The sequence below is a fragment of the Diospyros lotus genome, chromosome 2 (genome assembly GCF_014633365.1).
Source record: "Diospyros lotus cultivar Yz01 chromosome 2, ASM1463336v1, whole genome shotgun sequence".
Lineage (NCBI taxonomy): Eukaryota > Viridiplantae > Streptophyta > Magnoliopsida > Ericales > Ebenaceae > Diospyros > Diospyros lotus.
The window spans coordinates 11,406,033-11,466,980 of NC_068339.1; the positions used below are offsets into that span (position 1 = coordinate 11,406,033).

The window sequence follows — 60,948 nt, forward strand, 5'->3', positions numbered from 1 at the left end:
TTCTAATAATACATATGTTCTGGTGGGAACAGGCTTTGATCAAGGAACCGAAGGAGGCTGGTTTGAAGAATAACTCCACCGGAGTTCAAACTTTCCTGGATGAGCTCGCCAAAATCGGTATCTTTATTTCTTAGTTAATTGCTCTTTTCGTTTTCAATAACTTCAAATTTAATTAGCTAGGTTTCTTCACAGATTAATTATCTAACTAATTAGTTTTTGATTTGATGGTGTAGAAGAGTTCCCGGGATCGAAGCCAGTTACTGAAGCATCGTCCAAGTTCGGGCCGGCGCTGGTTCAGGGACCAATCTTCTTCGTATTCGAGAAGGTGTCCACGTTCATAGTCACCGAAGAGAAACCGGTGGAGCCGCCGCCGGAAGCCGCCGCCCCAGCTGCTGAAGAGGAAGGGACGTCCAGCAAAGAGAAAGACAAGGAGATAGTGGTTGAAGTTGAAGAGAAGAAAGAAGAGGCTGTGGCCGCCGTGGTTGAGGAGGTGGAGAAAACCGCTCAACCTCCGGCGGAGGAGCCGCCGAAGGAGGAAGCGCCGCCGCCAGCGGAGCCACCCAAGCCTTGACCACATGGACTGGAGGAATTAATAATTTCCATGACGAGTGAACTCTGTGTACAAGCTTAATTATAGCTAAAACATGGAAAATAAAAAAGAAAAAAGACAGAAGAAAAGTGATTTGTTATTCTTTATTGATCTCTTCTTCTTCTTCCTCCTCCTCCTCTTGTAATTTGCCTTCTTCTTCTTCCTTGTGATCTGTGGTATAATCTGTTTCTTGGTCTTCTAAAACTTTCATGTCTGTGTATTAATTATTCATTGGTTTTGTGAAGTTGTAATATTAATTTACGGTTGTGGAAAATGAATGGAAGGACGACAGTCTCAGCTCTCTCTGTCTCTCTCTTTCTCTGTCTCTGTCGCTGTTTCTTCAAAATTAAGATAATTAAAGAAGAATTTTCTGCCTCATCATCAAGGTTCATTAATTTGTTTGAATTTTGTGTCTCCTCTCTCTTTCTGTGTGTCACACACAGACAGACATACATGATAAAAAAGGAACAATAATGTCAATCGAAGAGCATTAATTAATTTTGTACTTCGGTGATTTTAATTAATCAAAACTTTTTCATTGTTAGTGTATGGTGACTATATATATATAAAATTGAGTAGATAAGTTCAAACAATGGAGGCATTAATTAGTCATTTTTATGATTTGTTTGGTTAATCAACAGATGATGGAGTACGTAGATTTGAGAATAAAATCAAATCATTGTAATTAGCTAGCTAGCTAGCTAGGTTGAGTTGGTTTAATTAATTAGTTGTTATTTTTTCAAATTTTATTATATATTCTAATTCTACCTTTTAAATTCAATCGAAGTTGGGTCAGATTGAATTAATTAGATCATCAGAGTCTACGACCCCAATCCAACTCAACCAATACTAACGCCCTCTTTCTCTCTCTAAAAATTGTGTGTTTTTTTCAATTTCTATTTGATTAAAATATGTTTGTTTTGTACCCAAATGGTCATTAATTTGTTTTTTAATTTACGTTAAACTCCGGTTTACTATAAGTAGTAGTACGTAATACTAACTTTTAGATTCCACCGATTATAAAGTTTTTGATGCAATTTTGCAGATTTTAAAACTTAAGACGGGACCGACTTGATTCTATCCCAATTTTTTTATTATTGGGTTAATTTGAAGTTCAAAGTGTTTAAATATAAATCACGATTGGGTTTAAGTCAAAATCTACATAAAAATACAAACCAACTGATCATAACCCACAAGCACCCCTAGCTAGAATTTGTGTAGAAATATATATATGTGGAATAAGAAAATGAAAAATGAAGAACACACGTGATGAAGATTAATCAAATGTAATTCGGGAAGTTACATTGTAATTAAGGATATTGGTTAATAATATTGTCAAGCTAGGAGAGTACTAATGTTGGACCGTGATTATATTTATATATATATATGAAACGGCCGGGTCAATGGTCTTTTCCTTCCTAAGTTAAGCTGAGATCCAATCTTAAGATAATGCTAATTTAAAGTCAAATTAATTAACAGGATATATATATATATATATATGGATATCCAAAATGTCTTCCAAGTCCAGCAAACCAAACCAAACCAAACCAAAGATATGTAATTTAGGGACTTGGTGAGATGTGGGGGCAATTTTCCCAACAAAATAATATATTTTCAAAGCAAAGGCGTCTGCCCACAAGCAACAATCTTGTCAGCAATTACGCAATCACTTATCCATGAGACAACTGCTATGCTCTTACAGTACGCATCCTTAAGATTTGGGTTTTAATAATAACTTTAATTAATTGAAATAACAACAAGAGTTTAATTCAATTGAGAAGCAAAGCAACCCATATATATTAAGGTACTAAATAAGAGCAAGGGCCAGGGCCCACCCATTCTCTCTCTTCTCTATTATAATAAGTGAAGAGTTAATCAAGTTACTGTTAAAGATTCTCTATGTATATTAATAAAAAGAAATAAAAAATCTCCCCTAATTACGTATTGAATGAGCCACAACACTAAGTTTTTTGTAACGTATTTTCATAAATATCGTATTATTTATTGTGTAAATAATTAGTTTTGATGAATCGTTAATAATAATATCGTTAACTCCTATATTCTTAAATTTTACTTAAATGTAAAGAAAAATCGTTAAAAACTAAAACTTATAAGGACCTCATTCTCAATAATTATCACCCTAATTAAGAGCTCGAGGTTAATTAAAATTATGCCAATTATATATATATATATATATATTTATGGATGGTTTCACACCTCAGATCTGATTAAAAGCACACTAAATGATAATTACTTTTGAGACCCCTAATCCCGACATCCACACCAATGCCAAAAATGAATAGCACGAGACTGGTACTGGGCCAGGGGCGGAGCAATATCCTACTAAACTGAAGAATCGTGGAGAGATGATGCTCCTGCTCCTGCTCCTGCTCCTGCATCTCTTCTTCATTCCCTGCCTGCTTCTTCCATCGGTGCATCATGTGTTGTGATCCTCTGTAAATTGTCTATCAACATCAAGCAGCATTAATCCATGGGGCACAGCTGGAGAGAACATGTAATGCAACAAATTCTGTGCCCTGGCCACCCGACATTCCGGGGAGACTGGTGGCTCCGTACCACCCACCCTGCACGGCGGCCGCCCACGCGTGACATGGATCTGCAGGTAGCTAGCAAGAAGGCAAACGAAGCAATTTAATTAATTAATTAAATTAGAATCTGCATTCAGATCATATGGTGTTAATTTTGATGGGTTCGAGAAACACGAAAATATATGGTGGGAGAATGCATGTGTTACCGTAGTATTCCCGATTCTATTACAAGATTGTTAGTATCAATTTTTTTAAACACGTTTTATTTAAAAATTTCATCTTTTTTATGTAGTTACTTCGGTGCCAAATTTAAAACTCATCTTCAACTCATATATTTAAATAAAAAAATAGTGGTTAAAGTTCATGATCATGACAACCAGGATGATTTGATAAATCTAAGATCTGTTTTCACCCCGCCCGCCCGCCCTTCATTTGACAAATTGCAAGAGAATATATGGAACTGTGGGCGGCGGTGGTAACATGTCAATTTCAAGCTTGGCCTTCCGATATGGAGATACGTGTAAGGTCACAAAAATCAGTGCTGTTTCAAGCAGCCAATCGTAATCCATTGAACAATCACGTCATGCATGTAATATACTGTTTTACCAGATATTTTAAGTTATTTTGTTACATTTGTAGTTGTATAATTATTAGATTAATATTTTATGTAACTAATGTTTTGCGTTTATATGATATTCTTATAATATTAAATAAATAATTTATCCCTTGAATAACACAATCCTTTTTTTTATATCTCATTCCTTATCCTATCCTAACAAAGATAGCGTTCCGTTCATAATGCATCTAAAAAGACATCTCCACCACAAGCTCTTTACCCTATAAGAAATTTAAAAATATATACACCCCACTTTTTTTTTTTTTAATTTGTAAAAAATATTATTTTTACAATTTAAATATATGTAACATACTCGTCACAAAAAGAGCAAAATTATAATTGCTAGCAAAACGGAACTTCTTTATTACAACCCATGGCTTCCAAATACAGGCGAAAGGAGAAGCAGAAGAGGCAGATTTAGACAATCATTGTCGCCCTGTTCTTGTAAATTAATTGCAGCATCTTCACTGTTATGCTTTGCTTGGAGAGAAGTTTTCATGTTGTAGGTAGGTTCAAGCCATAGTGCAGCTCATGGAGCCCTACCATGAGGCTGTCATCAAACAAGGCTGAAGCAAAAAACTCGTGCCATGTCATGTATTGCACGACTATAGAACCTCAAAACAGCCAAAGGTAGCCATTGAAGTGTTTCTTAATATAGCACGATCAATTGAGTGAATTGGTGTCCAGAAAAGTGTCATCTCTCCGAGTCCTAAAATCAGTAATAATGAAGCAGAAATTTGGAAAAGCAGAAAACAGTCATTCTTTCGGAACAAAGATATCTTTGTTCCCATTTTGGTATCAACTACCATTACCATCATTGCGCCTCCAAAATGACAATCCAAAAACTTGTGAAAGGAGAGAATCAAGGAACCCAACAGGGGCTTTTTTGTTCAGCGTCCCCGTCTCATTTTCCTCTACTTGAGCATCAAAATCTCGCCAAAACTTAACTACATGGAGACTCTCCTCTTCTGTTGATCTCTGCACAACAATTCTCGAGGCATAACCCTTCTTCCTCATCTGACGGCATATTTCTGAGGGATTGTTTGCGGTAAGAGTAACCATATATAACCAGCCCCTGTCTGACAACAGTTTGTCGGCAATAGGCAATATTTTATCAATAACAGTCCGTCCATTCTCCCCTCCAGCCCATGCCGAGACAATCCCATCACAACCCACTTCCTCTTCAGGTGTTGGCACATAAGGTGGATTCACAACCATAACATCTACCAATCCTGCCAGTCTGTTCTCCAGTCCAGATGCAATGTCAGCAGTTACCAGATCTGCACAAACCCCATGTGCTGCCAATGTCTCACTGGTCACCCTCACTGCATGAGGGTTGACATCAGTTGCAATATAGTAGGCCCCAGAACCCTCCTGTCCAAGCATAAGCGCCAGAGAAGTAATAACATATCCACTACCACAACCAACTTCCATGCATAGAGTTGGTCGATGCTCTAACAAGTGAGTTCGATCAGCTAGGAGCGCATCAACCAGTGCAAATGAATCATCACATGGTTCATAAACCTCGGGATGTGAACTTACAAGTCGAATTTGTGCAATTCTGTTGGGCATCTCTATGAAATCTGCAAAATCAAATTAGACTAATTTAGGCTTAAACGGCTGTCACGGTCTAACTTGATAGAATAGCCTTTTGGAAATTCAAGAATATTAAAGCCTAAGCATCACACGTTCAGGAGGCCCAATTACAAACAAACTAGATAACGCAGTAATTAAAAGTTCATTTTTAGGCCACTGATGCAATATTTCCTGAAATGACTTTGCTGGTTGTTCTGGTAAACTGTAAAAATTCAAAGACTCCAGTTTGTGCAATTGATGCCAGAACAAAAATCAACTTGGCTAAAACATCTCTATTATTATTTTTGTTGTTATTGTTATCGTTGTTGTTGTTATTATTATTATTATTTGGCGGGAAATTTAAGAGGACACAAACTTGAATATATTTATCAGAGTATCGTAACTTAAGCTTGGGCATTCCCCGGGCAACACTTGAATGTCGCCTAAATCAATAAACTACTAAGACAGGAACGCAAACATTAGTGACATTAAGCTTGGAATTACCGATTAGAGGTGTAGAGATAATTACTATCCTGAGTGTCCCATATGAAATAAGTGGAAAAAGGAACCTAGCAAGAAACATAAATTATTACTTCCATTTAATAGAAAGCCATGCATACAATTTGCACCAATTCGACCTTTCAACAATAAATAAGCATGTTTTTCAGGATAAGGTTTAACTACTAAAGGAAAAGCAGAAGTCCTAACAATAACACAATCTTTGATTGAAAGGATCCAGGATCACCATCCTTTTTCCTCCTTTTATGTCTAAAGGAGCATCATGTGGGTAGATAAGTACAATATACATAAGTTGGATCTTGGAAGTTGACATTGAGTCATGACATTCATCAAGATGGGTACATATCTGACATAGAACTAGTAGAAAGGAAAGAGAAGCAAACAAAATAAAGAGAAAGAAAAAGGCAGGAAGGGGGTAGAGAATTAGACATAAAAGGGCAGGAACATAAAGAGAAAGTAGCAAGTTATTGTCATGACCCAAAGGGCAGTAGTTGTAATTGTACTGGAGTTTGTTTGTTAGTTACTTGAGTTTGTTAGTGTGTTAGTTTGATTAGTTTGGTAAGAACTGCAAGGATGTAAACAGCCTATAAATAGGGTGTTGAATAGAGAATAGGGCAGGAATTAATTGAATGAAACCATTCTGTTTTCCCTCACTCTGTGTTCGTCTGAACCCTTCCCCTTTTCTTCTCAATTTCTCCCTCTGTTTTCTCCCTCCATTCTGTTCTTTCTTCTTCAAATTCCTACAAAATCCCATTCTAAACCCTAGGAAAACCTAGGGCCATGACAATTGGTATTAGAGCCAATAGTTCTTGGCTGTGATTCCGACTAATTCCAGTTGTGATTCCGACGATTTCCGGGTGCAAAATCCAGTAGCAGATCCGTCGGAACGAGCCAGGCTGTCCTCGGAAGCTGATCAAAGGTGATTTCGAGAAGCTGCAACAGAGGAGATAGTCACTTGCAAATCGAAAGCCACCCATTCTTGGAAGTGGATTGAAGTTGGCTAGTGCAGCGACTTCTGTAATTAGGGTTTCAGATGTGAAATGAAGAAGCAGAAAATACAGAAAGAGAAAATGAGAAAGAGAAGTTCTGGAAAATACCTTGATCAATGAATTAATCAAATGAAATCAGGCATAGCTGAAGTATTTATATCCAGCTATCCTTAACAGCAAACAGACTAACCAACTTAGTTATTTAAACTAATCCTTCACTAAATACAACAAACAATATAGCAAACAATATAACTAATTACAGCAGTTAATGGTACTAGTCAGCATCAATCTCTTCAACATTCCCCCTCAAATTAGACTTCCTGACAGAGTTAGAACAGATAGTCTTTGTCTTGTCTGACACTGCTGCTACATGAGAGTATATTGGAGATAATCTGAGTCCAAGTTTGTTGCACAAGAATGACAACCTGTCCCTTGACAGTCCTTTGGTAAAGATGTCTACCACTTGATATAGAGTAGGAGCATACTGAATTTCAATCTCTCCATTTTCCACCTTATCTTGAACAAAGTGCACATCTATTTCAATATGCTTGGTACGTGAATGAAACACTGGATTTTCTGTTATGCTCTTTGATGCTAGATTATCACACCATAAGATTGGAACAAGGGCTACTAGATATCCCAATTAAGAAAATAAAGATTTTAACCACATGATTTCAGTTACGCCTTGTGCAACTGTACAATACTCTGCTTCTCCCACAGAATGTGCCACCACGGACTGTTTTCTATAACTCCAAACCAACAGATTTTGGCCAAGAAATGCACATAATCCACTAGTGGATCTCCTAGTTACTTTACAACCAACATGATCTACATCAGTAGTTAGGGACAACTCATTAGAGGTACATGCAAACAGCAAACCCAGATCTATTGTGCCCTTGAGATATAGAAGTAGCCGTTTACAAGCCATCCAATGTAGCACTTTAGGAGAAGACAAAAACTGGCTCAATTTATTAACCACAAATGCAATATTTAGTCGGATATAGGCCAAGTATTGAAGAGAACTAATGATGGTTCTATAGAGTGATGGATCAAAAAAATCACCTCCTTCATCAGTTAATGAAATGCACAGATTCACTTGTGTCTCACAAGGCTTGCAGTCTTGCATTCCCTCATTTTTCAACAAATCCAATGTGTATTTGGATTGAGTAAGATACATACCACTAGCATCTCTATGAGCCTCAAAACCGAGGAAATAATTGAATGAACCTAAGGTTTTGAGGGCAAAATAAGTGTCCAAATCATTAATACATGCCTTAAGAGCAATAAGATCAGACCCCAGTGACAAGAACATCATCAACATATACCAATATGAACAATACAACTTTAGTGGTTCTCTTAATAAACAAAGAAGTACCTGAAACAAATCGGACAAAACCCCAATTTTGCAAAGCTATTCTTAATTTGGTGTACTAAGCTCTAGGTGCTTGTTTGAGACCATAGAGTGACTTTTTCAGTTTACAAACATAGGATGGAAATCTGGAATCAACAAAGCCTTCAAGCTATGACATGTATACATTCTCAGTTAGGTCTCCATTTAGAAATGCATTATTAACATTCACTTGTTAAATGTCCCAACCAAAAGAGACTGTCAAGGAAAATAAACTTCTAATGGTGGGAGCCTTAACAACAGGACTAAAAGTCTTAGCATAGTCTATTCTAGGGGTTTGAAAAAAACCTTTAGCTACCAAACGAGCCTTATACTTTAGAATTGAACCATCAGATTTATACTTGACCTGAAATACCCATTTGCAGCCAATAAGATTCATATCAGATGAAAAATGAACTAAATCCCATGTATGATTGTGCTGTAATGCAGAAAATTCCTCTTCATAGTCGTAATCCAATGAGGATCTAAGAGAGCCTCATGGATTGAATTAGGTTTTAAGGTACTCATTAATACATGATGAGAGGTAGTAACAGGCTGTTTGGACTAGATCGAGTTATCATAGGATGAATAGAGGGTGCTAGAGCAATTTTATGTTTAGAAATATGAGGTTGAATAGGTGGACAAGATTGTTGATTTGACGAAGGATCTGGAGACATAATAGGAGAAGAAACAGAATCAGTAGTATCGAAAGGTGACAAGGAAGGAACTAAAGACTATGCTACTCGAGGAACATCAGAAGATAAAGAAGGAAGAAAATGAAAGATAGAAGTTGAAGTACCATGAGAGTGAACTACAAATGAGGAACAAGCTGAGGGTAAAAACAAGCTAGGATATGGATACTCATCTGGATTAAATTTAACATGTCAAGAGACATATACTCTTCCTGAAGCATGTAAACATTTATAACCCACTTGAACATGGCTATAACCAAGGAATACACATTTGGAAGAATGAAAATCAAACTTGTGTCGGTTATAAGGTCGAAGATAGGGAAAGCAAGAGCATCAAAAGGTTAAAGATCAATGAAGTTAGGTTGTTTATGATAGAGTAACTCAAATGGAGAGCAGGATTTCAAAACAGCAGAAGGTAAAAGGTTTACAGTGCAAATAGCTGTTTAAAATGCTTCTACCCAAAACTTTAAAGGCATATGAGCATGACTAACAAAGTAAGACCCATCTCTCGATGTTTTCTTTCAGCAACACCATTTTATTAGTATGTATAAGGACATGTAAAATGAGGCTGAATGCCACAGGCTTGAAGATAGGGTAAAAGTGATTTAAATTCTCCATTATCAATTTGCAAGGCTTTTAGTTTTGAGTTGTATTGTAACTCAACAAACTTGTGAAAATTCATAAAGGTAGGTAAGGTATCTGACTTCAACTTCAAAGGAAATAGCCATGTGTATCTTGTATAGACATCAACAAAGATAAGATAGTAACGATAACCCTTAAAAGGGACAGGAGTTGGACACCATACATCAGAATAAACCAATTCTAAAGATTGTTTTGTTGTAATGGGACAATGATCAAATGGAAGTTGATGTAATTTGCCAATTTTACGGGAATCACAAAATGAAATATCATATTTGGAATAAGAAATACGAAATTTATTCAAAACATGTTGTAGTACATGAGATGCAGAGTGCCCTAATCTGACATGCCACTACTGCCTGACATTATGTGTTTGGGCTACATTTATGCTAGATGATAGATCTAGAGAGAACATATACTATTTTGTACATTTATTTGAAGAAACAGGAAAAGTAGTAGTAACTTCTAAGTCTTAAAAGAAGGAATAGTCTTGGAACCGGACACAACATGACCAAATGCTGGTACGAGTTGATATAGGCCATCTTTAAGTGTTCCTTGGAGTAGAACCAGCCCTGAGTCCTTGTTCTTGATCAAATAAGAAGTAGAATTAAACTTATCAACAACATTATTATCTTTTGTAAGTTGATACACTAAGAATATTTTTCTTCACATGAGGAACATGAAGTACATTAGGTAAAGAAATGACGGAGCTAGGGTGAGTTTGAGTATGTAAATGACTAACACCAACACTGGAAATAGGTAATGTCTTACCATCACCAACGACAACTTTTTCATTTCCAAGATATGGAAAGGATAGAGAAAGATTGTTGAGATTGGTGGTAATATGGTTAGTTGCTCTAGAGTCAACAAACCAAAGAGATTCTCCATGAGGTGAGACTTGAGATTAAGGATCAATAGATTGAGGTAAATAACCATAAGAGGTAGACCCTAAATCAGCCATGAAAGCTTCATTAGATTCATTAGGATTGGCTAGAAAAACATGTGAATCTGATTGTCTAAACAAGATTGAGAAAATATATTTCTCTATTTCTTAGAATAATATAAAGATTTCCCTTTTCTCTTTTATAGAGGAAGATAATAATATAAAAGGAAAATAACGAAAAAAGAAAGAGAAATATATACAAAATATATATAGCTTCTAAGATATACAAAAAATATTCTATATTCAAAATATTTCTATTTCTACACTCCCCCTCAAGTTGGCTTGAAGATATCTTCCATGACAAGCTTGCTTACAAGTTTCTCAAACTGAGTTCTATGTACTCCTTTTGTAAGAATGTCAGCCACTTGGTCAATTGTTGGAATGTAGGGCATACAAATTATTCCATTATCAATTTTTTTCTTAATAAAGTGTTTATCCACCTCTACATGCTTCGTCCTGTCATGGAGAACTGGATTATGAGCAATAGAGATTGCAGCTTTATTATCACAGTAAACTTTAGCTGGAAGGGAAGTGGAGATCCTCAAGTCTGATAGAAGCCTCTTTATCCACATGACCTCACAAATACCATGGGCAACTGCACGAAATTCAGCTTCAGCACTGCTTTTGGCCACCACATTTTGTTTCTTACTCCTCCAAGTAACAAAATTGCCTCCTAAAAAGGTGCAGTACCTTGATGCAGATCTTCGATCAGTTATACTGCTTGCCCAGTCTGCATTTGTATAAGCCTCTACATGAAGATGTCTACGTTTTCTAAAAAGTAGACCTTTCCCAGGGGGTCTCTTTAGGTACCGCAGAATTCTGTAGGTAGCTTCAAAATGTTGTGAACTAAATGAGTGCATAAATTGACTTACAACACTTACAGCAAAGGCTATATCTGGTCGAGTATGGGATAAATAGATAAGTCTACCCACAAGTTTTTGATATTTCTCCATTTCTACCACATTCTTGGTCTCGGCAAGTTGAAGTTTTAAGTTGGGTTCAATGGGAGTTTCAGCAACCTTACACCCAAGTATTCATGTTTCACTAAGTAAATCCAGAATATATTTATGTTGGTTGACAAAGATCCCTTCTTAGATCTTGGAAATTCCATCCCAAGAAAGTACTTTAGAGGACCTAAGACCTTGATCTCAAACTCATGAGCTAATCTCCTCTTAAGCTCTTCAATCTCTCTCTTGTTATCACTTGTTATTATTATATCATCTACATAGACAATTAAGATTGTTTTCTTACCGTCGTTGGCGTGCTTGAAGAATAGTGTGTGGTCTGCTTAGCTTTGAATGTAGCCATACCTTTTCACCGCCTTTCCAAATCTTTCAAACCATGCTCTCGGAGACTGTTTTAGACCATACAAGGATTTTTTTAAACGACATACCTTGTTTGTACCGAGACTCTTTTCTAACCCTGGTGGATGATCCATAAACACTTCTTCTAAATCACCATTTAGGAAGGCATTCTTTACATCAAATTGATGGGGTGGCCAATCAAAATTCACTGCAAGGGAAAGGAGAACTCGAATGGAGTTTATTTTAGCTACTGGAGGAGATGTTTCTTGATAGTCGATGCCATATATTTAGGTGAAACCCTTAGCAACCAGCCTTGCTGTGTATCTTTCTATGCTCCCATCTGCCTTACATTTTATAATAAATACCCACTTACAACCTACTGTTGTTTTGCCTTCTGATTTGTTCACAATCTCCTAAGTTCCATTCTTTCTAAAAGCACTAATTTCCTTCTGGACTGCTAACTTCCAATTTGGGTCATCAAGGGCATCCTGAATTGATCTTGAGACATGCAGGTTAGAAATATTTGAAAGAAAGGCCTTATGATGATTGGACAATTTTTGGTATGACAGGTATTTAGCAATTGGGTGTTTGGTATAAGATCTCACTCCTTTCCTAGTAACAATAGGGACATCAAGATCGGACAAGTCAAATGAAGAATAATCTGAAGGAGTGAGTTTAGAGTTACCATGAGAAGAAGTACTATCGGAAAGCCCATCATTCGAAGACGTCGATTGTTCAATTGTTAGAGGAATATTCGAATTGATAGTATTCTTCAGGATTTGCCTTCTTGTATAAAACTGAAGCTCCAGTTTTGGAATATTTTGATCCGTTTGTGATAATTCTCCCCCTGGTTCCAATCCCATCACGCTAGGTGCCTGTGAACCAGACATACCCTGTTCCACAATGTTTGAAACATTTATATCCTTGAGTTGCTTATCAGAGTAGAGGGGAGCACCAATCATGGTAGAATGAGGATCATAGAGTTTTAAGTAATTATCCTCCTCAACATTAGAATTCAAAAAATCATCTTCTTTCTCAATGTGCTCCCCCTAAAGATGATTTTTGGGAAAGTAGGGTTGAGTTTCGAAGAAAGACACATCCATACTAATATAAGTTTTTTTGGGGACAAGATTAAAGCATTTGTACCCTTTTTTATTTGGTGTATAGCCTAGAAAGACACATTTTTCAGCTGTGGGATCCAATTTGGAACGAAATATTTGAGGAACATAAACAAAGCAAGTGTATCCAAAAACTTTTAAGGATAACTCAAAATATATACAACAGAGAGGGAAGAGTTCTTTTAAAGAGTGTAAGGGAGTTTGAACTGTAGAACGTGAATGGGCATACGATTGATGAGATAGGAAGCGGTTAAAATTGCATCATCCCAGAGGTATTTAGGGACATTCATAGAAAACATGATGGCCCTAGCAACCTCAAGTAGGTGTTGATTTTTCTGTTCAGCAATACCATTTTGTTGAGGAGTTTCACGGCAAATGGATTGATGTAAAATTCATTTTTCTTTTAAAAAAAACCCCCAAAGATTCATTAAAATATTCAGTGTCATTATCAAATCGAAAAATACAGATTTTTGTGTTAAATTGAGCTTCAATCATATGGAAAAAATCCTTGAAAGTTCTAGGCACATCTGATTTTTGTGCAAGTAAGTAAACCCAACAAACTCGAGTATGATCATCAATAAAAGTAACAAACTATTTTTTTCCAGACAAAGTGGAGACTTTAGAAGGGCCCCAAACATCACTATGTATTAAATAGAATGGTTTTGAAGGACAATAGGGTTTTGGAAGAAATTCAACACGATGATCTTTGGATAAATGACAACTCTCGCATTGAAACATAGGAGGATCCACTCCTTTAAATAACGTAGGAAAGAAATATTTCAAGTAAGGAAAATTGGGATGGCTTAACCTAAGATGTCATTGCATTATTTGATTAGAAACAGAAGTAGAACTAATATCACTCAGCCCGTGAGCTTTTTTATTACGCAAGACATCCCCATCCAAATAGTAGAGCCCATTTATTTCTCTAGCACTGCCAATCGTCTTCCTCGAGTTCTGGGCCTGAAAAATGCAATAGGAATCAAAAAAGATAACACGACAGTTAGAGTCTTTGGAGAGTTTACTAACAAAAAGAAGATTGCAGGCAAGTTTAGAACATGGAGTACTGATTGAAGATCAATATTGGCAGAAAGTTTGATGAGACTTTTACTTGCAATAGGTGAAAGACTACCATCGGCTATTCTTATTTTTTCACTACCAGAACAAGGAATGTACGAGTTGAATAGATGCGATAAACCAGTCATATCATCAGATGCTCTTGAATCAATGATCCATGGAACATATTGAAAAAAGCTAGATAGGGCAAAGGAATTTCTACCTGAATAGGCCAAAGAACAATTGGGTGTACCGGGGGACAGATTAGGCTTTAGCAGTCGTAGAAGTTGATCAAGTTGCTCTTTGTTGAATGGTCCTGCATTAGCTTCATGGGCAGTAGGTTGGGATCACTTCGATCTAGACTTCCAATTGGCTGGCTTGCCATGAAGCACCCAACAGGTCTCTCAAGTATGGCATGGTTTATTGCAATGATCACACCAAACACGAGGTTTTTCTTCTGCCTTTCGTTGACCCACAATATGCTGTCCACCAGCATTAGCATCAGTAGTCACGAAGCACCATATTTTCAGATAGCCCACTTTCAGCACTCTTTTTTCTTACCCAACATAACCAGTCTTCAGCTTTCTTCACGCCGAACTTCAAAAAAACCTTTACTAAGAGACAGGAGTGGATTTCTACCGACGATCCTCCCTTGGACTTCATCATACTCAACATTGAGTCCAACAAGAAACTTAAATACCCAGTTAGCATTGACCATTTTCTGAAAATATTTGCAATCTTCTGTGTTTTTCCACTCATATGTATTGAAGAGATCCAAGTCCTGCCAAATGCGCTTTAAAGAATTAAAATATATGGTGACAATATCACTATCTTGTCGAATCTCACCAAGTTTCAAGTTGAGCTCATAGATTTGGGATTGATTCCCCAAATTGGAATACATGACAGTGATTTCATCCCATAGTTCATTTGTTGTAGAGAAGCACATATAGTTCGAACTTATCTCTTTCTCCATGGATGTTGTAGAGAAGCACATATAGTTCGAACTTATCTCTTTCTCCATGGAGTTAACAAGCCACGTCATTACTATTGAATTCTCGGCATCCCAAATGTCATATAGCGGGTCTTTACTGTCTGGGGTTGATGTGGCGCCAGTCAAATAGCCAATCTTTCCCCGACCTCGAATGTGCATACGAATAGATTGCAATCAACACAGAAAATTGGTACCATTGAGACGAATGGTCGTAATCTATACCGATGTGAGTCAGAGCTTCGGGGAACTCGAAACTGGTCTTGAGAAGACTGGGATTGCTAGGTCGGAGTGACTGAAGATGTAGAGTCAATCATGATGGTTGAACAAACAAATCAGGGCAGCAGAAGCAAGGACCCACTAGCAGCTGGATCTAGATCTGTACACAGTGGCCGGATCTAGACACCCTAGCAGTGACCCACGGATCTGGATACTTGGATCTGGGTACCCAGTTGCCCAATCTAAACAATAGAGGGCCAGACCAAACGGCAACACGAACGAAGCAACACAATCAGATCAAAGACGTCTGATTGTGCGATGCAGCATGAACGAAGGATAGGGGCGACTCTGGTGTGCGATGCAGAGCTGACCTTCGTGATAGCAACAGGTGCAAACGTCTGATGCATGATGGAGAAGCAGCACGAACGACAGATAGGGACGGCTCTGGTGTGCGATGCAACACTGACCTTCGCGACCAAGGACAACGACAGGTGTGACTGATGGAAGCCAACCTTGGAAGTCGACCTTCGTGAGAGGCTAAGAGGTCGCGGCCATTCCGGAGGTAGGAACCCACTGGAGAACAGCGACGACTGTAGATGTGGCAGTGATCGGGATTGCCAGATATTAGAGGCGGCGGCAGATGTAAGGGCGACGGCAGCCTGAGGATGTAGCAGGTGACAAGCGACTGGTGAAGGACGACGACACTGCTTGGGTATAACAGAGGAATAGGAGAAATTAGGGTTTCACAGTGAACGCCTGTAATTTAATCCCTAATTCTTGCTCTGATACTATCTAAACAAGATTGAGAAAATATATTTCTCTATCTCTTAGAATAATATGAAGATTTCCCTTTTCTCTTTTATAGAGGAAGAGAATAATACAAAAGGAAAATAACAAAAAAGGAAAGAGGAATATACACAGAATATACATAGCTTCTAAGATATACAAAAAATATTCTATATTCAAAATACTTCTATTTCTACAGATTGAGACTGAGCACCACCTCCACCTCTATCAAAATTTCCAAAACTTTGATTCTGACCAAAACTTCTTTGAAAATTCCTATCAAAACGATGGTAACATTTGTCAACAAAATGTCCAAGTTTACCACACAGTTGGCAATATATTCATCTACCACCAAATCGACCTCGACTCCTGCCTCCTTTATTCATATAACCACCCCTACAGGATACAAAACCTCCTCTATTATTAATGTAGCCACTGTCAAATGTAGATCCATAAGAGGCAACATTCACATTCATGGATGGTGTAGTAGCAGAATCAAAATTAACAAAAGAAAAATCAAATAAATTCTTACTGGCTAATCTTTGTTCATGCATTAACAAGAGATATTAAACTTTCTAAGTTTATCACATCCATCTGATACATAGTTTCATAATCATGATCAAGATCATTCAAAATCGCTAACAACGTATCCTTGTCACCTAGGGGTTCACCGATAGTAGCTAGAGCATGTGCTAAAGTTTTGATTCTCAGAATGTAATCATTAATAGAAAGAGAGTTCTTTTTAACTGACCGGAGTTGTTGCTTTAATTGAAATGACTTAGCAACTGTCTGTTGTGAGAAAAGAGTCTCAAGCAAAGACCATACCTCCTTAGAAGTTTCACAATGTATCACCTATGCTAGGACTTCTTTGTCCATCGTAGAAAAGAGCTATTCGAGAAGAAGTTGATCACATCAAATTCAGGTTGCGTATACTAGATTTACGATCGGTGAATCAGATCCTCCTACTTCCATAGTTAAAAATATTTAGGGCCTTAGGCAGAGGCAGAGACTTGTTAACAAATTGGATCAAGTCAAAGGCTCTAATGGTAGCTACGATTTGTGCCTTCCAGAACAGGTAATTATTGGTATTAAATTTGATTGGAACAAAATTGAAGGATTTCGCAACTAACGGAAAATCAAGTTGTGAGTAGTCAGAAGATAAAGCAAGCCAACAAATTGGAATCGGCTGAGCTGGGATTTCAGGCGACTTCGACGAATTCAAGATTCCAACGATTCTTGGTGAGATTGATTCCAGTGCGTCTTGGGTGTTAACTACCACTTAACACTCAAGCAAATTTCAACAATCTTGGTTCGGAATTGAAGGCGAAGCGGGCTAGAAAAAAAAAAGCCAACAATTCTTGGTGGGACTAATTTCCAATGCGTCTTGGGTGTTAACTTCAGCTTAACACTCAAGCAAATTCTGACAATCTTGGTTCGGAATTGAACGCAAAGTGGGGCATAGATTCAAGAAGCAATCTTGATTGAAGCTAAGAGTGTGGATCCCAGCAATTGCAACTTGAGATTTGGCTAGAAGGAAGACGCGAAGTGGGCGCAGGTTCAAGAAGCGATCTTGATTAAAGCTAAGAACGATAACCAATCCTCTATTTTAGGAATGTTGCATGGTGAGATTCAAGAGATAAGTGAGCACAGGAGATTGTGGTTCACCGTTGGTTCTTGTAAGAAGATAAAAAAAGATTCTAGAAAGAAGTAAGATGGTGGAAGGCACGAGAATGAAACAGCTTGAGTCAAGGATGGAAACATTGGAAATTGGGATGATACGGACTCAAGAGGTTGTGAACCGCAGTAGGGAGGACATCTCGGCCATAAAGGAGAGCATGCGGGGGGGATCTCATTGCATCTTGAGAGAGTATGCAAAGGGAATTGCAGAGGCATTAGGAGACGATGGATCAATTTGGGTAGAGAATAAACAGCATGTTCAACATGCTATCAACATTATTGCCTCAAATCCGTTTACCAACAAATTTCCCACCAACGACCGTCTTCAATCCAGTCTTGCCTAGTGACGAAATTCTCCCTCGAGCTTCTGGATCAAAATCTCCACCAAGATCTGTTTCTGATCCAATTCTGCTTGGCGATGGCAATCCCCCTAGAGTTTCAGGAGTGCAGCAGGCCAAGGAGCTTCTAAATTTGGGCCCAGATGTTCTGGGAAGAAGCAATTCTCAAACCTCTACTGTACACTCCCGCACCAAGACTGGGAATACCGATTTTCGACGGAGTGAAACTAAGGTGGTGGATTCATAGATCTGAGAGATTTTTTCAGTTTTACAATGTAGCAGAAGGGTGGAAAATCAATTTGGCATCAACCTATCTTAATGATATGGTTGATTCATGGTATCAAGGCTGGCTTCAGACAAGGAAAGTTGAGGTCAGTTGGGCCGAGTTTGCTGAAAACCTGTGCAAACATTTTGGAGAAAATTCTATGACAGATGTGATTGAAGAATTTAATAAGTTGAGACAAGAATGATGAATTGTCGACTATCAAATTTGATTTGAGGAGATAAGATCCTTGATGTGGAGTTCACAACCAACACTAACAGAGCATTATTTTGTGTCCAACTTCATTAGCAGCTTTAAGGAGGAGTTGGGGCCGATGGTCAAGATGATGCAACCTGTGACGGTAAGCAGGTTGCTGAGATGGCAAAGTTACAAGAGGTTGCATTGGAAGCGATTTTCAGTAAGAACATTATCGCAATAGTAACTCAGCCTATGTTCTACCAACCATTGGAGGGGAACCAAGAAAATGTGAATTCTAAAGTTTACCCAAGCCATGATGCAGCCAAATCAACTGCTATAGAGCAGAGAAGGAAATTAGGATTATGTTATAAATGTGGGGATAAATTCAGGCCTGGCCACCGATGCCCAGGACAGTTATTGAACATGGAAAGAGTAGAGAACTAATACAAAGGAGAAGAATCTGTGGGAATCGTGTGACGAATAAAGCACAGTTGTAATAAGTTTCTTGGGGACAAGAAACCTCTAAAGAAGGGAGGAATTGTTATGACCCAAAGGGCAGTAGTTGTAATTGTACTAGAGTTTGTTAGTTACTTGAGTTTGTTAGTGTGTTAGTTTGGTAAGAATTGCAAGGATGTAAACAGCCTATAAATAGGTTGTTGAATAGAGAATAGGGCAAGAATTAATTGAATGAAACCATTCTGTTTTCCCTCTCACTCTTATCTCTCTCTGTGTTCATCAGAACCCTTCCCCTTTTCTTCTCAATTTCTCCCTCTTTCTGTTTTGTTTTCTCCCTCCATTATGTTCTTTCTTCTTCAAATTCCTTCAAAATCCCATTCTAAACCATAGGAAAACCTAGGGTCGTGACAGTTATTTAATACCCATGTAGCCAAATTAGAAAACAAGATAATAGGAATTAAAACCATAAAACTGAGATTGAGGCTTCTACAAAGAGTTATGAATCCATGAAAATGTAAATAATGTCTAAACATATATATAAGCATAGACATACAAAGGATTATTATATATATAAGAAAAGAAGAAAAGATATGCCATAGAGACGATTAGTGAGCTAGAATCCATGTAGCCAATCCTGCCTAGTAAGATTAAGGCTTGATATATTGTTGTTTTTGTTAAGAAGAGATAGACAAACAGAGAAATTGAAGAGTGAAGAGGAAGAAATAGAACAAATTCACCAAAATGAGAGCAAGGACAAAGATATTGAGAGAGAAGACTGCAAGCAGCACACACACACACACACACACACGTACACACAATAATTAGAGGACAAGAAGAATGAGAGATCTTTTTTTTCATTTTTTGTGGTAACCTTCCCTGCTAGGGAGAGGAGAAACATTAGACAGAGAGTAGCTCAACATAGGCCATAAGACTCGGCCATAACACACTAGATTAACAAAATCTAACAAACATGAACTGTTAAAAAAATATTAGCTTGCCCATTTCTGGTAAGCAAAAACAAAAAATATACAAAGCATTTAGACACAATTCCTTAGAACAAATCAACATCAACGCTTCTGTGTGCTTGATATAGACTCCTCCATGGTTTTTATGCCAAAGAAACCTTCTAAATTGAGTGTGGATCAAGTTTTCTAAAGCAGTTTGTTCACATTTCTTCAGCATACAAAAAATGTGAAAAATATAATTTTCTCCATTTGATATAATTAAATAAAAAGTTCCTTGAAGAGAAAAATAAAAAATAATGTCTTCTTATGTATAAAAATATACATTTATTATTATCATGATTTTTTCTAGTGTCAAGGTATTTCTCCTTATCACTGTAGGTCCCAAGCCCAGCTAAAATAGGAGAATTGCATTAGGTAGCTGTCACCAAGAATAAAATTCATTAGAACTTTTGTCATCAGTTTAGACAAATAGAGAGGTAGAATTCATGTACTTGACCTCTACCTAATGGAATTAAGGCTTGTATGATGATATCATCATGACCCTTTCTATGACATTTTCTTATATTAGTACCACGTTTTGTATGAGATCATATACCGGCGCTCCTTAGGTATCAACTATTGGCCATTTTAATTGTTTATGGGGAGGTTATGCAGCTCTATGGCTTAAGCATGTTTCTAAATTTGTCATGTCATTCTTACCTTTCCTCCAACCGTCAATAGAGAGGGTTGTGATTGTTGTTTGTTACTGTTGTTGAATTCTTAACTTTCCTCCAAGAGGCAATTATGTTTCTGAGATCTTCCCGAATTGACCAATCACATTGTTCTATAAGCATGTATATTTTTCCCTGAGTTTGCAGACCCTCACTTTTAATCCTTATGCATTTTGCACTCTCTAATCACCTTTATGCATCAGGAAGACGATATCACGTTTAAAAAAAGGCAAGTGGTCACATTAACCAACAAAAAAGGGACTGAATATGAATTCAGTGGATCTTTTGCCTGGCAAAGAACCTATTTCAGGCCAATTTACTTGCGTAATGTGTTTTGTTTTTTTTTTTTTTTTTGGGGGGGGGTGGGGGGGGAATGAGTGTGCAATGCACTTTTTTGTTTTTGTTGTACACATTGGTGGCATCCCCATAATCTTTTATTTTTACATATCTCTTATTAGTCAAATCAATTCTTATGAGGAGAACACAAACAAAAGACATTTATTTGGTTTGCTGTGGAGAGAAATCATCAGAAAAACAAAACCTACAATACAGTTGCCACACTTAATTTACTAATGAAACTCACGAATCTTCTTGGGTGGCTTGTCTTTTAGAAATAAATAAATAAAAATGAAAGAAGAAGAAACCAGTGACCATACTCTCGAGTGATTCTTAATTTCTCAAAAGCGATAATCAGTTGAGGGTTTAATTTGAACTCCCAATCAGCATCATTACTAGTTAAAAGTTAAAACTGAGATGAGAGGGTGGAAAATGCAGCAACAGGTAACACACACACACACACACACACACACACAAATTTCATGGACAGGTAATCTTTTGACACCTCAAAGGAGGATTACCTGCAGTAAAAGCTTTCGCAACGAACTGTGCTCCAAAACCAGAGTCCAATGGTCAATAGCACCACAAAAGTATAAGAGTAAACGAATCTTTCGGAGAGACCTGGTGCATCAATCTGCAATTTTAGCTATTTCAGATCGAGCATACAAATAAAACTGATCAAGCTAGATCTCTAACAACTTCGTGAAAATTGCGCTACAATCCTATAGCTTAATTTACTAGTTGGAGCAAAGCCCAAAAGACAAAAGGAAACAAAGATCCAAATATCAAGAAAGAGAACTACCAATCGTCAAATTAAGAAACGAGTAACACTACATAAGTTTTCAGTGAGACATTTTATCGAACAAGTGGTGGAAGTGGTATACTCTGTTGCTTTCTTCGCTATAACCCAGTTTTCGTAAACCCCTGCCATATGAAAAGATCTCGCCGCAGAAAATAATTCCAAATTCCTAAAAAATTAATTTAAAACTTAAACTAGAGCTAAAACTAACAAATGGAAGCCCTAAAATGGCGAAAAACACAGTGCGCCAGAGAGCCTCAAGGGGGAAGCGGAGAGAACGAAGAGACACATACCACAAGCATGCCGGAAAGCCATCGGTTACCGCCGCCAATCAAAGAACTTTCCCGTGGAAACCGAGGGCGAGGCCCAACGAAGAAGTTTAATGGCCGAAGCCGATGAGATGACGTGAGAAAACACTGCCAGTGCGTGTATGTATAAAAAGGACAGGCGAGAGCGCCAATAGAGGGATGACAACTAGGCAGGAATTCCACGTCACAATCTTTGCTCATAATGTGCTGTAGGTTTAATATTTAATTATTTATAGTATTTAATTTGTGTATTCATTTTTATTCAAAAAGTTTTAAAATAATTTTAATATAACCCTCTTCTTCTTGTTTTTATTTTTTTTTATTTTTTTAGGTTTTTTCAATTACTAAATAGAGAATTGTTGTCCTCAGTCTCAATTTTTGGCAAAGTTAAAACTGTTACCTAACACACATATTAATGCAATTGTTTGATATGGTCGATAGAAATAGGACAAAATGGTCCATCAAGTTAGGTAACATGCTGTGTGTGAAATTTAGGGATGGGACAGAGCTTTTGTATTGCCAAATGCTTGTGAACAGGAGGGTGGCTCCAGGACAGTTATTCCAATGGACTACTTTGTCAACATCCACATTTTTCTGCTCAAAAGCAACCTCAGGTCTTTTGTCCCATTGATGGCACAATTATGTATAACACGGTCAACTCTCATCCTTAAGACACAAGTACACACTTTCGCTGTTCCCATCTCCATACCACCTGAAATGACCAAAACACCCCCTCATTTTGAACTCAAAAACAACAATATATCACCCCCCTACTTGTATATCTCATTATGTGGAGCTGCCTACATCAATTCTATATATATAGCAAATTGCAGACACATTCTACTTGTACCAACAAAGTGAAGAAAACAGTATCTGTTTCACGTAAGCTTAAGCAGAGTTACTCAGCCTTAGACCCTTAGCCATTGCTGCCTTTTTTTTTTTTTGTCACAATTTTAGCTAGAACTGTAGGAATTAACATGAACTGGGGTGCTGAATCAAGTGAGTCATTGCAAGGGAAACGAATTCGGCTGCCGGGCTTGAGCAAGCATCTGGACAACTTCCCTCATGGTTGGCCTCTCCACACTCTGTTCTTGCACACACAGCATTGCCACAAAGAAGACCTGCATTGCTTCATCTAGAGGAACATTTTTCAGCCTCTCATCAAGGATTCTGACCACCTTTTCTTTCGTCCAGTTCGTTTCAATCCTTGTCCATTGAACAATGTCCATCCCTTCTTCCCCAAAATCTCCCACTGGCCTCCTGCCTGTTACAAGCTCTAGAAGCACCACCCCGAAGCTGTAGACGTCGCTTTTCTCATCAACTTTTAATGTGTATGCATACTCTGTTACATGAGAACAACAGATAGAACTTAGGAATTCGACTCGTTAACTGAGGGAAAGAAACAACAAAATATGTCAGTAAATGAAGAGGTAACTGAGCTTTATATCTGCATTACAGACAGGTTTCTCTTTATAGGGCTTGGTAAAAGTAAAGCTATATTGGATCCCAACCAGGATTCTCGAGGGGTTATGCTTTGGATTCATGCTCTTTTTCATTAGTTAAATGTTAAGTTTTTTAGTCAAAAAAGGGATTTTATATTGATCCAAAGGGGGATGGCATTATGGTTTCCGAGAAAAGAAAAAGCTCACCACCCATTCTTTGTGGGGGTGAAAAGGAAAAGTTGAAGGGGAGAATTTTCCTTTATGTTAGTGTGGTAGCCTTTCTTGGACTCCACATGATTCTCCTTCCTACTTTGGTTCAAAGACAGTATATACTTTCTATCTATACTTGGAAAACCTTTTTCTTTAATCATGGAGATGAAGAACCAGTGATCCAAACCATGATTTAGTTGACTGAAGGAAAAATTCTGCAGTTAATGGCAGAAAATGTTCACCCGTCGAACTTTAGTATGCCTGAAATGCGGCGTTAAGCGGTGACAAAAATAGAATTGATTACCTGGAGCAATATAGCCATAAGAGCCGGCAATTGCAGACATGCACTCTGAAGTTCCGGTGTCTTGTAAGAACTTGGCAAGCCCGAAATCTGCTACATGAGCCTCGAAATCAGAGTTGAGCAAGATGTTGTTGGACTTGACATCGCGGTGAATTATCAAAGGAGAGCAGTCATGGTGCAAGTAACAGAGGCCTTTGGCCGCCTCCACGGCTATGTTGAGCCTGGTGTCCCACTTGAGATATGCACCTCTCTTGCCATGAAGAACTTCACCTAAGCTTCCATTTGGCATGTACTCGTAAACCAGCAAATTGGTGTCTTTGTTTGAACAGAACGCCATCAGTCGCACGATATTCCTGTGCCTGATCTTGCCCAGTGTCTGGATCTCTGCGGAGAGGCCATTGTCACGAGAAGAGCCTTTGCTTATCCCCAACAGTTTCTTCACTGCTACTGGCTCTCCATTTGGCATTGTTCCTCTATACACAATCCCTGCTCCACCTCTGCCTATAATGTTGTTGTCTTTTAAGCATTCTAAGATGTTTTCGCTTCCAAATTCTAGCTTTTGGAATGCAGTAAGCTTCCATGAATTCGAATTCTTCCTCACCTTCCGGGTCTTGATAATTGCCAATAGAGCAAAAACCAAGGAACAAAACAGAAGCCCCAAAGCAAAAATAAGCTTGTATTTTCCCGGGACCTTGGGTTTGTTGTCTTTTTGGTTGGTGGCTGCTACCGGTGAGGTTGACGAATAGTCACAGTGATTCGAGTACGATCCACAGAGATGAGGGTTGCCGATAAAGGAAGTGGAGTTGAATACAGAATATTGTCCGGTTTCAGGTATCCAGCCTGAGAAGTTATTGTGGGAAAAATCTGCAGAGGTTAGGCTCTTCATGGATCCTATTTCCCTGGGAAGGCTCTGGTTCAAGTGGTTCCAAGAGATGTTGAGGTAATTTAGAATGTGGATTTGAGCAATTTGAACTGGAATTGGACCTGAGAGTTGGTTTTGGCTCAAATCCAAGTAAGTCAGCAGGAAACAATTACCAATATCGGGAGGGATTCCACCAGAGAAGTTGTTTCTACTCATGTCTAACTTAAGGATATTCTTCAACCGGCCTATATCAGATGGAATATCCCCCGTGAATCGATTTCCATTCAGAAGAAGGATCTTCAAGCTCGAGAAGTTTCCGATAGAAGAAGGAAGATAACCCGATAAGCGATTGTTTGACAGATTCAGCTGGCTAAGTTTCGAAGGTACCTTGCCCATCTCCTCCTCAACCTGTCCAGTCAGATAATTGTTCTGTAGTTCCATCAGTGATAATTCAGGCAAGTAGAGAAAACCACTTGGTATCGATCCACTCAAGTAATTCTGCCCAAGTCGAACTCTTGAGAGCGTGTCGCATTTTCCCAAGTCCTCAGGTAGAGGACCAAACAGAAAATTGTTCAGCAAAATCAAGATTTTCAACCTCCTTCCAGAACACAGAGAGTTAGGCACTTGCCCGGTGAGCTTGTTGGTGGAGAGATCAAGCTCAATTAGCTTACCATTCTGTCCGAGCCATGGTGGGATGGATCCAGTGAAGTTGTTCTGCCAAAGCTTCAGGACCTCCAGCTTAGGCAGCTCGGCTATGAACCGAGGAATCTCACCATGAAACTTGTTGATGAACAGGTTCAGGAGGGTGAGCTCCTGCAGGCGCGAGAGCTCAACCGGGATCTCTCTTGTGAGCCCGTTGTTGGAAAGATCAAGGGACTTCAAGCTGGTGAGATTGCCTAGCTGGGGAGGGATTGAACCGATGAGCTGATTTGTTTGCAAAAACAGGGTGTCCAGCTTCTCCAGATTGCCCAACTCTGGAGGAATTGGACCTTTCAAGCCACAACTTGAGAGGTCTAAATGAACCAATTTGATCAGCTTGCCGAATTCGGGTGGGATTCCGCCATCAAACTGATTGTAGTACCCCAAACGAAGATCCTTCAGATTATTAAGGTTCCCGAGCTCACCGGGTATAGAACCAACCAAATTGTTTCCTGCTAAGGAGAGAAAATCTAGCTGCTCTAGCCTTCCATAGCTAGCAGGGATTTCACCCGAAAAGTAATTCCCGCCAAAATCCAAATGCTTCAGCTTCGTAAGCTCGGCAACCCCCAAAGGAAGAGAACCAGAGAATTCATTGTTGTAAGCATCCAGCACCAAGAGCTCCCTCAACTCCAAGAACTGCCAATCCAGGCTTCCATTAAACAGGTTATTTGAAATGTTGAGGAACTGCAGGCTTCCCAGCTTGTGAATTTCGGGTGGGAAAGCTCCCGAGAAGCTGTTTCCAGACACCGATAAGTTAACAAGAGTCTGAAGCTCAGTGATCACAGGTGAGAAAGAGCCAGAGATGTTGTAGTTAGACAAGTCCAGCAAAACCACTGATCTGTTCTCGGAGTCACACTTGATGCCGGTCCACGAGCAGAGGGACTCCAAGTTTAACATATTCCAGCTATCCAGAAAAGAGTTGGGAGCTTCAAATGCTTGTTTAAGAGAAATCAGAACCGAAGCCTGCCTCTTAAGAGACAGGGCCTGTAAAGAAACTGAATGAGAAGATCCGAGGAAAACGAGGAGGAGAGAAACGACGAGAGCAAGGCTAGCACCGGAAGCAGCCATTGCTGAACTATCAAGGTTGAAGAAAAGCAGTGAACATTTAAAGAATTGAAGAGAGAAAAAGAGAGGGCCTTGGATGCTTTTGAAATGGGACATTGGCTTTCATTTTATTTGCATCCTTTCCCCTGTATATTGTGGTATCTATCATCTTTAACTTTATGAAGAAAAGCAAAAGCGAAGTTTGTGCATAAAGATGCACTCTTTGCCAACAGACCGTTTGATCAACCAAAATTCAGAAATCTGCAACCTTTTCTTTGTTGAAATTACTTGCCTGTCCTCCCCTAGCTTGAATCTGCTTGCATCCATGGTTTCTTGAAGCTTTAATTTGTTGCTTGCATCTTCAGCAAGCTTGCTAGCTGAATCTGATCAATCAGCAAAATCAGAGTTGGGTTTGGTTTTTGCATCTTTCCATGTAGATAGACAGCCTTGGGTTCAGTGGACCATCATTTTTTCTTTTGTTATTTTGCATAGAAATAAGAAGTAGCACTGAGGAGCTGCGCCTCTTACTTTAGACCACTTCAAGGAAAAAGGAAAAGCAACCATTTTACTTTGGAGTTTGTTGGATTCTAGGCTTTATACCTCTCTCTCTCTCTCTCTCTCTCTTCTCTCTCAAAGAAAGAGCTAACACAGAGAATAATATTCATTTTTTGATCCGGTCAATGAACTCAGACGGCTGGGAAAGCAAGAAAAATACACATTAATGGGCCTTGATTTTCATGTTAAGTGTGACACTCATTGGCAGCTAAGTAACAAGTGACCATGTTTTTGAATCAAAAGTTGCTGTCTTTTTTATTTTTTTTCCTCCTTTTAGGAAAGATGGGAGATGGGGCTGCCGGATTTGCAGCCGACGACAGCTCGGGAAATGATGAATGGGAGGGTCCAGAAGGGAACAGTTTTTGTTGAATTGATGAGCGATTATCCGTTGGGGGATACACTCAATTCACTGTGATGGCTTGAGCCCCATGTAAGGTTTGATGATGAGTGTTCATAGCTAGGAAGACAATCCATTATCATGGCTGGAATCTTCTTTGGTCCCTCCTGCATGAAACAAATCATGATCGTACTCCACTGCTAATTAAGATGCAAATTAGGCAAAGTTCATAAGTTCGTTAAGATGCAAAGCTAATTAAGTTCAGGTTTACTGTTGAGGACACATCAAATCCAGCCAGATGAAAATAGTTTTTATCACACAAAATCCAACAAAGAGTGCTTTGCTGCAGTTTATCTGATTCTGATGCAATTAAAGCCCTTTGATTTCACTGTAAATGCAAAAATATCTGATGGGTTGCTCAAACAAAAGGAGATTGATATATACATCAACAGATTTGGCTTGAATCACCACATCCATATATATTAAAGTGGCTTTAGCATTTCCTTCTATTTATCCCCCATGGAGAAGCCAATGAGACTCCTCCACTGTGGATTACGCTACAGTAGATGCCTAATCAAAGTCCAGACAGTGAATTCTGAAGCTTCAAACTTAACAGAAGCTCTCTCTCTACTTTATGCAAAGGGACCTTGTAATCTGATATGACTCTTCTCCAATCCTTTCTCAAAGTGCAAGCATAATAATAGAGAGTAGATTAGTTAAGATATGATCAGACACGTAATTATAATTTTTATATAATTCTAAACTAATCTTAAAACCCTAAGCCCTAAAGTTAGGCTACAAATTCATATTTAATCTAATCCAAACATTTTGTTGGCCTACTGTCACTGGATAGTGGCCTTGAATTGATGTCAATATCCCTTGTAACACCATGAATCCTAATTCAAAAAAGTTAATCAAGGGGGACTAATAGATTTATATATGGACTTCCCTAATTAACTATCCATGTAAGATTGAGTCAATAAATTGTCTTTCACCACCATCAGCTGTATGAAAGTATTTGAAGCTGTGGCTGTGCATTGGGATATTCCTAGAGTCTTCATGAGGCAGTGAGGGAATTAGAATTGTAGAATGAGAATCTCTCTTTTCTTTCATGCATGCATGAATAAGACTTCAGGATTTTTGGTGGTTATTGGTAAGAACATGAATGAAACCTTCATGAAACATCTAATCCAGCTGGTAATGGAATGAAAATATATGGCGCTGTTTGAGTTGTGATAATTAATTTTTTAGTTTTTTATTCTTATTTTTTTATAAATTTATTAAATACAAATTCAGATTGTCACCAATAACAAAAATAAGTAAATAAATATTATTATTGGGGGCAGGTGAGGTAAGTAAATAGATTTTCTTGTGCTCTGAGAGTAGAAAAAGCACTCTCAAAATCTCAAATATATGCTTGTACTTGAGCAGACAAAGCCAACAACATGAATGGCAATGCAAGCGGTTTTAAAGCACCCAGTAGTCAGTCTAATAATTAAAGACTCCATTCTAAGCAGCAGCATATAAAGGTTTGCAATGATAGCATCCTACTTACCCTTCAATTAATGTTGTTTTTGGTCGTCACACACACACATATATACATATACAATAATTACAATAAGAAGAGTCTTACATATACTTTTCCACCCTCCCTCCCGACTACACATAAGTACTAAGTAATATTTTATTTTTATATATAATTTTACTGTTGTCTTATAAAGATAAATTTTATGTATAATTTTTTTAATAATTTTATCATTTTACTCCTTGACAAAACTATGAATGATTTTTATCCACACATCAATGTTAAAGTGGCTTTGATCCTCTCTCTCTCTCTCTCTCTTTCTCTTCCCTTTGGAGAAGCCAATGGAGGCTCCCGAGGGTGCCTAATCAAATCTGTACAAATGGATATGCTGAATCCTTAAAGCTCACACATAGCTTCTCCCTACTTTACTTAAAGCACGGGACATGACTTTACTCCAATAACGTTAAATGTCCGTGACATAGTAATTCATGATTGACTAATTAATGACTATACATGTACATATATATATATATATTCATCTTTTTAAACTGAATATTAATCATATATATTCAATCAGGCATTGATCATAACTAAACACTTCTGACTTTTTATCAGATGTGATCGCGTAAACAAATCCCTAATCGCTTCAAACACCAATGCATGTACATACAATATATATATATATATGACCTACAATTGAGTAAGAATAAGGCATGAGTCCACACAGTTGACATATTGGCATAGACGTCAGGAGTGTGACCCAGTTGGTGATGGTGCAAGCATGGAATTGACTTCCACCATTGCATGCATGCAAGTGCATCAAGTGGTGGCCGACATGTCATGATATATGTCTAGATACATGATGAATTACAAATTGCACAAACACGCTCTATTATATACATATTGATATATTTTGAATAAGAGCTCATGCTCGAACGCCCTCTATACTGGGTTGGTCTTAGATAATTTTGTGTTTTTTTAGTGTGTGTGTGTGTGTGTTGTTATTCATGTAAATTTACAATCCCTACTTTTTTAAAAGTAAACTCATTGGAAACATAATAATCCACGAATAATATTCACAACAAATAAGCATGCAGGGCCCAAAAAGTTTGCTCTGATCTATTTAACTACATTTTTTTTTAATTAAGTGTACTTGCTTTAGTTTATGGTGTTTTATTGACAAAAAGTCTCGTGAACTAAAAAATGCCCAAATAACACTGGCACTTAAAGTATTGCTTCGACCGTACAAATATATGAATATAGAAGAAAGAAACAGGCGGTAAGAAAACTGTGATCTGTTTGCTGTAGAGCTCTACTCACATAAAGCAACAAAGCCATAACATAATTTAATTTGCATTGCATTTCAGCATCCATCTAAAAATACATGTTAGTAGCATTTCCCTTTACCACAAATGACTGCAATGATCCGCCCTACATAAACACAACCACTTCCTCGGAGTTCTCTGCAAATTCAGCGTGGCATCACCCAACCCTTCCACACAATGACCCAAACTTTATTTCTTCAACCCATTCCTTGACTCCGCAAGGCTCTACAAGAGAACACCACTACAATCTCAGGTCTTAATCCCACTAGGTGGGGTTGAAAAGAATAAAGAAGAAGAACAAGAACAATAACAATATCAACAACAACAACAACAAAATGGAGGATTAAGTAGATATCCTGAAAACAGACCAATCGCTTGAAGGATCTGCTCTGTCCGCTTCTCTTTGCTTTCTCCGTGTCTGGTTTAGCACGGTCCAGAGTCTGAAGCACAGGAAATGCATGATTTTGCGAAGACATTTGGGATGAAAGTGAATTCACAACAATAACAAATAACAAATGCTGCAATCTAAGAATGAAACTGAAAAAAAAAAAATGAAATGTCCATATCCAGAATTTTCTACCTAAAAGAAAAGAACCAACTTACAAGTGTTGGCCAGAGTCAGAAGTTCAAGAGTAAAACTAAAACCCCTCTGCTTAACAAAGATGCCTCTACCAATAGTATTGATTTTCATTACACGTGGAAAGAATAAATCAACTCAGCATCATATTGCCAATCAGATGGTAAATTTACTTCAAGGTCCTATACCAGCCCTTTTAATCATCCAAATGAGTCACAGTCATAAGGCACATGCAGGTAGCAATTAAGTATTCACTGCTTCTGAATCGCTTTGTTCTCCCAGTTAAGAAATACAGCAATTTCCTAGATTTAAAGGATACGCAATAAATATGACAATTCCTGGGCATCAGTCAAATAAAAGTGCCACCCATGGATTCTAACAGGATTCAAGGACCTTCCCACCATTAGTGAAGACAAACTGAACCATAATCCCATCGAGGCAGACCACATTAAGTTAACGCATTGCCTAAATACCTAAGTACAGGTCAGTTTAAATGAAAAATCCTTATAAACAATCATTCATGAACTATCATACCGGCATTTCATTCCAACCTCTTTTTGGGTTTCCCCTAAACCAGTCATATTTTAATTTTAAGGTGTTGCACTAGCTTTTCTTTCCTTTTTTTTGTTCCAACTCAACAATATAAACCCAATGTCCCACGTCTTTCTTCCCTCTACTTCTCTACAGCTCCACAGTAGTCAACTTTGCCAGATCTCCAACTACAGCATCAACTCTAGTTCCATTTGTCACTCAATACCATGTCCGGGGGAATGATGAAGAATGTGGAATTGTTTATGCCCCTCACCTGAGCAAGTCAGTTGTGGATGAATTTTGAGTTCAAACTTTGTTTTAGGTTGCCACATAGTAAGGTGCGTATTCCAAATTTATAGGGGTGAAAAGGAAATTTTTCACTCCATGACATATTAGAAGCATACAGATGCAGTGCTGCAGTTGTAATCAGGAGAAATATCACCTTTACGGACTGATGTTTTCTTGTTTCAAAAACAATGAACTCCGTGTCCTAGTCATTTTTACAGAATGTAGCAGTTAAATATACAAGCTTAATTATATTAGTACCTATATCCTTAAATTACAGAAGGCTGTATATGAGCAGCGGACAAGTATTTTTTTTTTTTTTTTCACATCATTACGTAAAAGAAGGCTACAGATGAAGGGAAAGTGCCAGTTATATTCAGTTCATCTTTACAGAGTGATATTTATTATTTCAAATAATAAACTCCGTGTCCTAGTCATTCTTCTAGTTATGTGGCAGGTAGACAATACAAGCTTAATGATAGTGGTAGCCATAACCTCAACCACCTGGACAGACAAAGGTTGTCAACCAGTCTTTGGAATTTGCTGCAAAGCTTAGCAGTTGATCACTTGAATCATGGATCGAAAAATGTCTGTCGAAGAAGCTCCAGTTTAGTCTGTCTTATATCAATTATGGTTATATTTACAATCTACTTGGATTGGTGCCTCTGGGCCTGATTTAAATCACTAATTTATGAAATACAATGTAAGCAACACATTAAGAGTCCACTAGCAGGCACAAGCGAGATGTTTAGAGAACAAATACAAGTGGAATATGAAGTAGGGAATTTCGTTAGGGTTATTCTCAGAAGGATTGATTTCTAGTAGGAGAGTACCAACAACTTCAAAAAGATTGGACATCGGAGATCACTCAGAAGAGATATTCTTTCTTCTCTTTCTTTTTTAAGTAAAGGTAGATATGGTCTGATGAAAACGCCCTTAACACAAAGACCCCATGCAAGAGCTCAAACAAACTAACCAACTCATCTACTAAGGAAGATAAAGTAGATGCACTCAAGGAGGAAGCCAGTACCCAAAAAAAAAACTGTTCTACAGGGGTGAAAGAGGAAATAGAAGAAGAGGAATCCTTCTCCAACAACTACGAAAGGAAACCCAAAGTGTTCCCCTAAAGAAAGAAAATAACTCTAAAAATCTCATAAGGGTTTTTCTTCTTCAAAGGAGCTTTTGTCTTTCTAGGAGTCCTCCTTCAACAACTAGGAAAAGGAAATCCTAAGTGTTCCCTTAAAAAAAGCAAATAACTCTAAAAATCTCATAAGGGTCTTTTTTTTTTTTTCTATAAGTATCTTCAAAGGCTTTTGTCTTTCTCTCCATAGACACCACATCACACACATAGGATGATGTTACACAACAATCACAAACTTCTCTTCAAATAACTCTTCAGCCAAGCAAACAATAAATCCAAAGCAGAAGCAAGCATTATCCACAACCTGCATAACGGCAAAAAAATTCAAGGATGGAGCCACATTGGTGAGCTACCACCAAAACAAAACCAGCCATTTCGGCCTTGTTCTCTTTATTGTTTTCAGGTTATTTTCAGTTTTTCAAAACAGTGAAAACGTATTTACTTTCATATTTTCAAAAATGCATTTTCAAAAACAATGAAAAATTTTATAAAGAAAACTCAAAACAACAAAAAGTTGTTTTGGTTGTTTTCATCACAAATACACTCAAAATTTTCAAAACGCAAAAACCACTACAGACAAAAGAAACGCATTTTCAACAATCTCAAAACAGACACTCAAAACACAACTGAAAATAAATTCAAAACTCAAAATTGAAACACGAAGAGAATAACTCCTTCACTTCTTTAGATCCCCATACCACACTAAATGAGGTTGATCCTTTGCAGGGGATAATGTTATTGTAGAGTGAAACAAAGTCAATTTAGTGGGGTAACCTATTTCACCACCTTATGCCAAGAAGGGGTGTACATGGGCTAGGTTGGTCTCAACCCAAACCCAACCTAATATTTTTTTATGAATTTTAACCTGAACCAACCCAAAGAGCAAATATTTACAACCCAACTAACCTAAACCATAAAAAAATTGGGTTGGTTTTTCGGGTTGGCCATCTTGTAAAGTCCTCTTTAATTATTGCATGCTTATAATATAATTATCAAGTGATGATTCAGTGAAAAAAAAGATTGCCTATAATTTAATGTTACTAAATGATATTATGCATAATTAAATGAGAAAAAAGTTCAATATAAAGTTCATAATATATTATAAAAATGAGTGAACTGTTCAACTTCTATTAAATAATTAATATATTATGAAATATTAGTTATAATAAATGTATGGGCTGGGTTGGGTTAGTTTGGGCTAAATTTTATTATTAGTCTCATCCCAATCCAGACGAAAGTTTTTCAAAAAAATCCAAACCAGCCCAACCCAATTTAAAATAAAACCAAACTAACCCGACAGTTTGGGTTGGGTAGCTCCGTTATTTGGGTTGATTTGGGTTTTGAGCAGCCCTAATGCCAAGCACGCTCTATTGAAATAAAACCAGTATGTTCGTTTCTTGAATCAGATGTTGTCAAGCCTCACTGCGGGTCCCAAAAAACCTATCAACTTCAAAATGGTGTCATGATCCAGTGTCAATAATTATGTTCGTTTAGTGAGAGTTGTCTGCTCACACAAGCTCCCAAGCCCACAAATAACAATATTTAACCTTTTTTTGCTCATGTACCCAACTTCACCTGGTAAATTCCTCTTATAAGAGGTTTCTTGTGACTTGGTTTTTTCACCATGTAGTTACTAGAGCTGCAAATTTATGCATCAATATGTTGTGCAAAACTCCTGCTAATACTACAGGATTTCAATGAATCAGCAAAAATTAGTTCCCTACGTTGCTAAGCAAAAGTATAGCATTATTGCATAACTTAGAGCAAATCAGTAACTAACGGAAGATGATTAAGCTGCAAAGAAGAATGATTGATGCTTAGTAAACAACAACAAATGGTTACCTGAATTAGTGACTCCACACGACGTCTCATCCTAGTGTGCATGAAACCTTCTGAACACTGCTTAGAAATTTCACAAGAAATTTGAATTAAACGAGCCAAATTACATGTTTAACACAATCATTGAAGCATAAAGCACATCAATTTATAAAGCAAATTGAGGAATGCAATATAGCATGTTAGCACCAGTCTTTTTTCAACTGTTCTTCTTGCTTAAAATTGCTGTCAGCTCCCAAGGATCTGACCAGTAATTCTCAATCAGCAGGTTGATCGAAGGAGGAAGAGGGAGATCAAGAGAGAAATTAGGGAGAGAAAGAGAGATAGAGTGAGGGAGAGAGAGAGAGAATTGGAGAGAGAATATTCAGAATCTGTTAGGATAATTTCATAACCGTAAGGTGGAAGGAATCAGCTGTATATATAGCTGGATCCTCTCCTCCCATGTGCAGGTAACCGCTTACAACAGGAAATGCACAACCTGCCCAAAGCAGCAACAAACTTTGTACCACCCCCTATAGCATATTCTACTAATTTGCTATTCCTCCCTTCCTATTACATTTAATTACTATACCACCCCCCTTTGCTATGCGGATCATAACAATTACCCCTCCCTACAAAATTTTCTTGTCCTCGAGAAATGTGGAGGAGGCTGGCCACTCTTGGAAACTGGCGGAGGATGTCCGGAAGATATTCTCATGTATTATTATCCAAGTGGAGTTGAGACCACTTGATGAGAACTTGAGGAATGGGAGCCCCGTGCCAGTAGATTACCCTTCTATCCAACACAACTATAGGTTCCTTAGGGTTGTCATTGGCATTTGGGAGAGTGGGTAGAGTAGGGCTCGTTGGTTGTGCTCCCACTGACTTTTTGAGGAGTGCAACATGGAATACCGGGTGGATGTTGGAGCCTTCTAGTAGTTGCAGCCTGTAGGCTACATTTCCCACCTTTGCAGTGATGGGAAATGGTCCATAAAATCTTGGGTTTAACTTTGAGCTGGGGTTTTGCACTAAAGCCCTTAGGTGACCCAGGTTAAGCTTCAAATACACAAATTCACCAACCTAAAATTCCCTTTCACTCCTTCTGCTATCTGCAAATTGCTTCATTCGGTTATGGGAATTAGCTAATTCCTTTTTGAGCACCTGCAAGGCCTGCTGCCTCTATTGAAGGTAAACATCTAGAGCTACTACTGTAGAAGAGTCTCCTAGGGATGGTAGCAGGGGCGGTTTATAGCCATAGAGGTCTTCGAAAAGAGACCTCTTCATGGAGCTGTGGTGGCTAGAGTTGTACCACCATTGGGCCATGGGAAGCCACTTGTGCCATGTTCTTGGTTGTAGGAAACAAGAACATCTTAGATACATCTCCAAACATTGATTCACCCTTTCGGTTTGGCCATCTGATTCAAGGTGGTAAGCAATCGACATATGAAGCTTAACACCTAATAATCCCATCAACTCTTTCCACAGCAAGCTAGTAAAAATCTTGTCGCGATTAGATATTATGGCCTTAGATACTCCATGTAGCTTAATGACCTGATCCAAGAACACCTTTGCTACTTCCTGAGTAATGTAGGGGTGAATCAACCCGATGAAGTGGCCATACTTGGTGAACCTGTCTACTACCACCATGATGCAGTCTCTTTCTTCTGATTTGGGAAGTCCCTCAATGAAGTCCATTGAGATACTTTCCTAGGGTCCCCAAAAAGTATTCAAAGGCTGTAGTAGCCCTAGTTTGGCTACATTCTCGAACTTGCACCTCCTGCAAGTATCACAGCCTAATACAAAGTCCATGATATACCTTTTCATTCTTGGCCATTGGAATAATTGTCTAACTTTGTGATAGGTGTTCTCAATACCCAAATGTCCCCCTATAGGAGAAGCATGCAGTGCTTCTATTATTTTCCTCCTCAACTCTTCATCCTCCCCTATCACCAACTTCCCTTGATACCGGATTAAGCCATTGCTCATAGTGTAACTCGGCCTTGATGTTGGGTTTATCACCAGCTACTAGAGGAGCTCCTTGGCCTTTCCAGGTGCTTCATAACTATCAACCACCTCTTGGCACCAGTGGGGAATGATGGTTGTGATTGCAGCCATACTCCCTTCCTCAAAACACCTAGACAGGCATCAGTTGCTAGGTTTTCCTATCCCTTTCTGTATTGGATTACATAATCCAATCCTATTAGCTTTGTCATTCCCTTCCATTGCAATTGTGCGTGCAACTTCTGCTGTAGCAAGAATTTCAGACTTTTGTGGTCTATTTTAATTACAAATCTTCCTCCTTCCAGGTAATGACGCCATTTATCCACTACCATTAACACTGTCAATAGCTCCTTTTCATAGATACTTAGCCCAAGATGCCTAGGCGATGGGGCTTGGCTTAGGAATGCTAATGGTCTTCCCTCCTGAACCAGCATTGCCCCAATACCATTAGCACTCGCATTTGTCTCAAGAACAAAAGGCTTGCTGGAGTCTGGTAGGCCTAGGGTTGGCACCTCACTCATGGCTTGTTTAAGCTCACAAAAAGCCTCTTCTGCCTTGGAATCCCACTGAAATCCATCCTTCTTCAATAGGTTGGTGAGGGGTCGGCTAATGACACCATATCCCCTTACAAACCTACGATAGTAGCTGGTTAGCCCCAAGAATCCTCTCAATCCCTTGACATTCTGAGGTTTGGGCCAAGCAATCATTGTTGCCACCTTGTTAGGGTCAGTACTTACCCCTGCTTTTGATATAATATGCCCTAGATATTCCACCTACTTTTATGCAAAGGCACATTTCGACTCCTTAACGTACAATTTATTGAATCTAAGGACCTCAAGGGTAGTTTTCAAGTGGTCTAAGTGCTGGGCAAAGGTGGGGCTATAGATTAAGATGTCATTAAAAAATACCAATATAAATTTGCTTAAGTAGAGTTCAAAAATCTGATTCATCAATGCTTGAAAGGTTGTTGGAGCATTGGTGAGGCCAAAAGGCATTCCTATAAATTCATAATGCCCTTTGTGGGTTTTGAAGGCTATTTTAGAAATGTCCTCCGACCTCATCCTAATTTGATGATAACCGGATCTTAGGTCGAGTTTAGTGAAAACATAAGCATTTTTAAATTCATCAAGCAAATCTTCCACAATAGGTATGGGAAACTTGTTTTTGATGGTCATGGCATTGAGTTGGCGATAATCAACACAAAACCACCATGAACCATCTTTCTTTTTGACAAGTAACACGGGTGATGCAAATGGGCTATGGCTTGGTTGTATGATAGACTTTTGTAACATATCCTTAATGAGCTTTTTAATTTCAATCTTTTGTCTAGGTGGGTAATGGTAAGATCTTAGATTAACAGGCTCTGTATTGGGTTTAAGGTTAATGGCGTGATCATATAGTCTTTGGGGTGGTAGGGAAACTGGTTCGGAAAAGAGGTCCCTAAATTCAATTAAAAGCATGTTAAGAGAGTTGATTTCTTGTACCTTCCAAGGTTCATGTGAGCTGTTGTTCACTATTACTGCCAACTCCCCTTCTTGCTCCCATTTTTCTTGAGTGGGTTCCATGGCATGTATGGAAAAGAGCTGGGCTACTTGGGAGAATTTGCTTCTAAGCATCCTTTGCAACCTCCTTCCCGAGATCATTTTACACGTCCTTGACTCATGGCTGCTTGTTAGTGTCTTTTTCTTCCCATCCTTCTCAAAGGTCACCACCATTTTGTTGAAATCGAAACTAATAGGGCTAATCCCCTTCATCCAGTCACCCCAAGCACCATATCACAACCTCCCAGCTAAAGTAGCCTCAAATCAGCCACAAATTCTTCTCTGTTCATTTCCCAGCAAAACCCCAAACAGGAGGACTGACTCAAGACCTTGTTACCATTTGCTACTGTTACTGACAGAGGGTGAGAGTTTGAGATCTCACACACTAACTTCTAGGCCACGGCTTCATCCAAGAAGCTATGGGTACTCTCACTATCTATGAGTACCACTACCAAGACATTGTGAGCTCTCCCCTCCACCTTAATTATCTTGTTGGCTGATCCCTTTAGGGCGTGCAGAGAAATCTCCCCTTTATCTTCTTCATCAACTTCTCGGGTTATCTCTACCTCTTCCTCTTCATTCTCATCTGCTTCTAATATCAACAGTTGCCTTTTGCACTTATGCCCAAAGAAATATTTATCCCCACACTTATAGCAAAGACCTACTTGGCACCTTTGTTCCATCAATCTTCCCCCATTGGCAAGGTTAGTGGCTGTCGAAGGTAGGGCTAAGACTCCTTTGCCACTATGCCCCATATCCCTTCATTGACTTGGTTTCCCACCTGCCATCCACCAGTGATTACCCCCTTCACTTAGCTCCTTTGTTTCTTCATCAAAGCCTCAATTGTCATTTCTTGCAATCTTGCACTGTCAGCGGCCTGCTCCACTGTCTGTGGTTGCATCATTTTAACCATTGGACTCACCTCGTCTCTCAGGCCACTGATAAAACTCAACACAAAATATTCTTCAGACAGGTGGGGTTGGTGCCACCACCATTAAGGACCTCAGCTCCTCAAATTTGAGTTGATAGGCCTGCACTGTTCCATCTTGCTTGAGCTTATTAAATTCCTCGATTACATCCCTCAAGCTCTTGTCCCCAAACCTTGCATAGAGGTCTCCAGCAAACACATTCCATGGCCTCCCCTCTTTAGTGGCAAGCCATCCCTAAAACCAGGAATCTCCCATATCATTCAAGTAAGCAGATGCCAAAGTGACTTTCTACTGTTCTTGAACTTGGTATAAGGAGAACATCCTCTCACTACTCCTTATCCACCACCTCGGGTTCTCCCCATCAAAGAGTGGGATCTCCAATTTTGGCACAGGGAAGTTCGGTTGATTCGATTAGCCTGAGCTCCGGGCCTTCTTCCCAACGTGCTTTCCTCCACCATCTTCAGCTCTAATTCGAATTCTGACGTTCCTACAGGCAAACGCTACATCCCCACTCAAGGAATGATCGGTTCCGACCTATCTCTAGGAGGAAACTCCGTTGAGAGCCTAACGGGTTGGTAGGATGTGAACATCCTAATGAACTGTTGCATCTGCTCCATTACTTGTCCTCTCAACAGAGCACTCTGCTCTCGGTTTTCTTCACACCATCTTTCCATCGCTTGAGTAATCCGATTATCCACCCCTACTCCTACTAATGATTCAAGAGTACCCATCCTAGTCTTCATTTCAGCCATTGCTGTCGAAACTTGCTATAGTTGGTTCTCCATTTGAATCATCCTCATTCCATCAGCCATGGCGATGGCTTCTCTAAGACCCGAGCGTCACCCAAGACACCGATTCCAATACCAAAATGTTAGCTCCCAAGGAACTGACCAGTAATTCTCGATCAGTAGGTTGATCGATGGAGGAAGCGGGAGATCTAGAGAGAAATTAGGGGGAGAGAGAGAGTGAGTGAGGGGGAGAGAGAGAATTGGAGAGAGAATATTCAGAATTTGTTAGAATAATTTCATAACCGTAAGGTGGAAGGAATCAGTTGTATATATAGCTGGATCCTCTCCTCCCATGTGCAGGTAACCGCTTACAACAGGGAATGTACAACCTGCCCAAAGCAACATCAAACTTTATACCCCCCCCCCCCCCCCCCCCGGCGCCCCCAACAGCATATTCTATTAATTTGCTATTCCTCCTTTCCTATTACATTTAATTACTATACCACCCCCCTTGCTATGCGGATCATGACAATTGCATACAGAATTAGTTTCCACGAAGGTAGTGTTTGTTAACCAAAATATAGACTGAAAAAAATGGGATACGGAAAGCATTTGTCATGACCCTAGAAGCAATAGAGGGGCAAAATTGTAATAGAGATATAAATAGTTGTTAGAGGGTATATTGCAATTTGTTAGGATTTCAGTTGTTATGCACATGGGTGCATGGTTGAGGCCAAACGGACTGCACATGGGTGCAGGAGCAGTGGGCTATAAATAAGCCACTGTTGTAGGAAGAAAGCATGCTTGAATTGATTAAATGAAATTCTCATTTCTCTCTAAAAATTCTCTCCAATCTTCCTCTCGTTTCTCTCTACAACTCGCTCTCATTTCTCTCTACATTCTTTCCCCATTTCTGTCCATTTCTTCCTCTCCAATGTTATGTTCTTGATTCTATTCCATCAACTCCTTCCGATTGTCATTCCAAGCCTAGGCTAAACCCTAGGTATATGACAGCATTACAGACAAAAGTGTTTTCCATTGAATTTGTTAAACTTATCTGGCGACTTGGAAAATAAGTCACGTGACTTGTTATCTAGATTTTCTCAAATAAATTTATCTCTCCACCCCCCCCCCCCCCTCTCTAGATAAATTTATCTTGGTTCTTATAGATATAGATAAGAAAAAATGACACTTGTCCTCCAATGCATTTCAAAAAATTTAACAAACAGTTTTTTAAAAATTTTGGAATGCTTCACAGCTTTATTTTGACCACTTCATGTCTTAGTCCGAAAAACATTCCAACCTTGTTTAATACAACCTTATCTTACTCATTTTAACAAACACTAACTAAAAAGAAAGAGATATGATATATCTTTACATTTTTATGCAACTATTTCATAAAATATAGTATTTACCTTATTCCAAGGGTATCGTTATCATTTTATAAATCATGTGACCAAAAATATAACTAAAAAAAAAGATTTTTTAAAAACAATTATCTTAGGCTCCAAAATAGCTTTTTTTTAAGATAACTTTTCTTCTAGTACTTTTTTAAGTCAACCTTTTCATTAAGAAAAGAGGAAAAGCAGGGTCACAAACAACCCAAAAACTATCCTATTTATAAGACAAATAATTATCACAAAAAAGATAAAAAAGAAAACAAGAGAGAGAGAGAGCACCTAAATGGGAAGAGGTGATATAGTAGTCTCACATAAAAGGGTGTCCCCACCACAAAAGGGTCCCAACTTTGCAAGGTTGGTGGAAACATAAGAGTAGTTTCACAAGTGAAAAAAATAAATACACAAAATGTTGAAGATTGTCTCGAGTTAGTAATAGGATTTTGTGCAGTTGTTTATATGCGCTTAATGGTTAGTTGATAGGCGTTGGGCCTCAAGTGTAATTAGTTCAAAGTTTGGAGGTCAAACTGTAAATATCAATTATGTGCCTAGAAAATTTCACTGTTGTCTATAAATAGGGCAGTGAGGGCTAGGGGTTAGAAGGCCGCATGTTCTCTCTTTTTGTTTTTCATGAGAGCTTTGAGAGTGGAAGGCTATATGTGTGTGTAAGTAGTCTTTGTACGAAAGGCTTGTATCGTGAGAGAGAGCAAGAGGGGAGTTGTTGTACTAATCATCGATCAAATAAAGAGGTTGTGCTCGGGTTTGAAGGCTGGATATAGGGCTGATTCAAGTCGAACTGAACCAGGATAATCTTTGTCTCCTTGTGTGGTTTGATGTTTTCATTTCTTGTTCTGTTCTTACGTTAAATTTCTGTTCTTTAGTATATGGTTGTGTTGTGGTATGTTGGTCGGGTGAGCTGTGAGTGTGTTGTGAGGTGTTTGAGTGGTTTCTTGGGTGATTTAAAGGCTGCCAGTGTTCCCAATCTCTAACACAAAATCAAGGAACTTAAAGGGTATGAAGCCATTTAACCAAGAAAAATACCAAAGTAGCAAAGGCGAAAGGCACCCCTCAGGCGCTAAACATTCTATCACCTGAGGCCTTGCGCACCACGCACTCTCCTAATCGAAGCAAGGTGCTAAATTAACAAAAATAATAATAATAAATATGAAAAAGACAATCAAATAATGCATACAGTAACAAACATATAAAATACTGTCAAATACAACAGCTACAAATAGAGTAAGTTTGAACTTTGAATCTAAAAAGTAATTTTTGAAAAATAAAATAAAATTGTAAAACCCTAACCCCTGAATACATTATACACCATCTCAAGTATCAAAATAAAAGTTCTAGAATTATAAAAAATATTAAATATTATACAAAAATAAGCAATTATAAAAACTTAAAGAGTTATAGCAAAGCTAACAAAGACAAAAGATATAGTTATTAAATCGCAAAATATAAATTATGTTATACTAATCAGCAAATATATATTTAAATTATATTATAAATAAATATATAATAATTAATATAAAATTTTCCAGCAAACAATAGCTGAGTTTGACCTTTGAATCTGAAAAGTAATTTTTGAAAAATAAAATAAAACTGTAAAACCCTAACCCCAATGCATTATACACCATCTCAAATACTCAAAACAATAATGTAAAATAAAATAGTAAGTTAGTAACAGAAAATAATGACCAAACATAAGAGTCAAAGAAAGAAAACTGCAGAAGAAGAACACCAAAGGAAGGACCAAACTGCAAGGGCGCCAACAGTAAAAAGCTGCAGAAGAATGAAGAAACCAATCTAAAATTGGCTTTCAGAGGGGGGGATGGCCACCAGAGGGTCGCCTGCCAGTGCTGATTAATCGCCAGAAGGATTGGCGACACACCATCAGGAACCAATGGTTTCCGGCGCATGACGGCTTGATCAAACCTATGGTGACTGCTCTTGAAGTCGCCTCCCTCAAATCTATTGTATTATTACCCTATAATCCTATTACATGGAGAGATTTTTTGCATGCCTTCAGCCTTCCGCAGGTAACTCTTCAGATTCCTTCATTTTTCTTTGAGATTTGATTCTTTAGGGCCTGGGCGAGCGCTTGTGGCACTTGACGCCTCAGCAGAGACACTTGCCTAGGTGGTGCCTGAGTGAAGGCGCCTCGCCTAGCAGTAGGCGTGGCACTTAGCACCATGCATCGTCCAAGCGCCTAGGTGAGTCAGGCACTCGCCTTTGACTACACTGAAAAATACTAGAGCAAAAGAGGGTGTCCCTAGTGCATGAGGCTCCCCACCTTGCTAGGGTTGGGGGAGGGTCCTTTTTGTATGCTTAATAAAAATATATATACATATTATCCACAGTAAAATCAAATGACACAAAAAAAAAAAAAAAAAGAACATGCTTGAAAATGGTTGTGGATGGCAGATTGTGGATGCCAGTGGGAGGTGCAAGCAAGGAACAAAAAGGTATTTTCATATTTTCCTCCATTTTTTTCATTTTCTTTCCCCTTCTCTACACTCTCCACCACCAACAAGTCAACAAACACCTTCACCAGTGATGGAGAGAAGAAAGGAGAGAAGAAGAGATCAAAAGTAAAAATAGAAACAAACTAAAGTTAACAAGTAGCATGCTAAACTTTCTTTTCTTTTATTGTAAACAAAATCTAAACCCAAAATAAAAAAAGAAAACTAAAATTGAAGGATGGAAGGCCTAAAAGACTGAAACATAAATTTCTAACATTTCCATCAAAACACACACAAAACTTACCAAAATAGAGGGCAACATTACCAAAATAATAAGTTGTATCAACATGAACTCAGAAAACCCCATTTCCATAAATTTCTAACATTTCCAGCAAAACGCACACAAAACTTACCAAAACATGGGGCAACATTACCAAAATAATATGTTGTATCATACATTTGTTTTGGGAAAATGTTAAAAAGAAATACTCATAATATATTAACACTAGTATTTCATATCACTTTATTATGATCCTAAACTGATTTAGAGTCATTTACACTTTGTGCTTGATAAAATTGAGTAATTTGACCAAACTTCTGGTTCATAGCAAGACCTATAGATCCACACTTGATTTTATGTCAATGACTGCAGAGACCTCCATTTGTTTCATTAATTTATTAGTATGTTGTTACACATTTAAAAGGATTTAATTTATTTTTCTAAATATTTTTATGAATTTTCAAATTCTGTCTTACTTCGGAAGATTTTCAAAAAAATCCAAAGACCAATTCCAAGACATTTATGAAACATTTCCTCTTCCATGCTAATCAAAACAATATATCCCAACAATTTTTAACCCATGGGTGGGTAGTTGAGTGGCGGCAGTGGTCGCACAGGGGAGTGGCTGTATTGCTGGGAAGAAAGGAAGAAGAGTAGGGCGAGTGTTGGTGGGGGTAGGAGGCAATGACTACAGTGGTGGAGATGGAGAAAATTGAAAAACTGATTTGAAAATGAAACCACATTTTTTGTTAACATTACTAAATTTCAAAAATTGTTATCAAAGAAACTACGAAACATAGAGCAAAATGGTAAAAGAGAACAATAACTTATACAGAAGTTATTTGTTTGAAGTTTATTGATTGAGTAGGACTCAGATGGGCCAAACAATAAATCTTGTGGCCAGCTTAGGTCAAATAGTTTAGGCCCAACATGGTCCTGGACAGCATGCCATGACTGCCATCCCTTGGCATAAATAAACAAAGATGCTGAAGGTGGGTACCAATGCCATGTACAAGTCTCTATCTTAATAGTGCCACCTTAGACTAGAATATAATGAAATAACCTACCTATGGTAGGTAGATTGAGTGCAATGACAAGATTTATAATTCATCCTTTTCTAATCACAATGGTCATGTGTATCAAATATAATAGAAGAGTCACAAATATGATTCACAGGGGAAACCCCAGTGATTTGGCCCAGATTCCCCAAGATAGTAACTCAGAATAACAAAGGTATACAATTTGAGAAATTCATCATAATTCATAGGATCACAGTGCAATATGGTAACTAATTGTACAGCAGGATTATATAAACTAGATATCATCTGATGAATGGAGGAAATCAACATAATTTTTAGTAATAGGAAAAAGGTGATATTTGAAGAAGCAACTTATATGCTGTATATCCTGATGTGCAGGGTGGTTAAGAGTACGAATTATGAAGTCAATGTGGTTATATAGAGCAAAGAAGAAGAAGAAGAGGGCAAGGCAAGCAAAAGCAAAATAAATGGAGGACCAACTAGACTTCTGATATGGTCAAAGGCACATGATGACGTCATCTAGAGATATTAAACCACATAGTCAACTGAAATTAGTATTAACCCAGTTATATTTATTTCCTTCATAGGTGAACATAACGGCCATCTTCAAGACAACTTTTAAAGCATGATGTCAAGCACAAGACAACACCATCTAGTGATATTTAACCACATGCTCAACTGAAATTAGTATTAATCCAGTTCTATTTGTTTTCTTCGTAGGTGAACATAACAGGCATCTTCAAGACAATTTTTAATGCATAATGTCAAGTAAGAATTTGCTGTTAACATAACTCACTAAACCCTATGTCATGGTCATTATTCTCTTCTCAAGTAAATCGACTCCAAACACATTAAGCAATTCAGGTGCAGACATGCCTCACCTTAACATGATAATTAACGTAGGCATGAAATGTTGATAAATTCCAAACAGTCCGATCCAATTTTTTGCCTTCTACATGGCGTGGGAAAATGACTGCATTGATCAAACAGACAAAATTATGTTACAATTGGCAACAAAAATGAATTATCCAACACAATATAATTTTTGACCATACCAAAAGAAACAAATCCAGCATTTGCAGATAAGGCCTTCGTAGGAGCACCCTTTAGTTCTAAGGGAGGAGAAGGAGACCATGAACAAGGAGGGGCATTGCTAAGTCCAGCTGTACGCCTTGCTTCCACAAATTCCTTAAGACAACCAAATTATAAAGGGTTTAATAGAAGAAAAATAATTTCCCCATTTGAAAATAAAGAGCGCCACTACAAAGTTTGAAAGATTGAAAAACCATACTGCATAAATATTTTATAATGCATGAAGTACCCATCTAACATTTCATTACAAGGTTTGTTATAAAATACCAAACCAGGGGAAATCATTGGAAAGCATACTCCAGCAAGATATTCGAGATTTACTTATCAATATCCTTAGGAAATCTTTATATGTTCATCAAACATGAATGATTAAGAATTATGTGTGTGTATCTCAAGTAATGCCGGATAGAAAGATTTCTTACTCAAACTAAAGCACAAAGAGATTAGAAAAAAGTGAAATTGTTAGGTCGCAATTCAATGGTAAAGGAATATCATATTTGCTTGGAAAACCATGTTAGAAGGATTTAACATTAAGTGTTTATGGAAGAAAGAACCAAGCACTCCTAAAGCTAGACAGGTTTGGTTGGACAGCAAATCTGCAGATTGAAGACAAACAGCATAGGCATCACTTAAGTATAGCTAAGGCTGATTGAGCATGCTGTCATGGTCTGACAAGTTAGGCTAGTTTTAACCAACTTTTTCCCTAACTAGTCCTAAGAATATGTAGTGGGAACTGCCCATGAGGTGACTTAACCAATTCAAAACACACAACAGAAAAATGCACAAACTGAAAGGGGTAAGGCCCCTTGCCATTAGAAGATTGAAATTATAACTGCCCTCCTGGTTGAAGTCATTGTCGTTAACATCGCAAGTTGACTCGAGCAATTTTACAAGTTTACGGGTCATCAAGCATAAAACGAGTCAACTCACTTGTAGGATCGAGTTTTGGTAGAATCGGACCTGACTCACAAATCAAACATGTAAAATCAGTAAACTCGGACCGAGTTTACCAAGTCAGTCTTGCACTTAGTATAAAATTAATCTTTGCGCATATATAGGTGAGGAGGCTTGCAGCTTGGTGGTCACGCGCACGAGGTGCGGGTCTTGGGCAGCAGGTCACAGGTTTGAGCCTTGGGGGGGCGCTGGAATTAATTCCAAGCGCAAGGGCGCTGAAAAGGTGCCATTTTGGGGGCAAATTTTTGCTAAGTCTCCCACAAGTTTTGATGCTAATTTAAGAATAAGATAAAAAGGCAAACTTGGAAGTAAGAAATAGAAACAAACAAGTTTTTTTTTTTATGCTAATTTATGACTTAGTATTTTTATTTATATTTAAGAACAATATTTGTTGATGATGATGGTAATGTTTGCTGTTTGGAATTTTGATTATGGATGGATGAATGATGAATTGATGATAAATGATGGACTTAATATTTAGAAATTTCATATTATTTAGTATTTTTGAAATTGATAGATTAAGTAATTTTGAAATAGGTACATGTATATCATTTATAATAAGGATTATGTCATTATAAACATATATTTACATAAATTAAAAGGTATTTTTAATTATCCGTAAAATCTTACGATTTTAAGATTCGATTTTACAATCTAATTTTATGGACCCTCTTACGATCCCACTTAAAATTTTGATTTTAATAACCATGGTTGAAGTGCAGCAGGCAAAGCTATTTTTGCTACAGATAACTTAAGAGGAAGAGACCCTCAAACATTGATGTTAATTGTGCATGGCACTGCAGGCTGTGGGTACTTGTATTGCTCCAATACACTAGATGCAGATTGTACGTATTGAATCTCCACAAGTGTGGCTCCATGAAAATCACATAGAGCATTGAAAGCTCCATTGAAGGATCAAACAAAGATGAGGATAGTATTGAGGTCAAGAATTTTTTAAAATACTAGCCATACCTGTAGGAATGAAGTTGCAAGAACAGTATCTATGGAATCCTTGAATCTCATAGGAAAAACCACAGTTACCTTATCTACCTGCCATTAGCAATTACACAATGTCATTTGGATAATAAGTAAGCTTTTTCCTAGAGATTAATACAAGAACTATGATAGACAACTGCCAAAATCACAAGCTGTGCTGATACATACAATCAGAAAAGAAGACTACCATAACTTTCACTAGTTACTGACTTATATGTTAAAATTACAGAGAAGAGAAAAATAAGCATAGTATCAACAAAATACAAAAAGAAGAACCTAAAAAAGCTATAACTTATGTAGACATCAGGCAACTGCTAGTAATACACCAGGAAAATTAATAATTTAATACAACTATCAAAGAAGAAACTCCTTTTATTTCAATGGATTTAATTATTGGCAGAACTTCTACCTGCGGAACAAGGAAAAGGGACTCCTTAGGACGATGTACAAGGGCAAGAAGCCGCTCTGTATCAGGAGCAACAGTTCTTGAAGCAAGATGTTTGAGAACTACTCTTAATGGAGCACCCATTACTACTTCTCTGACAGATGCAATCTTTAGCAAAAGAGTGTTTCTGTACTCTGCATAAGACCAATAACACGAACTGTTAAGAGCACAATTAAAATGTGCACGGAACATCTAAAACTCAAAACAATAACCTAGCAAACTCATAAGAAAATAAGTCAAAGTAGCAGCGCAAACAAACAAAGGATATAGTATGAGTGTAGTTCAAAAATCAGTTAGAAATTATATTGACACAAGATATAAAAGAAAATAAAGTAGGAGAACAAGTGTGAAAATTGAAATCATTTAAAAGAGAACTACGGCACACACTCGTTTCAAAGGTCACATTCACTTGATGATGGACAATATGAAATGATGGTGAAATAGTTATATGTTAACTACCATACTCAATTGATTGACTTATTCACGAACATAGAAAGGGAGAAAATGGAGAATGGTGCTATTATAGTTGAATTATGGCCACAGATCTAAAGGTTATCAAGGGGAAGATACAAACACTATACAGTAGGTACAGTGGCAAAAATTAATTAACCATATTTAAGTTTCAAACACACACTTAAACAAAAAGGACAACCTAGACATCTAAAACTAAGAAAAGATTAAGGCAGCTTGCATAGAAGATGGACAGTAGTAATTTAATTCCTTCTTGTCTAAGGCCTGCTTGCTGGTCCAGGATCAGACCATCACATCTTAGTACTTTCTGCATCTTAGTACTTTCTGCCCAAATATAATCTTTTTCTGCCTTGGTTAAGAAGGATGAACATAATATTTCTTTCAACCTTACTCAAGAAGATGAAAATGGCATTGAAATTTTATTTTGTTTTACAACAAAGAGGATGTTAAGAACTCATCTGCTAAGGAAGATAAAGTAGATGCGCTCAAGGAGGAACACTGTACCAAAAAAAAAAACTGTCCTACAGGGGTGAAAGAGGAAATAGAAGAAGAGGAATCCTTCTCCAACAACTACAAAAAGGAAACCCAAAGTGTTCCCCTAAAGAAAGAAAATAACTCTCAAAATCTCATAAGGGTCTTTTTTTTTTTATATAAGTATCTTCAAAGGATCTTTTGTCTTTCTAGGAGTCCTCCTTCAACAACTACGAAAAAGGAAACCCTAAAGTGTTCCCTTAAAAAAAGCAAATAACTCTAAAAATCTCATAAGGGTCTTTTTTTTTTTTTTTTTTCTATAAGTATCTTCAAAGGCTTTTGTCTTTCTCTCCATAGACACCACATCACACACACAAGATGATGTCACACAACAATCACAAACTTCTCTTCAAATAATTCTTCGGCCAAGCAAACAATAAATCCAAAGCAGAAGCAAGCATTATCCACAACCTGCATAATGGCAAAAAAAATTCAAGGATGGAGCCACAATTTGTGAGCTACCACCAAAACAAAACCAGCCATTTCACTTTTCTAGATCCCCATACCACATTGAATGAGGTTGATCCTTTGCAGGGAATAATGTTATTGTGGACTGAAACAAAGCCAATTCAGTGGGGTAACCTATTTCACCACCTTATGCCATATTTAAGTTTCGAACGCACACTTAACAAAAAGGACAACCTGGGCATCTAAAACTGAGAAAAGATGAGGACAGTTTGCATAGGAGATTGACAGTAGTAATTTAATTCCTTCTTGTCTAAGGCCTGCTTGCTGGTCCAGGATCAGACCATCACATCTTAGTACTTTCTGCCCAAACATAATCTCTTTCTGCCTTGGTTAAGAAGGATGAACATTGTATTTCTTTCAACCTTGCTTAAAAAGATGAATAATTTTTTTTTTTTTATGAATCATATCCTTTCTCTATTAATGAGAAATGTTTCTTGCATATTATGAGAGGAAAGGATGTGCTTAAGGCTTGGCAATGGTTAAAATTCAGGCTGTCACGGGGAAGTGGTTTGACTCCAAGACAGTCAATTACTCATGCCAATACTGCTAGAATCCAAATTTACACCCTGCTACCCCTCCCAAAAGCCTGTGCTGCAGATCAAATATATTGCCCTGTTATTTTATTTTACAATGGAAGGAAAGTAGAGGCTGCAAGCTACTACAGATAAGTTGATATTTGTTGAAGATAATCTTGGAAGAGATAAAGCCGAAATTATATCTTGGAGATTTGAAACAAAAGGCCAGATAAGAAGATAGAAGATAAAGCCTTTTTTATATCTGAAAAAATTAGGTTTTTATTATCTAAATAAGTTGTTATTAATTTGTAATTTAAATGTCCTATTTTTTAGCTTGGAGATAGGTTGTATTGCTGTATTTAACACAGCCGTGTACCACATAATAGAGTGAGTTGTTTTGTGCTTTGGATCTCTTCTCAATTAGAATTTTGATCCTCTAAATTCTTCATGGTATCAGAGCCTAGGTTTCTGTAAATTACCATACCTTCCGTAGCACATTAACTCTCCTCAATATGGCCGATTTCTCAACCACCAGTGCAACCTCCAATATCGCGCCTTCCGCAGCACGATCAGTTCTTCCATCCCCTTCGCCTATCTCAGTAGACCATCATACCCTTCAAATCACACAACATAAGCTTACCGGAACCAATTATCGGGAATGATCTCAGTCGGTTATGTTAGTGATGAAAGGAAAAGGCAAGATGGGTTATCTCACAGGCGGAACAACACAACCAGATGCTGATACACTCGAGTATAGTACCTGGGATGCTGAAAACTCCATAGTGATGGCTTGGATCATCAATTCTATGGAGCCAAAGATAGGGAGAACCTACCTATTCTATAAGACAGCCAAGGAAGTGTGGGATGTCGTTCAAAGTCTGTATTCGGATATGGAAAATACAGCACAATGCTTTCAGGTAAGATCAGCCTTAAGAACCACCCGCCAAGGTAACAACTCGGTCACTGATTACTACAATATTCTATCTGAACTATGGCAAGAGATGGATCTATATTATGATATAAACTGGGAGTGTACAAAAGATGGAGTGAGGTATGCTAAGATGGTCGAGAAGGAGCGGGTGTTTGATTTCTTGCAGGGACTAAACTCTGACTTAGATGAAGTCAGAGGACGACTCCTAGGGATAAAACCCTTTCCTTCCATCAAGGAGGCCTTTGTCGAAGTAAGGAGGGAAGAAAGCAGAAAAAGGGTGATGATGCACACAACAATAGAAGTTAACAATCAGGGTGGATCAGCACTTGTAGTCTCCAAACAAAGGATAACAGCACCTCGAGGAGATCATACAAGAGATAAATCTTGGTGCGATCATTGCAAGAAACCAAACCACACCAAAGAAAACTGTTGGAAGTTACATGGAAGGCCAGCCAATTGGAAGGGGAGAAACCAGAATCAAAAAAACCACAATTAGCCTATGCAGCAGATACAGAAGAAGGTACAAGTATCACCCTAACGTCCAACCAGTTGGAAATTCTGCAACAAGTTTTAAACCAAACAAGGGTTACAAAACCCACTAATTCTGAGGAAGTATCAAACCCAACAGCCTCCCATGTAAAACAAGGTATAGTTTATGATTGTTATCTGTCTAAGCTGCTTAATAAGAATGATTGAATTGTTGACACGGGAGCTTCCGACCATATGACCGGATCTCTTTGTGGTATGATGGATTACAAACGTTGTGAGAAGAATATTAGGGTAACTATGGCAGATGGTGCAATATCACATGTTGAAGGTGAAGGTTCGGTATATCTAGATGGTTTATGGCTGAAATCTGTTCTATACGTGCCTTCATTAAAATGCAACTTGCTGTCTATCAGCAAAGCTACTAGAGATATGCATTGCAAAGTGATGTTCTTTCCTACTCATTGCGTGTTTCAGGACCTCGTTTCGGGGAAGATGATTGGCAATGCTAAGGAGAGAGAAGGCCTTTATTATGTGCAAGGATCGGCTGCAACTCCTGTTTTTCTTTCTAGGTTACAACATTCTTTTGTTTCCTCTACTGTTTCAGATTCTAACATCTACTTATGGCACAAAAGATTAGGTCATCCGAACTTTCGATATTTAAAGATTTTGTACCCTCATTTATTTAGCAATAATATGAATGATTCATTCAATTGTGAAGAGTGCATTCTTGCTAAACAAACTAAATCTTCTCATCCTATTCATGCATATCAACCAACTAAACCTTTTTACATTATCCATAGTGATGTATGGGGGCCAACTAGGTTACCTAATCTAACCAATACTTGCTGGTTTGTCACTTTCATAGATGATCATACTAGGGTGTGTTGGGTGTTTTTGATGAAGGAAAAATCAGAAGTCTTTAAACTTTTTAGGAACTTTCATCAAATGGTTCTCAACAATTTTCAAACATCCATTCATATCCTTCGTTCGGATAATGGAAAAGAATACTTCTCCTCTGAATTTGAGACATACTTGAGAGACAATGGCATTATTCATCAAAGCACATGTCCCTATAACCCCCAACAAAACGGAATTGCCGAGAGGAAAAATCGATATTTGCTAGAAACTGCTCGCACATTGATGTTCTCTAGTTCTGTGCCTACATCTTTTTGGGGAGAAGCCGTCCTTACAGCAGCCTATCTCATTAATAGGCTTCCTACTAAGATCCTCAATTTCAAAACCCCATTAAACACTCTCATTACATCCTATCCTCTCCTAACCCGCATGCTTAATTCCTTATCCCCTAAAATCTTCGGATGTACAGCCTACGTTCATAATTATCACTCAAAATTGCATCCTAAGTCCTTGAAATGTGTGTTTGTTGGCTACTCACCCACCCAACCAGGATACAAGTGTTATTGTCCTAACACTAAAAGGTTTTTGGTATCATGTGATGTCTCTTTTTTCAAGAATCAGTCTTATTATTCTACCACTAACCTGCAGGGGGAGATGACCAAAGCAGTTTTTGGTAGAGATAATTGTTAGGATGTTAGTATTTTGCCTAAAACAGCTGCTCCTTCTACTCCTATTCCGAATACTGTAACTTATTCAGGGGGAGAACAGCAAAAATCTGCTGCAGAAAAAACAGCAAAAACTACAACCGATCCTGATCCTGAATCAAAGCTGCCACTCAAGGTATATTCAAGAAGAAAGGATCTCGAACCAAGGCAAGACCAATCATCATTCCTGGAACAAGGTCCAACACATGGAGAGGGAGCAAGAAATGAATCAGCAGTGCCAATTGAAGATCGCAACAGAATACAGAATGCTGAATCAGAAACAAGAAATTCGGAGGCTGAATCAGTTGATCTGGATGTCCCAATTGCTTGGAGAAAAGGGGTAAGATCATGTACTAAACACCCCATTGCTAATCATTTGGTGTATTCTCAGCTTTCCCCAGGTTTCAGGGCATTTACTATAAAATTGGATGAGGTGTACATACCAAAAAACATTGGTGAAGCTCTACAAAATCCTAATTGGAAAAAGGCTGTAATGGAAGAAATGGATGCCCTAATAAAAAATGGCACGTGGGAACTGGTTGAACTACCTGAGAACAAGAAAGCGGTAGGAAGTAAATGGGTTTTCACAACAAAACATAGAGCTGATGGAAGCATTGAACGATACAAAGCAAGGTTGGTGGCCCAAGGATTCACACAAACCCAAGGTATAGATTATGAAGAGACCTTTGCACCTGTTGCAAAGCTCAATTCTATACGTGTGTTATTATCAATTGCAGCCAACTTAGATTGGGAACTACACCAACTTGATATAAAGAATGCGTTTTTGAATGGAGAGCTAGAAGAAGAGATATATATGAGAATTCCTCCCAGATTTGAAGAAAAAGGGAAGGTTTGCAGATTAATCAAATCTCTATATGGGCTAAAACAATCTCCTAGGGCCTGGTTCAAGCGATTTAGTACCACATTACATCAGTTGGGGTATCAACAAGGGCAGTCTGATCATACCCTATTTACTAAACATGCTGCTAATGGTCTAAAAACAATTTTAATTGACTATGTGGATGACATTATTATTACAGGTACTGATCATCAGGAGATCAAAGCTTTAAAAGAACAATTATAGCAGACTTTTGAAGTAAAAGACCTTAGGCAGATGAGATACTTTCCTGGGATGGAAGTAGCAAGGAGCAAGGCGGGAATTCTTATATCTCAAAAAAAATATACACTAGACCTACTCAAAGAAACAAGCAAGCTGGGTTGTAGACCAGCTAGTACCCCACTAGAACCCAATTGGAAGGCCAATATAGATGGGACAGGAAAAGAAGTAAATAAGGAGCGGTATCAAAGATTAGTGGGAAGGCTAATATACTTATCTCTTACCAGACCAGACATTTCATACGCAGTAAGTAAGGTAAGTCAATACATGCATTCATCTCATGACAAACATCTTGATGCAGTTTATCATATCCTAAGATACCTGAAAGGAACTCCTGGTAAAGGTATTTTATTCAAAAAGTACGAAGACTGAGGAATTCAAGGGTTTGTAGATGTTGATTAGGCAGGTTCAGTTGAAGATAGTAAATCAACTTCTGGTTATTGCACAAAGCTGTGGGGAAATATTGTCACATGGAGAAGCAAAAAACAGAGTGTGGTAGCAAGAAGTAGTGCTGAAGCAGAGTACCGAGCTATAGCTCAAGGAGTCTGTGAAATAATATGGCTAGAAAAATTTATGAATGATTTGAAGATAACTAATACTGATCCTACAAGATTATACTGTGATAGTAAATCTGCCATCAGTATAGTAAACAATCCAGTTCAACATGACCGAATGAAACATGTGAGAATTGATAGGCACTTCATCAAGCAAGAGATTGAAGATAGTGGAATAAACCTGATGTACATTCCTACCGGCCTACAAGAAGCTGACATCTTTACAAAAGCAATGAACAAACAAGGCTTTGAAGTAATAAGAGGCAAGCTGGGAATGAAGGATATCTATGCTCCAGCTTGAGGGGGAGTGTTGAAGATAATCTTGGAAGAGATAAAGCCGAAATTATCTTGGAGATTTGAAACAAAAGGCCAGATAAGAAGATAGAAGATAAAGCCTTTTTTATATCTGAAAAAATTAGGTTTTTATTATCTAAATAAGTTGTTATTAATTTGTAATTTAAATGTCCTATTTTTTAGCTTGGAGATAGGTTGTATTGCTGTATTTAACACAGCCGTGTACCACGGAATAGAGTGAGTTGTTTTGTGCTTTGGATCTCTTCTCAATCAGAATTTTGATCCTCTAAATTCTTCAATATTATAAAATGAGAATATGCACTCGACAATGGATCAAAACATGAAGTTTGAAAATGTAATTATAATATGATTGAGATACAAGAAAATGGTATTGAAAAATTATTTTGTTTTACAACAAAGAGGATGTTAAGAGGGATATGCAGTCATACAAGAAAAGATAAATTTAGAAATGAGTTGTTTGTAGTAAGGTTGTAGTGGCTCTTATTGAAGGTAATATATGTGAAATACAATTAAAATGGTTTGGTCACATGAGAAAAAGACTAATAGAGGTACCTATGAGGAAAGTAGATAGAATGGGACAAATATTTAGCAAAAAAGATAGAGGTAGAGGAAGAACAATAAAACCTTGATAGGAGACTCTTATGGCCCGTTTCTTTGGCAGATAAAGAGGCAGTAATACTTGTGTTTTAGTTATACCATGTTTGGTAAAAAAGTCAACAGGTATTAATTAAAATTTGGACTAATTAATCCCACCAAAGTGGGTATTTAATACCTCAACCCACCCACCCACCGGCCCCCCAATAAAACAATCTGGGCAAGGTGGGATTAAGTTTGTGTATTCTTTTTACTATTTTTCCCCTTATTATATAATCATGTGCATCACTTCCATTGTCTTTCTCCTCCTCCATCGGCAGAACAAGCACTGCCACCATCTCTTCCGCTTCTCCTTTGTCGTCTTCTTCCTCTGATTATCCAGATCTGCATTTCTCGATTTTTGCTTTCCAGAAATACCTGGGTTTCAGTCAACATGGCAGTCACTCGAAACTGGAGGGAAGCCCAGAGAAGTTGCTGGCATTATACACCTGATAATCCAATTTAAAGCTTTATACACCTAATAATCTAGTTTTTCCATGATGTTATGTATAGGTACTGTTTCTACCACAAGTTTCAGTGCGCACCCTCTAATCATTAACCTTCCATCAATGTTGAATTACCACACAGTTGGCAATATTGACTAACACATTCAGAATTTCTTTTTATTTTGTACATGCGTATGAGTTCTGTTCAACATTCTCAAGAATTTTACAGAACTTCTAAAAAAAAAATAGGGAATATGCATATTGGCATAGCCGCATGGGCTATGGAAGATTTTACATTTTCCATTATATCTAGCAAAATAATTTTCCAAACTTGGAATGAACCAGTAAAATAGAAGTCAAAGATAAAGGACTTCTAGAGAGTCATACAACACAAATAACACAAAGGCAGGCTAGACAGCAGCAGACAACCTACTGAGCCTGGCCAAACATTAAATTAGAAGTAAAGGGGAAGCCCAAAAACACAAACAGAGCAACAACAATAAAAATGTTATGCAAAAAAATGCTGGGGTAAGGACAATAATGACGTAGCGTGTAGCGCGTGTGTGAAAAAAACACACCAAAATAAACCCTTGAAAGAGCAAACTTCAATAGCCGAAGCTTGGCTTTCAAGAAGACGCAAAAACAAGACTGTTTTGCTAAGAAAACCCAAATAGGTTGCTGAAATTTGATTGATTAAAACTTGATTACAAACTTTAGATCCTAGGTATATTTATAGTATTTGGCTAATCCAAATCCATCTAACATTTGTAAACAAAATCCAACTAGAATTCTAATAGAAATAAATCCTAAATAAAAGTCAACTAAAATCCTAATAAAAATAAAACTCTAATCAAACATGAAGTAGAATCTTAAATCAAGTAGAAACATGAAATAGAATCCTAAATCAAGTAGAAATATAAAGTAGAATCCTAAATCAAGTAGAAATATAAAGTAGAATCCTAAATCAAGTAGAATTCTAAAACTTAAAAAGTATTAAAATAACATTATAGCACTACTATTTTGGTGATACTGTTCCGGTTTAGTTGGGTCGGCCTTGGGCCGAGTTTTAATTGGTAACCGCATCAGAAGTTTTAGAATAACATTATGGCACTACTATTTTGTTGATACTGTTCCGGTTTAATTGGGTCGGCCTTGGGCCGAGTCTTGATTGGTGACCGTATCAAATAATATAGAGCAAATAAAGAAATCAATAGCAGCTTTATAGAATAAAAACAGAAGATGACAAAGCCAAAGAAACTGATATGCACATTTCAGCATAGCAATGGCAAGCTTATAGTAACCTTAGAAAATAAACTCATTGAACCTTCATCTGGAGGAAGTTTAGACAAATTGAGTTTCAAGGTGAGGTTAAAGCCGTCTCTTGGAGGATCAAGAATTTGTACAAACACACCATATGAAGCTTTTATAGCTTCTATGGCTCCAAGAGGAAGTCCCCCAAAGAAAACAGCTTCCGGAGGTGGAGTAGGTAATGACAATGATAGCAGCAGAAGATGCGGATTTTTCATCGTTCCCTGCAAGATATTTTGAGAAAAAATCATGTATGCACAATCCATTTGTATTTGCAAGCATGAGAATTGCAATAAAAAAATAAATACCAAAATAAGCAAATAACAAACTGAATTAATACATGCATCATTTCAACTGAACATTTTACATTGTTCCATCTTCCATTCGCATATAAATTGTGACAAAGGCTGCTAATCACCTGAACATGGTAACGGACATCGTCAAATTCGACCCAAAGGCAGTCCAGTTCAACTCCTTTCTCAATACTACAGAAACAAAAGGTGGCAGATCAAGAACAAAGAACTAACAAATGATAGCCGAAATATGTCAGTATATTCTCAGCTCCTCATGAAAAGAAAGAAAGAAGGAAAACAGAATATCAACGTATTGAGTTTTTATAACACCTATAATAGTACCAGTGAAAATGCATTTTAGAAGCCAAGAAACAAAATTTTGTCGGGCTCCAAGGACGCAATATGAGTGCCAGAATTACAGGAAGGACAACAAAAACTCCTTCATTAAGCCAAGAAGGAGAAATGGTAAGAAGAGTGAATTATTTTTGTGGCCCAGATAGGGTTCCCAAATGCAATTGTAACAACAAAAAGGCATATCCCATTGCCAGTAAATAAATGAATTAAAATTTCAGTCCAACTGAACATAGAAAAGAACCATAGTTCAAAAGAATCTGAAGCACAACTTTCATTTTGATCAAAACACTACAAATTTTATAAAACAAAATCAACTGCGCCCTCAACTCTAATAAAAATGCAATCGACCAAAGTCGGGGATTTTCTACATCACACAAGCAAACCCCAGAACCACATTTCAACTGGAGATCGACAAATTTCATTCGGAAATGTCAAATAAGATCACATTCAAACGAGGAACCACGAAAATATGCCTAAATTTCAGAAAATAAAAACGAGTCACCGATGCCACGATCTGTAAAGCAAGAAAAGCGAAATCCGCAAGAACTGAGAAAAAAAAATAGCGAGGGAAAAGCAGAAGTTACTTGAGAAGCCGATTGGACAGGATCTGGAGAAGATATTTGGAAGGAGCCTGCAAAATAATCATCACTTCTATCCCGTTGAAAGAAGATGATTGCCTCCAGTTTGAAACCTCGGAAAGCGGCAACCTCAGATTCCCCTCTGTCTAAAGATATATATGTATATGTATATATATACTCGAGCCGCTTCAACACCTCCTAAACAATTTCGAACAATACAGAGGGGAAGTCTGAACTCTGAGATACTTGAAGTCGCGACGAAGAAGCCATTCATGTGATGCGCGCAAATCGAAGGCACCGCAGCCGTGCCATCACCGTCTCCTCTTCAGGCCTTCAGAGATGCAACCTTGTTCCAGAAGCCCGTGGGCCGAGGACCTGAACAGCCCTAAAGTTTCACTGCCCGGCCCAATACAATTTAATCAGAACTCGGGACAGGCCTGGCAGCCCATCAAGTCAAATCTGCCCATACTAAGGGTGAGCATTCTCTTAATTTCGAATCAACAGAATTTGTATATAAAAAGGTTGAACTGAACTGAAATTTCGAAGCGGGATTTAATCTAAATGTTTGAAATTAAACGAAATGAACACAATTAATTAAAATAATTAAATTTTAGTTAAATAATTAATATTAAGAAGACTTCGTAGATTTTCAAAACATTATTTTAGAAAGTATAATTATTGTGAGATAAAAATTAGGTGATTGTAGTGATAGGTTTAAAATTTAGCAGTATTTCTTGAAAAAAATAATTGTATACAGTAAATGCGATTTATATGATTAAAAGGAAAATTTTCTATTGTTAAAACGGAACCAAAAATGGAAACTGATTTTATTATTGTTATTATTATTATCCATTCTGAAAAAAAAAAAAAGTGTATGATAAGTTTCTTCTCTTAAGTTGCTTTTATTGTGCAGTTGGAAGTAGGGAGTTTTTATGTCCTTTTTGGGTCCAATTTGAACGGGTCGTTTTGGTGATTCGGGCCCTTTTGCTTAGAAAATGAGGGGGGTGGGGGGAACATGGTAGCAAAAAAGACAGCCAGTTAGGCTAAGGAGCATTAAGGAAGGAAAAGGGAACGAAACACATAACATTTAATAAATAAATAAAAAATGCGAATGTTGTCGTTGACTCTGACTTGAATCACACTTCGACTTTAAAAGAAGGAATGCATTGCTAGTAATTTGCTTTTGCATATGAATTTAGAAAATTATCCAGCACTTAAATATATTATTGTTATCTATAATTAGAATGAAACATTTGAATTGATATTATTTTAGAACCGAAACACGATTAAATTGAACTACACAAGGATACATGCATGGAAACCAAACACTTATTAATGTGTCAAAGACCGGGGGTCTGCGGGGGCGGGGGCGGGGGTGGGGGTGGGCAGTAAATGTTGAAGGGAAGTGAAACATTAGGTTGAAGGCAGGCATGTGGTGCAGTGGTGGTGGGGGCGAGCGGCGCGGGGATTGAAAAGTCATGGGGCACGAAAATTAAAAAAGGAATTGGGTGGGGCCTTGGGAGCCCCAGCCAATCCTGCATGTGTGTCGGCAGCAATGCCGGACCCCCGCCTTAACTGTAGCCCAATCTGGTCAAATAAAAACCAAACAATTTGAACAAATCTGACTCTAACCAGAAAGATAACGATTTCACAACTGCCCAAACCGCTATCCCATTCAACGTCCCCCTCCCGCCCACCGTTACACTTACGCCCTTCTTCGGATTCTGAACCCAAAAAATTAAATTTGTTTTTGATCATTTACGTAATTGAACAATAAATCTCAGTTTTTTAAATGGCAAACGATAAAAAGTCAAATTGTAACAGCTCCTCCTACTCACTTCCTTACCTTCTAAA

At 37.9% G+C, this 60,948-nt stretch overlaps 4 protein-coding genes across 10 annotated transcripts in view; 1 reads left to right on the forward strand and 3 right to left on the reverse strand.

The window, feature by feature from the left end:
• The window catches only part of LOC127793715 (plasma membrane-associated cation-binding protein 1), a 1,955-nt gene extending 1,063 nt beyond the window's left edge, over window positions 1-892 (forward strand). Inside the window, exons 4-5 of one of the 2 annotated variants that reach the window (XM_052324405.1) lie at window positions 33-117; window positions 237-892. In XM_052324405.1, the coding sequence (XP_052180365.1) occupies window positions 33-117; window positions 237-571 (420 nt within the window). In that variant the 3' untranslated portion in view covers window positions 572-892. Of the gene's footprint in view, window positions 1-32; window positions 118-233 lie in introns of both variants that reach the window. The other variant, XM_052324404.1, reaches the window with a different exon arrangement.
• A 3,493-nt stretch (window positions 893-4,385) lies between these two features.
• LOC127794491 (uncharacterized) lies at window positions 4,386-22,036 on the reverse strand. Of its 6 annotated transcripts, none has more exons than XM_052325630.1 (4): window positions 22,001-22,019; window positions 21,430-21,542; window positions 6,503-6,863; window positions 4,386-5,337 (listed from the first exon to the last, which is right to left on the reverse strand). In XM_052325630.1, the coding sequence occupies exons 3-4, from the start codon at window positions 6,600-6,602 to the stop codon at window positions 4,553-4,555; spliced, it is 885 nt and encodes a 294-aa protein (XP_052181590.1). In that variant the 5' UTR covers window positions 6,603-6,863; window positions 21,430-21,542; window positions 22,001-22,019; the 3' UTR covers window positions 4,386-4,552. The 6 variants fall into 6 exon arrangements, with proteins under 6 accessions (XP_052181590.1, XP_052181591.1, XP_052181592.1 ...); XM_052325631.1 differs by having other exon boundaries at window positions 6,503-6,781; window positions 22,001-22,016; XM_052325632.1 differs by lacking the exon at window positions 6,503-6,863 and having other exon boundaries at window positions 22,001-22,036.
• Window positions 22,037-22,775: 739 nt separating this feature from the next.
• On the reverse strand, window positions 22,776-27,139 carry LOC127794490 (leucine-rich repeat receptor-like serine/threonine-protein kinase BAM3). Its single transcript, XM_052325627.1, has 2 exons — window positions 23,972-27,139; window positions 22,776-23,357 (listed from the first exon to the last, which is right to left on the reverse strand). The coding sequence occupies exons 1-2, from the start codon at window positions 26,688-26,690 to the stop codon at window positions 23,020-23,022; spliced, it is 3,057 nt and encodes a 1,018-aa protein (XP_052181587.1). The 5' UTR covers window positions 26,691-27,139; the 3' UTR covers window positions 22,776-23,019.
• Window positions 27,140-30,313: 3,174 nt separating this feature from the next.
• On the reverse strand, window positions 30,314-59,405 carry LOC127795074 (actin-related protein 2/3 complex subunit 2A). The gene is made up of 10 exons (XM_052326521.1): window positions 59,101-59,405; window positions 58,288-58,354; window positions 57,886-58,093; window positions 48,497-48,666; window positions 48,064-48,141; window positions 46,101-46,233; window positions 45,927-46,018; window positions 34,692-34,748; window positions 30,684-30,755; window positions 30,314-30,540 (listed from the first exon to the last, which is right to left on the reverse strand). The coding sequence occupies exons 1-10, from the start codon at window positions 59,160-59,162 to the stop codon at window positions 30,505-30,507; spliced, it is 975 nt and encodes a 324-aa protein (XP_052182481.1). The 5' UTR covers window positions 59,163-59,405; the 3' UTR covers window positions 30,314-30,504.
• Window positions 59,406-60,948: the final 1,543 nt, after the last annotated feature.

What these genes read in the sequence shown, in the direction of transcription:
- LOC127794491 (XM_052325629.1), bottom strand. Translation starts at nt 12,665, where the DNA reads ATGGGATTGGAACCAGGGGGAGAATTATCACAAACGGATCAAAATATT. An exon ending in CGATAGTACTTCTTCTCATG is followed by an intron (nt 5,338 to 12,487) that starts GTAACTCTAAAC and finishes TTGATTTTGCAG; the next exon opens with ATTTCATAGAGATGCCCAAC.
- LOC127794490 (XM_052325627.1), bottom strand. Translation starts at nt 26,690, where the DNA reads ATGTCCCATTTCAAAAGCATCCAAGGCCCTCTCTTTTTCTCTCTTCAA. An exon ending in TTATGGCTATATTGCTCCAG is followed by an intron (nt 23,358 to 23,971) that starts GTAATCAATTCT and finishes CTCATGTAACAG; the next exon opens with AGTATGCATACACATTAAAA.
- LOC127795074 (XM_052326521.1), bottom strand. Translation starts at nt 59,162, where the DNA reads ATGATTATTTTGCAGGCTCCTTCCAAATATCTTCTCCAGATCCTGTCC. An exon ending in ATGTCCGTTACCATGTTCAG is followed by an intron (nt 58,094 to 58,287) that starts GTGATTAGCAGC and finishes AATATCTTGCAG; the next exon opens with GGAACGATGAAAAATCCGCA. An exon ending in ACGTTAATTATCATGTTAAG is followed by an intron (nt 34,749 to 45,926) that starts GTGAGGCATGTC and finishes ATTTCTAAGCAG; the next exon opens with TGTTCAGAAGGTTTCATGCA.